Raw genomic sequence first — 72089 nt, 5'->3', positions numbered from 1 at the left:
AGAGTTTACCTAGGCAGGGTATGAGCACAGTTCTTGAGGATAACAGGAGGGACTCCATCGGGCCCATATGCCTTGTTTGTACTGAGGCCAGTGATGGCAGAAAATTCATCATATGAAGAAATTTTAATGTCAGCAATGAGGAAGTCAGATGGGGGAAGTGAGGAAAGAACAGCACCGGAATCGTCTAAGGTGGAATTGGAGGAGAAAGTCTGAGCGAAGAGATCTGCTGTATCAGTAGAAGAAATAGCTACAAAGCCATCAGAGTAGAAAAGAGGAGGGAAGGATGATGAGGTAAAGTTGTTGGAAAGGTTTTTGGCAAGGTGCCAGAAGGAGTGTGAATAGTTCGAGTTGGAGAGTTGAGAAAATTTAGTACGGATGAAATTATTTTTAGCAGAACGAAGAACAGACTTTGCACGATTCTGGGAAGAAACATAAACAAGATGTGATTCAGGGGTGGGTTGGCTTCGGTATCTTTTATAGGCCCTCTCCTTGTTGCGGACAGCATTAGGACAAGCATGATAAAACCAAGGCTTTCTTGCATTAGTCAAAGAATATGAGAAAGGAATGTATGCTTCCATTCCCAAGAGAATAACCTCCGTAATGCGCAAGGCACACTCAGATGGCTCCCGGCCATGGAAGTAATAATCATTCCAGGGAAAATCAAACAAGTACTGCCCGATGGCCTCCCAATCTGCAGCTCCAAAGTGCCACAGACGATGTTTCTTTGAAGGGTCCACAGGCCTTATCAAAGTGATAGGACAGGTTAAGGTAATACCCTAACAGAGAGAAAAGAGTAACAGCATAAGCAGAAGGATTAGTTGTAAGGAAGAGGTTAAGTATGCTGGAGCTCTCTCCAAGGCGGTCAGGGATACGGGTAGGGTGCTGTACAGGCTGCTCTAGGTCATTAAGGATAGGAAAGGTGTGGGCTTCTTCACCAGGTGGAGCAGTGAAAGGAGCAGAGAGCCAAAGGTGGTGGTGAACATTGAATTCTCCTAGAATGGAGATTTCAGAGAATGGAGGAATGGATAGAATGTGTTCCATTACAGAAGCAGGATAATGGAAGAATTTTTGATAGTCAGTAGTATTAGGAGATAAGCAAACAGTGCAGATATATTTAGTCAGAGAATGACAGGAGAGCCGAAGCCAGAGAGTAGAGAATTTAGCAGAATCAAGTTCAGGATCACGAGAGCAAGATAAGTCGTTGAGTACATATACACAACCACCACCTTTAACTTTGAAATGACTACAGAGAAAGTAGGAGGATACAGAAAAGCGTTTGCTGTCAGTTGCCTCAGAAAGAGAAGGCGAGGTTTAGAGGAGGAAAGGTGGTGTTCGACAGAGAGAATGTTAGAGGAAAGGCCGCAAATGTTGCAGAAATGAAGAAAAAGTGGGTCAGACAGTGGATCCAGGCAGCTCAAAGAGTCGTCACCGGGAGAGGGGCAGATGGTGGGGGCATTTATGGTCCTCCCCTGGGGACTCCGAGGCATGGTATGGGTGCGCCATTTTCCTTTTTTTTTTTTTTTAATTATGAAAAGGAAGTGTAGTGTGTACTGTGCATGTAGATTGGTGTTGACAGTTAGAGAAACTTGTATTAGAGTGCATGCTGGCCTACTCTCTGTGTTACTGAAACACGAAAAAGTTCAGCAAAGGGAACTAGTCCCGAGGGCTGATGAAACAGGAGTTCCAGGTTCCAGCTCTCCCAATCATCAAGTTTCCATCCACCTTGGGAGTACTGCCCTGCTCGACTGGTGCTACAGTCTACTCCTCATTTGATGTATATATCCCTTCTTCTGTCCCCCTCGGTGTCGATGTGCTGCACGAAGTTGGCCAAACAGAACCTGGCGGGAAAGGTAGTGTTCAGGCATGAGGAACGCGTGTCCAACCAATGTTTTTTTTTTTTTTTTTTTTTTTTTTTTTTTTAATAGCCAGCATGGTTTATCTATGCTGATTGACTTTGCCCGCTGGGGAATTTGTGAGCGAGGGACTTTTTTCTTCCCATGTGAGTCCTGTGATGAGCTGTAAGCATCTGATGTAAACTCTCAAGCTGTTTGACGTGACACAGGTAAGTACTCTAGGATTCAGCACAGTATAAGAGGGTGGAGAGGCATACAGCTGTATAAACTGATACCTTCAACTCGATTTTCAAGTTGGTGTTTTCAAACCATCTGTATCTGGGACGCCCAAAAGAGGCTGCGGCGTGGCTGATTCGTGCCAGGACTTCTGCATCAATGTTATGTTTATCTCCGAAAACACTTCCCATGTAGGTAAAATTATCTACTTGTTTTACATTTTCGCCATTTATCTGAAATGCAAAAGGTTCTGCTGCAATGTTTTTCTGAGATATTATTTCTGTTTTATTGACATTTATTCTGAGCCACATTGCTTGGTATATGTTGGAAGCAATGATGAGAGACTGTTGTAGGGTTTCTCGGGTATGTGCAAGGACAGCATCGTCTTCAGCTAATTTCCGTTCTAGGAAATGAGCTATTTCAGCCTTTGATTGTGCTGGAAAACGACTGAGATTTAAAAAGTTACCATCTAGATGGAACAGGATTTTTATTCCGTCATCAGGATACATTTGTTGGCGTCTTAAAAGGGTAATTGCAGTGAGATGGGTGTTGAAAATGACCGGAGTTTGGATTCGCTCCCACCTACGGACACATGACCATTCATGTTGTCATGCAGGCTCTTTTGGATGGTAATAAATTTGTTTAGAACTACACACACACACACTCTCTCTCTCTCTCTCTCTCTCTCTCTCTCTCTTGTGGTGCCGACATTCTCGTCTTGATAAAGACTGCAGTTCATCTCTGCCCTCATTTTATCCTTAATCTTTAATATTATCATGATCATCATCATTGTCAGAGAGAGAGAGAGAGAGAGAGAGAGAGAGAGAGAAAGAGAGAGAGAAAGCAATGAAAAATCGTGTGAACGACATGTTAAACAGTAATCCGTAAGTAATCCTTATGCATGGTGGCTCAGTGGGAAGAGCGCATGACTCGAGACCCAAAAATCGCCCGTTCGTGCCACGCTTGGGTAAGTTGCCCTGCCGGGAGAGGTAACGCACTCCTGTCACCTAGCTGGTTGTAGCAGCCGTGGCTCAGTGGGTTAGAGCACTCTCACTGAAGGGTCGGTGGTGCTACTCCACCCACGGGTCATTGGTAGACATCAGGAAGGGTATCCAGTCATAAAGTGCTACACGCTCCAAAACCTAAGTCCTCTACCCAGGGGCAACGCCTTAGCCCTTATAGAAAAAAGGGGAAACTGCGTAAAACTCAAAAAAAAAAAAAAAAGAGAGAGAGAGAACGTTAACCGTCCATGAAAACTGACCATCCAGTCTATTCCCACTTTAATCATATCACGAGTTATCAACATATTCCTGATATCATTTCTTATACATGCCATTCAGATGAAATGTTTATTTTATTCTTGCTACAAACTTTTGCATACTCCCAGTCTGGGCGAGAACAGATTCCAAGCAAGCCTTAATGAACATTTCTGTCCTAAAATGATTTATTTGCGTCTGATGGAAACAAGAAAATTGATGTAGATGCTTCTCTCCACCTCACTATGAAATCTCTCTCAAAAGCTGAATAGAACCAGTTACAGGCAGCAAACACATTTTCAAAGATTTCATCGTTGTACGGTCGTCCGATAATATATTCGCTTTTTAGGTCATGTTCTCCCAAAGCATCCTTTCCTGCCTTACTCCCTCTACCTTACTCCCTCTGTCTTACACCTCTTCTTTCTATCTCTTTCCTTTACCCCTTCTGCCTTACACCCCCTGTCATATTGCCTTTGCCTCACTTCCTCTGCCATAAACCCTTTGCCTTACATCCTCTTCCGCACACCCTCTGCCATACAACCTCTACTTTATTCCCTCTGCCTTTCACCCTCTGCATTACTCCCTGTGTCATACACCCTCTGCCTTAAATCTTCTTCCTCACTCCTTCTGTCTTACTTCCTCTGTCATATATCATCTGCCATATACTCTCTGCCTTGCCCTCTCTGACCTACAACCTCTGCCTTACTCTCTCTACTCTACATCCTCTTCCTCACCCTTTGTTCTCTTGCTCCCTATTCCTTCCCGTGCTTTACTCCGGTTTCCCTTACTTTATTCCGTCCGCCTTACTTCTTCTGCCTTAATTCTTCTATCTGCCTTACCCCCTCTGCTCTTCTTTGACTTATTCCCTGCCTTGCTTCTCCGTACTTTACTCTCTATTCCTTCCTTCCTACCTCCCATATTCATCCTGTCTGTTTCCCGTCCTCACCTTGCCATCCTATTAATTTGACCGTGTATGCCTTTCGCACTTCCTAGTCAAAGTTCTTCTACTTCACCCTACATATTCTCCCTTGCCTCTGCACTTGTCTGCCCAACCCTGCCTTCCTGCCTCACACTGCCTGTCTATCACTTTATTCCCCCCTGATTTTACCTGCTTTCACCCTCCCTTATCCTATCTTGGCCTGCATTCCAAAAGCTTTTCGTATATGTATTTTTATTTCACTCTCGCTGCCATCAGACGATTTTATTCTGGGTAGGAGAACCTCATAGCAGTAAGGAGGATACAAAAAACGCTTTTGTATATCCACAAACCATCGAGTTCCAGCAGCCTCTCCTGAACTGTTTACAAATATCTGGAATCAGAGGAAAATTGAACTGATAATTATCATCGAATCGACGGTGTTAATGAAGGAAAAAGAATCGAATGCTAACAGGCCTCCAAAATTTACCATGACAAGAAAATGGAATAAAACGTTTTCAAAATCAACATCTGTTTACTTCGAGGCGCCTAGAATAATTGACCCATCTTGTTCCCAGGTCAACTTAGCCTCTTGAGTACGATGCTGTTTTTTTTTTTTGTTATTCTTCTAAACGAACTTATAAAACACAGGGAAGGCCTTCCTAAAGAAGAGGTTAATGAATGATGTATCTAACAACACCAATTCGAGAAGTCTGTCCTAAAACACAATGAAATCACCTGAAAACACTAAAAATATAAAATGTCAACTAACAGAAGAAGTTGACCATTTATGGCCGTTCTCTGGTTACCTGTGGAAACGCGCTATTGTTTCACACTATCCCTCTCACTTTTTCCTCTTGGTTAACCCTTTTTATCAGGTGACGTCTGTTTTAATACGCTGTATCTACCAACAGTCGATTTAAGTAGCCTTTGGAGGGAGGCTAGACAAAACCTGCAATAAAAGGGTATTGCTAAGCTTAATCAATAATCTGATAATAAACTAACTGAAAGTACATCACTGGGGGGGGGGGGTACACTGATATTCCGGCTGTCTGTCTTTTATACTCTATTCCTCACGCCTTCAGGCTTCACCTTCGCGCCTGCCTGTCATGGTTAATCCTTTTAACTGACCAGGTCATATCTCCATATATATAAAAGAGCCGACTTGTTTGTTTGTTTGTTTGTCCTTCAATCACTCCCTAACCAAGGGCCAGAGACCCCCAGACCCATATATATTCTGAATTAGGGAGTCCCAAGGATGGTTTTAGGGAGGTCAATATCAGATCTGTGTCATTTGAGGTCACCGATATAGTTCGCCATTTTAGCCCGGGCAACGCCGGGTACGTCTGTAGCCCAATTTTTGGCATGGAGACTCACATGACCTCCAGTCTGGACATTGGCTATGTGAGGTTGACCTCAGAGGTCATTTGAGGACACCGATTGGAGATCATTTGAGGTCACCGGTAAAAGTAAACAAGTGTGCAAAAATACTATGCGTTAGTCTGTGAAAGCTAAAACAGTAAATTCCTGGACTTCTAATAATCCCTCTTCACAAGCACAAGAGGTACATGGTCTTTTTGGAGTACACAGAAAGACAGAACTGGAAAAAATAGGATTGGAGAGTTCAGCTTTTTGGCCTGGCAACGCTGGGTACCCAGGCTAGTCTAACTGTATATCTACTGCTACCACCAACTTATTTGGTTAAGAATCCGCCAATAACGAAGCAAATTAATGCTTCATCCAAATCCTTCATCTCTATAAACGTAAGTAGAATAAAATCATTCGGGGATGAAGTACTGAGAAGAAAGTACAGAGTACGTCTTTTGCCCTCGGTTTTTGAGAGCTGGGTGAAGACGTGTCAGCATTACTGTGAGAATGGCTAAATGACTGCGACGAGTGTGTACATATGCGACCAGGCACATTAACTCCATTGTACTACCAGAGAGTTTTGTATGGCACAGAAAACTCTTGACGGTAGAAAGGCTAATAAACGCTGCATCTAACCCTTCCATTTCGGAAAGATTACAAAAGTGAGCAGAATCAGTGGCATATAGCAAATCTAAAACAGATATGCTCCATCCGACTCACAGGTGGCTTCTGTGAACTACAGTATATACTCATCTGTCCTTCATCTTTCGCCATCTACATCCGATTATAATATCTCTCCTCTTCCATTTCCTTTCTCCAACAATGACTTTCCTTCTTCTTTCTCCTTCTTTCGAGTTCTCTTGATGCGTCTCGCGTTCGGCCCCTTTCCTCGAACCTCTTTTTTTCTCTTTCTCCGTCTTTTCAGAGTTTCCAACAAAAGCGCTTTCGCTCTCTGAATACTTTCCTGTTACCTCTCTCTCTCTCTCTCTCTCTCTCTCTCTCTCTCTCTCTCTCTCTCTCTCTCTCTCTCTCTCTCTCTCTCTCTCTCTCTCTCAATATTTAGTTTTTTAGTCAAATTTAGTTTTCAGTAAAATTTTTATCCGGGTTTTCGCATGCTACATCTCGGCCTCCATAACAGCCAAAACTTACCAACATCTGTCACTACACCTCTCTAGTCTACTACTCTCTCACAGTCTCTATATTACAGTCTTACTTCCACTGTTTTCGTTCTCTTTTATTCTCTCTCATCGCATCTCTCGTACAGCTTCTTTCTCATCATGTCTCCTTTCATGTCCCATTTACCTTTTATCTCGCACTATGTCCAGCCACCTCTTATATTACATTTTTTTTTTTTTTTTTGACAAAAATGTAGTAGTTATTATGCCCGTATTTTTAAGAGGTGATCAGATGAGATGCGGGTAGGGGATGGGTCCATTATGATGTGGCAGGGAAAAACCAGCCCTGCTGCGGATGTCGCTGATTGCACTGCGCAGTTGACCCTCGTGCGGTGTGGTGCAGTGAGGATCTGTCCTTTCTGCCCTTGGGGCTAAGATACGAATGAACGTGTCTGAGTGGATGAGTAAATTGGGAGTGTGTCGTCCTGTCTTGGCTACCTCTCTTCCCTTGGGGGAAGCAGCCTAGGTATATAGATAGATTTGTTCCTTGTACTGGCTGATGACTTAACTTTGCCATTACTGTGTTGTTAGGCTCTACAACTCGGCTAGGTACCTAATGTTCGTACACTCACCAGGCATTGTATCCATTCACCCGCTCATCTTACGCCTGGCTGAAATAAGTCGTAGCCAGGGTTTCACATCAAAAGTAGTACTGTTAGTAGTTTGGAGCTCGTATTGTCTGGCAAACTTCCTTCTCTTAGATTTTCACTGTTCAGTTCATCGTTCGGCTTTCGAACCTGACTACGACTTCACTCCAACCAGGAACAGGATTGGAAGGTGAGAAAAAAGTATGTTTCACGAGCATATGTCCAGTTTTTTACTTGGCATCGGGATATTAAAACTGACGCCAGTGGACGACGAAATAATGGTAATGGCCATCACAACTGAAGATAAGGCACAGGTATGAAACTCGAATGAAACTTGCATTGTGTACTGTTTTAATGCAAGAAGGTAAAAAAAAGCAGATGGACGCTGAAAAGTGCTTTCAGTAGCCTACTAAAGGCTTTACTGAAATTAGTGTATTTTCACTAAGGTAAGTTACTATGGTCCGTAAGTACCACGTATAAGAAGTAAATATGTTGGATCAATAACAAGCCCAAAGAAAAAAGAACAAATCTGGAAGACGCTCGAATAAAGGGGATGATTTTAAATGAAGCCATTTTCTTTTTACACTTTATTGTTTATTTTTTACAAATAGCATATCAGTTACTATCAACAAGGTGTAGTAAAGAACATTTATGTATTACCATTGTACGGAGTATCTCCTTGATTGGAATGGAATGCAGATTTTCAAAAAAAGAAGTGATCTTACAAGTAGTGTAAACTACTTCAGTTTCTTAATTTTGTTCTTTGTGTCTCCAAACAATTTGATTGGGTAATAGGACTCTTTCCAACTCGTGTGTTAAAAGTAGTCTTCTACTAGTCTCCTCACCAAACTGTCGGGCACTCTTATGCACGATAAAATCCTTAGGCGGCAGCAAGAAACAAGTCATGTAATTAGCGATGTTCAAGCTGTATTAAGCGTATTTATTCGTTTGTTGTTAAAGTATTTTATTTTTAGCATTCTGCACTACAATACTAGACTCATGAGATGTCCTGTAGTTACCTCCACCAACGAAAGTTGCAGGAGGGTATGTATTCACCCCTCTTTGCCGGTTTCTTTACAAGATATCTCAAGAAGTTATTAATGGATTTCAATGATATTTTGTGGATACATGGGTCATTGTCCACGGAAGAACCGATTTAATTTTGGTGGTGATATGAGCTCGAGCCCCGATTCAGGTCTGTTTTTGTTTGTTTGTCCACAAGATATCACAAAAAGTCATTGTCGAATTTCAGGTTTTCTTGAATACATGAATCATGCGCCTTGGAAGAGTCCATCAAATTTTACTGGTGATCAGAGTTGTCTGTATTGGAGTTGGTAGAGGTATATGCTCTTTAATGGCTGTCTACTTTTTTTTTTTAATGCAATAGTCACTATGCACTCTGGATCACTTCAACACGATCACCTATTTATATTATAGATCCTGAGGTCAATAAGCACAGAAAAAGTAACTATGGTAATGTAACAGCCTCCCATCTCATGACAATACGGCGCCTCAGGTTTACGGCCAGCTTTTTACACGCAAGAAAAAAAAAGAAAAAAAAGAAAGAAATGAAAAGAAAAGAAAAAAGAAAAATTGCTCCGCAATACTGAGATAGCAGTATTTTGTTAGCGGCCTTTTTTCCATTTCTCACACCTCAGTATTTCGCATCATCAGAACTGCAGGGTTCAGGTGGGAGAAACGGAAGACAGGATAACGTGGAAAAAGGAAGAGATAAAAATTGGCGGTAACACTTAAACGATGGCTTAAATTTCTGCCTTCATAATCATCATCAACAAAAGCCCGAGATAGTCTATTACAGGACGGAGCCTCTCCCAGTCGCCCGTTATGCTGTTGCATGCAGCCCAAACAAATTTGCAAATTAAATCTCTCCATCTTCTTCTCTTTCACTCTGCGTCTCTATCTCTGGGTTGTTATTCACTGAAGCTTGCCATTCACTATCTATTGTTTCACGAATGCTGTAAATGCCCCTTGACCATTTCTGATTCTCCACAGTGGGAAACTGAACATATCTGTATTTTCGCTTGTTCCCTAATCCATGTACTATACCTCTCTCTACCACACATTACACATGTGCGCGAATGTGGTAGTGTGTTATGGTTCTTTTCAGACAGTGTGTCGATCTGTCCATTCTGTCTGCCAATATAATAGGACGGAACAGGTGAGTTATTTGAGCGGAGCATGTCGAGTCACATGGAGAGACTGACAAATGGGGAAGTGAAGGAGCGTTGTGGTGTGGATGTGGATGTGATAGGAAGTGTTAGGGGAAACACATTGAGATAGTTTGGCCATGTGGAGAGGATGGAGAGTGAGAGACTGACGAGGAGAGTGTATTTCAGTGAGGTGGCAGGTGTGAAGAAGGAGGGGGAGGCCAAGATTGAGATGGAGGGATGGAGGGATGGAGTGGAAAGGTATATGACATACTGAACATGTATGACGAGACTAAATCTGTTGTTGTGGTCTACCTCGATTTTCAGAAGGCTTTTGACAAAGTTCCACACAAAAGACTCCTTCAGAAGCTAAAGGCACATGGTTTCAGCGGCAGTGTTCACGGGTGGGTAGAAGATTGGCTCACCGGACGAAAGCAAAGAGTTGTAATAAATGGAAAAGAGTCAGACTGGATAAACGTTACAAGTGAAGTGCCGCAGGGTTCAGTGTTAGGTCCTATTCTTTTCTTAATATAGGTAAATGATACTGATGAAGGATTGAGTTGTAAGATTTCAAAATTTACTGATGATACTAAAATAGGTAACAGAACAGTTACAGCACTGCAAAGACAGGCAATTCAGAGAGATCTTGATCAATTGTTTAACTGGGCCCAAGTCTGGCAAATGGATTTCAATATTAATAAATGCAAAGTGTTAAACATTGGCAGTAAAAATGTAAGAGCAACTTATAGCATGAATAATGTCCAACCTGATAGGGTAAACCATGAAAAAGACTTAGCAGTTATAATAACAAATGATTCGAAACCAAGCAAACAATGTACAGAAGCTGTGAAAGAAGCCAATAAATCGATTGGATTCATATGCAAAGCATTTGAATATAAATCCGATAATATCGTCCTCACTTTGAATAATTCCTTAGTACACCCGCATTTGGAGTATTGCGTTCAGATTTGATCACCATATAATAAAAAGGATATGGAAAAGCTTGAAAGAGTGCAGCGAAGGATAACAAAGATGATACCTAGATTGAGAAATAAACCCTACGAGGAACGTTTAGAAGCCCGGAATCTCTTTATCCTAACAAAACGGAGGATACGAGGAGATTTAATTCAAGTATTGAAGATATTCAAAGGACACGATAACATGGCTGTTGATAAATACTTCACAGTTGATCACTCGAATTACACTAGAGGCAATGGGCATAAAATAATTGGCAAACGATTCCAGTCGCATGAAGCTAAGCATTTCTTCTTCAATAGAGTTGTAAATATATGGAATAAATTGCCCTCCAACATAATAAATTGTAATACAGTACAAACCTTTAAAGGTCGCCTGGATAAGTATTTGGCATCCAACCCCCAGCTTAATATGTTTACTCCTGAATAAAACACTTGTGTATGTATAATTTTCTATTTTATTTTAGTTTAGTTTTTTAGAGCCTGGATCAATTTATTAAATGCAAATATAGTATATGCACAGACTAGGATATGCACAGATAGCCCTGAGTTAACGGTCACTACTAATACTTTCGACCTGTGATGGGCTGAGGATCACTGAGGGTCCCTGTTAGTTACGTGGCCACCATCGAGATTTTTTTAATGTACCAGGGGTCACTGCTTCAGGAGGTGACTTGTTCGCTTGTCCCGCATGGGAAAGTTCCTAGTCTCAGTGGAATAAATGGAGCTGGGGCCTGATTGACTGCTGCCTACCTTAATAGCGCCAGACAAGGCTGCTGCACCACCCCTGAATATCCACACTGTGCACTGTGCAATTTCCACACTATGTCCACAGACGCCCCGTCAACTTAACGTACCCATACATAGTGACATGCGTTAGTTATTTATTTATTCGATTATTCATTGTTCTTTATCACTTTCTCTTTCAGGGTATTCATACTGGTGGCTTATACATAATGCATTATAGAATGTAACTTTTCCTTTTCAGTCTTTCCTATGAAATTTCCATGTCAGTTTTTCCATGCTGCATGGTTGTTTTCTCACTTTTTCTCGCCAGTTTTAACTGGAGGGTTTGGAGGCGGGGGGAGCCTTCTTGCTTTACTATCCTTATCCTTTAGCATGTAGAGTTAGATCTTGTAGTCATAGTCTACTCTGTAACAAACAGGCACGAAAGGACCAGAAGGTCTGTTGCTGTTTGCTTTCCTATGTACTCCTTTGTACACCTTTGCGTTGTTAGCAGGGCAGTGAAATGGCAGGGGACAGAGCGACATGGAGGCGATTTGTTTGTGGCCACCCCTTGCGGGATTAAGAAGGCTGACAAGAGATATATAGATAGGACAGATGATTAATTATTAGCCAAAAATAGCCGTAGAAAATAGCCAAGGGCAAGGGCAACTCCTATATTTTGTACCAGACTTTTACCATTATATGTTGATGTGGTTGGAGGACAGGAGTGGATAAACTGATTAAAATTTTAGAACAGTGGATTAAAAGTAAAGGTCTCACGACAAGGTGAATTTTCGGGCCTTCTATATCAGAGCTGGGGGAATAGCTTAAGTTTAGCCAAGGACGAGAGTATGATAATTTTCGCAACAATGAATGGAAGACATCTGTAATCTGGTGTATGGAGTATATATATTTTTAAATCTGCATTTTCATCCTCTATACACCATCTGTAAAAATAAATTAAAAAACAAAAAATAGGACAAGGGCTAAAGTCACAAGGCAAAGTCAGATGAAACACTCTCGATCCCATCTAAACCAAACTTGGTGGATGGACTGTCAGGTAAGGATGAAGTTTTTCGGTATAGAGATCAATCAGGGAAAACAATCCCGCCACCCTTTTCATCCTGTTTGAAGTAAGGTAACGAGGTATGCTATATACAGATCAGAAGCGAGGCAAATGCTTTGATTCATTACGTCTACCTGATTATTTCCCTTTTTTTAACATTACCATGAATACATACCACACCGGCCAACCGATCGTATGAACGAGTCTTCAGACCGATGGTACGGCTCGGCTTTTGCACTGTCTTGGTGCTTCTTTTCTTTCCGTATTATGTCCAGCGAATTAATTTCTATTCCTGTCTGAACACTTACAAGTTTGCATTCTACATATTGTGATACACTTCAGTGTTCCAATCAGCATGTTTAAACAGATAGGACATCAAAATTATTTAATCATAAGTTTCCAAAAATTACTGGAAAAAACCGTATCCTTCAAGAATTATTACTCATGCTAGAGACTTCAAGCCCTTTACTGCATTTTGATTTCGTTCTTATGAACTGGTATTGTTTGGCCCAGCAGACCCAGTAACCGCAGGCAAGGAACCGTCACCGCAGGGGCTGGCCCATACAGTGATCCAGTGCCCCCTTGCAATGTACAACTACTCACCACGGCATGGCTTGTGGAAAAGCGTGGAAGTTTGGTTCCTGGATGAACGTCGAATTTGCGTCTCTCCACCCAATTTACAAGGGGATCATGGTTGGTTCCACTTATACCTCGTTGCCTCTCCCAGAAATATATCATCACATCCTAGGTCTTCTCTCTCTCTCTCTCTCTCTCTCTCTCTCTCTCTCTCTCTCTCTCTCTCTCTCTCTCTCTCTCTCTCTCTCTCTCTCTCTCGCTCTCTCTCTGTCTTTCTCTCAATTGTATTTATTCCCAGTAAGTTCTAAATATCAGTACGACTAATCCAGCTGAGAAACTCCCGGCACTGTGATACCGTGATGTCTTTATGAATGCTGATGCTGTTTGCAGCCAGACTTATCAAACTATAAGTAAAATAGAATGCTTTTTGTAAAGAACACCACCTCTTCCTGGCTTTGCATATAAATGAAAATAGCTACAGTGAACAATCAGATATTTTTTTAAGAAGCTACTTTGATTCCTTTTCACCTTTTACTTTGATAAAATCGTCTAGTGTTTGCTGGAAGGCAATATGAGATATGTATGGCCATCAAAGGGTTGACGATGCCACTCACACATTCCCATGGTTTATTATCAGTTTTGTCTAACCGTATGGATTTTGGTGAAATAAATCACTTGAGTTATCCAGACATAACAAGGTTAGTTAATTGGTTTTCATATTTACCTCCATCAAAGAGGTTATGTTTTCGCCCCTATCCGTTTGTTTGTTGGTTGGTTGGTTTGTGAGCAAGATTACACAAAAAGTACTGGACAGATTTCCACGAAACTTGGTAGAAGAATGGGCCTTGGCCCAGAATAGACTCCACTAAATTTTGGTGCGGATCCGGATAAAGGTGCGGATCCAGGATTTTTTTTTATTTTTTTTTTCAGCATCCATTAGGTGACCAAGGCCGACGCATGCAAGCATGCTGGAGCATTTAAAAACGAAACGAAACGAAACGAAACTTTCTTTAGCACTGCGAGATAGGGCGTTTTTCGACATTTGCGTTTTTTTTTTTTCAGTGAATATTGCATGGATCTTGATGAAAAAAAATCAGCCATATTTAGGATGTTGGTATCTACGAATGTGTACAGTTTGGCGCGGATGCATAAAATATTTCGGATCTAGTGGATTTAAATATGCTGCATGTTGGGCCTGGGCGGAGGTATGCGCTCTACTGAGTGCCATTCTAGTTTGTAATGTTTTCACATGATAATTTTTTCCCACAAATATTCAGTTTATCACAAGTAAAGTAGTACCCATTTAATGTAACATTTGGATGTGAACACCTCACTCGATGATGTATTAAGTTTATTTTCCTACCATCAGGCAGGTATATCACTTTAGAAAAACACGAATATCATCGAAACGGTGAATGACCTAATATATTTGGTTAGTTTTCGAATGACAGAATGGCACACTCTCATTGCTTGATTACAATGTTTAGGTTACATCATTTTCACTGAGTCTTAGTTGAGATAGGGATGAATCTCATTGGTAATCTGTCAGATCAGACTTCCAATCTCACTGTTATTGACATTAGCAGAGCTAAAATGGATCTTTGCCAAATTCGAATTAACTGACACTATTTGAAAGTAGATAACACTCAGAGAGCACATACCACTGCCAAAGCCTATACCGGAAAACTCAGATCACTTCCAAAACTTTATCAACTCGTCCTTGGCCCATGACCCACATATCCAGAAAAATTAAATAAAATCCATCAAAATGTTTTTGAAGTATCTTGTGGACAGCCACACAAAAAACAAAAAACAGTCTTGAACTGAGACTCGAAATCAGATCACCACTAAAATTTTATCAACTCTTCCTTCGCCCATGGCCCATATATCCACAAAGTTTCATTGAAATCCATCGACAACATTTTGAGGTATCTTTTGGACAAAAAACTGTGCCAGAGCAACGGCCCAAAATTCATTAGAATATAACCTTTACTGAAATGAAAAAACATCTGAATCACTTTGTCAATATAATATTGCTAGAAACCATGCAAAAGCAGTAATAAATCTCACTTACTCAAACACTTTTCAAAACCAAGCGTCAAAACTGCTTAACAACCCTAATGACAATAGAACATGCTAGTCAACTCTCAGGTCTTTCAATAATAACTTTAACCTGCCCCGTACCAACGTCTTACATGTATGTCAGCCCCTATATGCGTGGACAGTGCCAGTGACGTACACGTACATCTGCAATTTGATATATTTGCCAAAATTCGAAAATTTAAATTATGCGCCAATATACTGGCAGGGATATTTCAACGCCTCTCTAGGCCTCGCCCGCCAGGTATGAGTCATCACCGCACGCCTGGGCCCATGTGGGAGCGTGCCACGTCAGTCTGATTTTGACAGTGAGTGAGGATCATGGCGCATTGCGGCCTAGCCAGCACGAGATTGACTCTTTCCTTGAGGTGCCCTGTGATGGAGAAAACGATTCCCCATTAGATGACGATGTGGCTGATGGGGATTATGTTCAGGCAGACTCAGAATCAAGCTGTGATGAAGAAGTACCATCCACCAGGAAGGCGAAATATATGAAAGTGACGATGTTATCCTCCCAGGCAGCCCCACCACCACCACCCCCTCCCACCACCCACCACCGCCCTCAATCGTATGACGATTCCTCTAGTGAGGATGAGTATCAGAATCCTAATGCTAAATACATTATGCCAAAGTGGGCCAAACACCATGGAGGATTTACAAACTGAAAAATACAAGGTGAGTAGTGCTTTCTTTTACTCACGTGGGGCGAGGAGTAGCGCACCGCCACTGACCTCACAAAGGCCTGAGTCACCTCAGCCCAGCCACCCCAACACATGTGACCTTCCCCATGGAAATTTCCCACCTCATTTTAGTGCTTCCTCCTCCCTTATTCATAGAGTGGGGATGAAAGGAAAGGGGAAGGGGAAAGGAAAAGGGAAAGGGAAAGGTAGGGGGAAAAAAGGTGATAGTCAGGAGGAAGCTGAGGAGGAGGGAAATATTCCCCAGGTGGCCTCTGGTTTTCCTCCCCATCCTGATGAGAAGAGAGGTGGTGGCGATTGTGGAAATGGTGAAGCAGAGGATGAAATGTCGTGGGAGTGGGAGGATGGGAGCAATTTTGTTCCCATTCACAAACCAATTACTCGTGGGGACACGGCAGGCTGTACTGTTCTCGAGTTGAACCAATCCTCTTGGAAGATAGATTTCTTCAAAAACCTTTTCACTAGAGAGTTGGTTCTCAGAATCTGCAAACTTTCTATCATGTACGCAGCATTCTGCCATGGCACAGCCCCACAAACACCCCATAGCCGGCTGTTTGATGTCAACATAGCTGTCAGTGAGTTGTATTTGTCCCTGGCATTAGTTCTATTGATGGGACTAATAAAAAGGAATCAGTTACCTTCATACTGTACTGTGGACCCCCTTATGTCAACACTTTTCTTTGGAAGAGTTATGGGGGAAAACAGATTCCAGTACATTCTCATCTGGCTCCATTTTTATGATAATGAGGGCCCCAGCAACATAGGCAACACCAACAGGATGCACCAAATTCCCCTAGTGTTTGATCACCTGAGGTCGTGATTCTCATCCTCTTTCTCTGCAGAGACCTGGTCATAGACGAGAGTCTTGTGTTGTGGAAGGGGAACATTGCCTTCAGGCGGTAGCTCAGTCGGTAGAGAGGTGGCTTGCAGTCCTAACAGACCCAAGTTAAAGTCCCCTCTGAGGCAGGGAACAGTTTAAGGATTTGAATTATATTAAATCAGACAATACTGATCTACCAGCAGAGCCGCCGACATGTCGTAAAAATACCCCCACTAATACCAATAAACCAGTCCTATATGAGACAGCCCTGGCATGTATTCAGTATGGACGGTGGGAGTTAGCGCCGAAGTGGTGACATGTAGAAGTGTATGGTATGTAGGAGGACTACTGGGCCTTAGGAGCAGACTGTGAAGCCTATGTCCAGTGTCGGACACATAAAAAAAAGCAAAAGACACCGCTTTGGGTTCAAAATTTTCGTCATGTGAGCCTGCAGGACTGGGTATGAGCAGGACATAGTCCTGTACACTGGTGGACAGATGGAAATTACAGAGGATAGGATTGTCTGTTTGTCTGGTGCAGTTGTGAAAACAATGATGCAGCCTTACCTTCATCGGGGGCACGTCCTGTACCTGGACAACTGATACACTAGCCCACTTCTCGCTCAGTATTTGCAGCAGCAAGAGACTGGCATCTGAGGTATTGTGAAAAAAAACAGGCGGCACATGGTACAGGTAGGCAGGAAACTGGAAAGGAAGGAGGTAGTGTTTTTTCAAGCCAATAATATCCTAACCACTACCTGGCACCACAACCGTGAGGTGAACCTCATGTCGACAGTTCATTGCCCCCTGATGCATATTGCAAAGACCATCTATTACCGCAGTGAAAAACATGTGACATTTGGAAGCCTGAGGCTGTAATTGATTACAATATCAAAATGCATCAGGTAGAGCCATCGCATGCAATGATATCGAACGATGAGTGTGTCAGGCCCACGATGAAATGGTACAAGAAACAGTTTTGATTGCTAACCTCCTCCGCGCCAACACCCCAGGATCCAGTGACACTTTCGAGGACTTCATAAGGGAGCTGTGCAGGGAGCTGATTCGCACCCATGGCCCTGATCATGCCCTAGAAAACAATCAACTGGTGGGGAAAATCCCCATCGCCTCATCGAACGTCATTTCCCAGAGGTACTGACGGCGCCAGGTGCGAAGAGGAATCCCCAACGCAAGTGTCACGTGTGCCAACACAGCATAATACAGCCCAGAAAATGGCGAAAGGACACGCGTTACCAGTGCGTATGGTGTGATGTGGGGCTGTGCCTCACACCCTGCTTCAAAGAATAGCACATCCTACTCCACTTCTGAACTACGTGGTGTGTGCGATAAAAGACGCAAGTGAAATGTACATAACTGTAAATCATATGTAATGATAATTATCTCATAAGTAAATGTAATATGATCAGAAACTAGTGTTAGGGATATTATAATAGTAAATGAAGTAAAATAAGTTACGTATGTATGTGTGTGTGTGTGTGTGTGTGTGTTCTTACCTAATTGTTCTTACCTAATTGTATCTTTACAGGAATGAGTCAAGCTCGTACTGTCCCGTGTCTTAAACCATATTTATCGTATATATCCTTAAATTTGTGAATTGTTTTGGCACACACTATTTCATTCGGTAGTGCATTCCATTGATCAATTGCTCTGTTTGAGAAACTGAATTTCCTTACATCTTTATCACCTCTCTTCTTATGCAGTTTTTTGCAGTGTCCTCTTGCTGATGCTTCTCCATATGTTAAGTAATCATTTATGTCTATTTTCTCCTTCCCTGATATGCATTTATATAGCATTATCATGTCACCTCTTTTCCTTCTCTCCTGTAGTGTTGGTAGATTCAGTTTATTTAGTCTTTCTTCGTAGCTTAGGTCCCTTAAGCTTGGTATCCATCTTGTAGCGGCCCTTTGAACTTTTTCAATCTTGTCTATATGCTTTTTGAGATGAGGACTCCAGACAACTGATGCATATTTCAAGGTTGGTCTAATGAATGATGTTATTATCCTTCTTAGCATGTCTTCATTTATGTCTGTGAATGCTATTCTCATATTTGGAAGCAGGGTATACATGTTCCGTACCTTCTCGCTGATGTGGTCAGCCGGAGATAGTCTGTTATTGATAATCACACCTAGGTCTTTCTCTCTTTCTGATGTGTACAGGGTTTTATTTCCTAACTTATAATCCCAATCAGGTCTTTTTCCACTTTTACCAAACTTGATTACATGACACTTGTCCACATTGAATTCCATTTGCCATGTACTACTCCATTCATGAAGTTTATTTAATTATTCTTGTAGCTCATTACAAGAGTCTGTGTTAGTAATTCTCCTTTGTATTTTTGCATCATCTGCAAACATATTCAGATAGCTCTCATTTCCACTGTTACTGTTTATGTCATTTATATACACTAAAAACATGATTGGTGCCAACACTGAACCCTGTGGTACTCCATTAGTCACTTCTTTCCATGATGAGTAGTTTCCTCTTAGTACTGTCCTCATTTCTCTTTTTATGAGAAAGTCTTGCATCCAACAAAACAGTTTGCCTCGAATTCCTCCTTGATGGTACAGTTTCCATAAAAGTCTTTGGTGTGGTACTGTGTCAAAAGCTTTCGTGAAATCTAAATAGATACTGTCCATCCATCCTTCCCTTTCCTGTATTGTGTTTGTTACTCTGTCATAGTAGCTCAACAGATTAGTAACACGTTTTTCCTTTTCTGAAACCAAACTGTCTTTCTTTATCATACTGTATTCTTCTAGATGATTTACCCAAGCTTTTCTTATAAGCTTTTCTAATACCTTGCTTACAACACTGGTCAGTGATACTGGTCGGTAGTTGAGTGGATTTTGTCTATTTCCTTTCTTGAATAAGGGGATAATATTTGCTTTTTTCCAAATATCAGGTAGATTACCCTGACTCAAGGATTTCTTGAAAATTAAAAATAATGGTTTACTTAACTCCTTTGCACATTCTCTTAATACCCAACATGAAATTTCATCAGGACCACTTGCTTTTCCTCTGTCTAATCTACTTAACTCCTCCTGTATTACTTTTTCTGCTATTTGTATATCTGGTAGTATGTGTGGACATGCGTGTTCCACATAGTCCCTCTCAAAATTTTTTTCTTCTGTAAAAACTAATTGGAAATTCTTATTTAGTGCTTCACAAATATCTTTCTCTTGTGTATAAGTGATTCCCTCGTCCGTAATGGATTGTATTATATCTTTTACTTTGGTTTTGCTTCTGATAAAGCTGTAAAACAGCTTTGGTTGGTCACTACTTTTATTTATTATATCCTCCTCAAACTGTTTTTGGGCTTCCCTCCTTATTCTTGTATAGTCGTTTCTTGCCTGTTTGTAATTATTATACGCCCTTTCACTATTGTGTCTTCTGTATCTATTCCACAACAAATCTCTTCTTTCTTTTGATTTTTTACTTTCTGTATTGAACCATTTCTGTATTTTCTTATCTGCTTCTTTGTGCTGTGGGATGTACTTCTGGACTCCTATTTCACAAAATTCACAGAATTTTTTATATACAGCATTTAAATCTTGTCCTCTAAGCTCATTTTCCCAATCAACTTCTAAGAAATACTTCTTTAGGTCTTGATAATTTCCCTTTTTATAGTTTAGGCTTTTTTTGTAACTGTCATTGCTGTTTACTATGTCATATGCTATCCTGAAGTTATAATTTAGTACTGCATGATCGCTTTTGCCGAGTGGAGGGTGAGATATTAAACTGTCAATATCATTTTCTTGCCTAGTAAATATTAGATCTAGCACTGAAGGTACATCAAGTCCTCTTTTTCTGGTGGTTTCCCTCACATGTTGCGTTAGGAAAAACTCTTGTACGAGATCCAGGAGCTTTTGGTCCCAACAGCTTTCTTGGCTAATTATATCTAGAGTATTCCAATTTATATTTGTATTGAAATCCCCAGTTAGTATAATTCTTTCAGATTTCTCTTCCATTTTATGTAGTAATGATCTTATGCTCTGAATTGTACTCTCTGCCAGGTCCTCATATTCGTCTCTTTCCCATGTGTTTGTTCTGGGTGGCATGTACAAATTGGCTACAATTACTTTACCTTCAGATTTGTTGATCTCTACTGCAATCAGTTCTACTTGTGATGGTATATCTAGTTTTATTTCCTTGACTTTTAGATTTTTCTTAGTTAATATTATAATTCCTCCTCCTTTTTTTAAATTTCTGTCTCTTCTCCATATATTGTATTCCTCTAAGTTTAGTATGTCATTGGATATCCTCGGTGTTAATTTTGTTTCAGTTAGGCATATTATTTGTGGTTCATTTTCTCTGACATAATCATTCATCTCTTGTAATTTAGATACCATTCCATCCACATTTGAGTACATCAACTTTATCATCTTGTTTATATACTTGTCATGACATGGTTCTACTACCTTCCTCCTTTTTCTTCCATCCTGTTTGTGTACCACTTTCGTACCTGCAATCCTATTACTTTGTAAAAGTAAGTGTGTGTGTGTGTGTGTGTGTGTGTGTGTGTGTGTGTGTGTGCTAGAAAAAGTGAAAGGACATGGTGTGAATATCTTGCTGTGCTAGAATTGAGAATGGTAGTGCTCTGAGTGTGCGAGAAAATATACTAAGTGGAATGACACAGTGCGAATATCTTGCTGTGCGAGAAAAGAGAACAGTAGTGCGTTAAGTGTGCAAGAAAACTCACCAAGAGTGCATAGACTAAGAAAAGAATTGTAAGTTATGTGGAAAACAAATATAATGTACAGTATAATATGGTTATGGATTATGTTATGAGAAAGGTTGTAAGGAGAACAGGTGCAGGAATTAACTGGAAAGTAAATAAGAAGCTGGTGGATTTGGACTATGCTGATGATATTGTGCTGATCTGCGGAAGTATTTACGAGATGCAGAGGGTGCTTGATTGTCTGGTGGAGGAAGGAGAAAAGGTGGCATTGGTGATAAATTGTGGAAAGACTGAAATTATTAATATGAACGTGGAGACCCAAATCGATTGTGTAATTGGGAATAATGTGGTGAAGAATGTAGAAACCTTTAAGTATCTGGGAACGATTGTATCATCCCCCCTGGGGATAGGGGGTCTTCAAGAATACTTCCCCAGTATCCCTGCTTGTCGTATGAGGCGACTAAACGGGTTGGCGGAGGGTTAATGCCCCTCCCCAGAAAACAGCTAACTAAAAAGACGAACAAGAAGCCTCGGACAAGGACTGACTAAAAGATGACGACAAAAGACCGGACAATGGATATGGTACGGATCGTGACATGGAATGTAATGAGTGCGAATGATGAGGTGAAAGAGAGAGAGATTGTCCAGGTGCTTGAGGGTGCGAAAGTGGATGTATGTGGAATAACTGAAACTAAATGGAGAGGTGAGAGTGTGAGAGAATGGGAGTATGGATGGGGTATATGTGCAGGAGTAGGTGAGAATGAGCGGGCAAAAGAAGGAGTGTGTATTGTTGTGAGTAAAAGATGGATGAAGAACATAAGAGAGTATGGATCAGTTAGCTCAAGGATTGTGTGGGTAAGATTGAAAGCTGGAATACAAATGTGGGCGATTGTGTGCATGTATGCGCCAATGCAAGATCGTGCAAACAGAGTGAGAGAAGAGTTCTAGACAAATGTGGAAGTGTGCATGGAAAAGTTTGAAAGGAATGGGAGAGTGTTTTTGATTGGTGATATGAATGGTAAAGTAGGGAATGTGAAGGTGGGTGGAAGAGTTGGTGAGTGGGGTGTGCCTGCTGAGATGGATGAGAATGGCAGAGCATTAGTGGACATTTGTGCCGGGAGGGGGTTGGTGATAACCAATACCCTCTTCAGGCACAAAATGATCCACAGGTATACATGGCGAGTGATGAGAAGGGTGGGTGATGAACTGAATGAACGGAAGGCAATGACTGATTATGTGTGTGTGGATGAAAGGATGCAAAAGTGCATAATGGATACAAGAGCGTATAGAGGTTGGGGGAGTGGACTTTCTGACCATTGCTTGGTGGTGGCCAGAATCAATATCCAAGTAAGATGGAGAAATAGAAGAAGGGAAGGATGGGGGGAAGGATTAGTTGCAAGGAGAGTGGAAAGGTTACAAGAGGATGAGGAAGAGGCAGAATATAAGAGAGAAGTGAGGGAACGATTGGGTAAATATGAACTGGAGCAGATGGGGGATGTGGAAGGTGTGTGCAAAATATTCACAGAAGAAAAATGTGCAGCATGTGATATGGTGTGTGGGGTGAAGAGAAGACGGAAGGGGATGCAAGGAACAGCGTGGTGGAATGAAGAGGTGAGACAGGCTGTGGCACAAAAGAAGAATCCATACAATGAATGGATGAGAAATAGGGGCGTGGAAGAAGTTGAGAGGTGGAAGAGAGACTATAGAAAGTAAGAGAGAGGTGAAAAGATTAGTGAGAGAGAGTAAGTAGAGAGTGGATGAGGAATTTTGAAGGAATTTGAGTGTAAAGTAGAGGGACTGTAAGAAAATGTTCTAGAAAGAGGTGAAGAGAGTAAGACAGGGTGGCAGTGAAGTCAGTAGGGAAGTGAAAGATAAAAATGGTAGATTACTAGTGGAGAAGGGAGAAAAAGTGTGCAGATGGAGAGAACACTTTAAGGAATTGTTGAACATAGAGAATGGAAGTAATGCGAGTATAAGTAGCTGGAGAATGGCTAGGAGAAGGAAGGAGGTGAGAAGACAGGAAGAAATCAGTAGGATAGAAGTTGTGGAAGCAATGAAAAAAGTCAAAATGGAGAAAGCACCAGGAATTGATGAAGTGTGTGGTGAAATGCTGAAGCATGGGGGAGAGATAGTAGTGGAATGGATGTGGAAGATGTGCAGATTGGCCTGGGAGGAAGGTAGAGTCCCGGAGGATTGGAAGTCAAGTAGGCTATAATTATTCCCTTGTACAAAAGAAAAGGGGAAAAAGAAGTGTGTGGTAATCATAGGGGCAATTGTCTTCTTAGTGTAATAGGAAAAGTGTATAGTAGGATACTTATTGGCAGAGTTAGGGAAATAACAGAGGAATTAGTTGGAGAAGAAAAGGGAGGCTTTAGGAAGGGAAGAGGTTGTGTAGATCAGATATTCATTCTTAGATCTTTAGTGGAAAAGTTTCCAGAGAAGGGAAATAAGTTGTATGCGGCCTTCATGGATTTGGAGAGAGCATATGACAGGGTGGATAGACAAGGATTGTGGAAAGTATTAAGAATATATGGAGTAGATAGGAAGTTGCTGAATGCTGTGAAGAGTATGTATGATGGTGCTAAGGCTGCAGTGCATGTGGATGGTGAACCGAGTGTATTTTTCTCTTTGAAGGTTGGGTTGAAACAGGGATGTGTCATGTCTCCATGGTTGTTCAATCTGTACATGGATGGGGTTATAAAAGAGGTACAAGGTAGGGCAGTGGATGTTGGAGTGGCCCTAATGAGAGAGGGTTGTGTTTGGAAACTCCCTGTGCTGCTGTTTGCAGATGATATTGTGTTGTTAAGTGAAGACGAAGGGGAGCTGCAAGGCTTGGTGGATGAGTTTGGAAGAGTGTGTAAGAAACGGAATCTAAAGGTGAATGTAGGGAAGAGTAAACTGATGATCTTTTAGAGAGGTGAAGTCAGTGAATGTACAGTGAGGTTGGATGGTGAGGAAATGGAAGCTGTGAGTACGTTTAAGTACGTAGGTGGTGTGATGAGTAAGGATCGGAGTTTGGAGGATGAAGTGCTTGAAGGGGTACAACAGTGAAGAAAGGTTGTTGGTTACTTGGATGCAGTGATAAGGAACAGGGAAGTGAGCATGGAAGTGAAAAAGTTACTACATGACAGTATTGTGATAACAACTCTAACGTATGGAAGTGAAGCTTCGACGTTGTTGGAAATACACAAGTCAAGAGTGAGAACAGTGGAAATGACTTATTTAAGGGGAGCCTGTGGAGTCATACAGAGAGACAGGCTGACAAATGAGGATATAAAGGAGCGTTGTGGTGTGGATGTGGATGTGATAGGAAGCGTTAGGAGGAACACACTGAGGTCGTTTGGCCATGTGGAGAGGATGGAGGGTGAGATACTGACGAGGAGAGTGTATGAGAGTGAGGTGGAGGGGGGAGAGGGAGGGGGGAGGCCGCGGATGATATGGAGGGATGGAGTGAAGAGGTATATGAGAGAGAGGGGTGTGAGTTGGGAGCAGGGCAGTGAAATGGCGGGGGACAGGGCGACGTGGAGGCGATTTGTTCATGGCCATCCCGTACGGGATTGAGGCGTCTGGCAATAGAAAGATAGATAGATTGTGTCATCTGACGGATCATTATACAATGAAACTGAGGAGAAGATAAGACAGCCTTGGCGAGCTGTTGGAATGTTGAAATCTGTTTGGAATAATAATATGCTTTCGGTGCATACTAAAGTAAAAATTTACAAGCCCATGGTTAGACCAATTTTAATTTATGGGCATGAATCATGGTACAGTACAATTGCAACAGATTAGAAAGTATTAGGATTTGAAAATATAATACCGAGAGGGATTCTTGGGGTAAAGAGGCAAGACAGAATAACAAATGAAAGAGCAAGGGATATTACGAGAGTGGAACCAGATGATGAATAAGTGAGACTGTCTCGATGGAAGTGGCTGGAGAACATGTATAGAAAAGAAGGCAGTTTAATACAGTATGTGCCAGAGTGGACTGCTAGAGGAAGAAGAGGTAGAGGTAGGCTGAGGGAAACCTGGCTGAGAACAATGAAAACAGAAGCAGGAGAGGGGTATTGGTGGGATTTCAAGGAGATGGCAAGAGACAAATATTGGTGGAGAGAGTTCACCGAGGCCCTATGCATCCCATGGGGTGCCACAGGTAATGATTGATTGATAATATGTGTGGGCACAGCCTTTCTACCTCAGAAACGTAGAATAAGAAATATTATGAAAATTATATGGGCAATCCAACTCACTCACTCGCTTGTCATAATGAGCCAACATATAGTACTTTGCTTGGGGACACTTCCTATATCATCTATATACCCAACAAGAGTGTCCTTGGCTCGAATAGCATTGTTACAGATGAAGAAAATGCAGAGCTTCTGCCTCTTCTCACTCTGTGGCGGCAGTGGGTGGAGACGTGTACGGACGCTACTCCAAAGCTTCAGCCACCTGCTCAGGGAGGATCGACCTCAAAATCGAACTAAATGGCTTCTGTAAGTACTTTTATGGTTGTTCTCAATGTTCTTTCATCATTTCTAATCTATCTAGCAAAAAAAAAAAAAAAGGTCAAAAATTGGCCACCACCATGGTTCCATGAGGGTCCAAAGTCTGCCGGCATGTGGCGGGCTAACAAGGCATCACCCATTCCCCCACTAAAGTCTTCAAACGGTAACATTACAAATGACATGCGTGGCAAAGCGTAAATCCTTGCCAGTACATTTGCCAGAAATTCTGCCTTAAAGGATGTCAGCCACAACGTCCCTGTACTAGAACTTGACTCTTTCGAAACTGTTCCACTTAAAATACAGACTAGATATGTCGAATCCATCCTAGACAATTTACTAACCAACAAAGTGGCAGGCCCAGATGAAATTCCTCCAACTGTATTGATAAAGTGCTCCCCAGAACTTGCCTCTGTTCTAGCTAAATTATTCAGACTAGCATACGTATTTCTTCATTCCCAAATTCATGGAAAGAAGCCAATATCCACCCAATTCCAAAGAAAGGAAGTTCCTCTGACACCAATGATTACAAACCAATAGCTATCACGTCTTCTCTTGGTAAAGTATTTGGAACTGTAATTAATATGCACAAAGTGCATCACCTTGAATCCAACAACTTAATGATAGACAATATGGTTTATACCATGAAAGATCCACCATTGATATACTCAACTTCCTAACTTATTCCATCCATCACTCAGTTCACCAACAGGGAAACTCACGCAGCAGATCTAGATATTTCTAAAATTTTCGACAGAGTGTGGCACCGTTCCCTGCTATCCAAACTCCCTTGCTATGGACTAATGGCTCTTGATCCTCTGCTTTCCTTATATCGCAGTGACAGAAAACTAAGAGTAAAAATGGATGATGTATATTCCATTTTCCACTCAATTAACACTAGCGTGCCACAAGGATCAGTTTTGGCGCCAACCCTTTTCCTAGTTCATTTTAATGGCAACTTATGTTACTCACAATCCCATGCATTCATATGCAGACGACTCAACACATCACATTTCATAACACCCATTTGCAAAGTTTAATATTTCTGACTCTAAACTCAATGTAGCCATCTCCATAAATCAAAACTTCTCTAAAGTCACTGAATGGGGACAAAATAACCTTGTCTCATTTAATGCTAGTAAAACTAAATATATACAATTTACTAGTAGAGAGATATTGCCAGATTCGTATATTACCTTCAGTGCTATTAATATTCCCATCTGCAAAAGTACTTAAATTCTCGGTGTTTCACTTAACAGTGCCCTCAGCTGAACCTTTCATGTCAGATCACTTGTTAAAACCGCCTCAAAGAAACATGGATTATTGTAGAGTCCGTATCTTTTCACTGATGAGCAGTTGGCTACAATTTGGAAGAGGCATGTGTGCTCTCAGCTAGATTATTACTCACCCTTCTAGAATGAATGTGGAGATATTGCACTAAAACAACTAGACAAAATTCAGAACAAAGCTGTTGGAATTATTAATAATCCTGCTACCTCCCCTACAAGTAAGAAGGAATGTTGCCTCCCTTGCATTATTTTACATATATTTTTATGGCAAATGCACAGATGAAGTTTCGTCCATTGTGCCACCTCTCCATGCCTTCCCTCGTGCTACACGGGCATCTGGTAGCGCTCATGACTGGAATGTCACTCAGCCATTTTGCAGAACTTCTGCCTATCAGAATTCTGTTATTCCCCGAATTGTATCTCTCTTGAACTTGCTTCCCTGGAGATGTTTCCCCCCAAACGTCAACGTACAGCTGTTCAAGTCCAACTTACAATTTTTTAATGAATGAAGGTCGCCAGTAATCTGGTGTATGGATTAGTTTTTTATCCATTTGTTTTTTGCTTCCTATGTTCTATTATTAAAAAAAAAAAAAAAAAAAAAACTACCATAGGCAGAGAGCTTGCCGGATGGATCCCTCCTCTTCTCCGCCGTCTACCGCTCCCCCCTTCTTCCCCTCCCTCCATCTTCCCATCCCTCACTCTTCCCCTCCCCACCTCTTCCACTCCTGCCTCTTCCTCCCTCCCTTCTTCTCCCCTTTCCTCTTCACCCCCTCTCCTCTCTCCCCTCCCCTCTTCTCCTCCCCTCTTCCCCCTAATCTCTTCCCCCCCCCCTTCTTTCCCCCTTGCCTGATGGATTCGATTGTGTTTGCTTACTGTATTTTTCTCCACTGTGTAGGAAGTAGCGCGCATGCCAGATGGATCAGACTGTGTCTGCTTTGATTTCACCGGCGTGTAGGCAGTCATGTGGCGAATAATTTCGTGCTTCATTATGTAGCACAGGATGGGTTTAGGAGGCAAAAAATTGCATTGTCAGGTGTGCCAGACGTTTCTCTTCAGTTTGGTAGGAAAAAAATAGATTTTTTCGAAATGTGAAAAAATGGTGCCTGACGGCCACTGTATCTCAACGATTTCCGGACTCATGGCCACTGAGGGGCTTCAGTCCCCCACCCAGCTCAGGGCCTTTGACCGATTTTGGTGAAAAACAATAGATTTCCAGGATTTATGGACATCTACTCTCTGATTTTTTTTATTTATTTATTTTTTTTTTTTGTCTGAGCTACTGGGGCAATACTGTGGCCTGTAGAGAGCAGACAAACAAACAAACAGACGGACGACAAACATACGGAACTTACCAACTACCTTGCCGAATCTTTCGAATCCGGCAAGCAACAAACAGGGGGGTGAATGCGTAACCTTCTCCAACTCCGTTGGCGGAGGTAATAAATCTCGCAAATAAAATACTTTTGTCGTGATATATATGTAAGAATATACGACGACGAACTGACGAGCTTGACTAATAACTGAAAAGTTATTCATTTCACGCACCAAGTCCAATTTAACTTTAGTAACCAAATAAGATCCTGTAACAAAGTACCAATAACAGCAAGTTACGTTTTTTAGTCTAGTTGTAACTGTTGTGACTTCATCTCGGTAACCGATATCAGTTTTGTGCTGCCCGTGCAATTTACGAGTCTTTGATAATGAAAATAGTAGCTCTCGGGTGGATTTTAAATAACTTTCCTATTACAGTTTGAATGCTAACCTAACACCATCACATATGTGTAGATTTAAATTCCCTCAGTGCATGACTATAAAATGTTTTAATCGTATAAAGTTGAGATTAAAGATGCAAGCGATCATGGTCAATGTAATGAATATTAAATCGCACAAAATTCGGAAAAAAAAATAGTTTGCATACTGTCAGTACAAGAGTGAGAATACACTGCAGGTGAGTCTGAATTATACCCATGTATCCGTCTTATGCTATGTACAGTACAACCCTCCCTTAACTTTTGCTTATCAGTTTATGAAAACAAATTTAGCCTAGTGATAAAAAATGTTTACCTTCGTTGATACTTGGTTATTATTCGTTTAATGTTATTTTCCCTGTCGGTACTTCCATGTTTTTCTTCTGATGCTATGCTTTCTCAATACTGCTGTTTAGGAATAGGCTTTCCTGCAATTAATGAAAGTCAACACCACGCCAACAGCTTGGCCCTTCATTCGTCAGTCTACATTTAAATTGACACTACAGCCGCTTCTTCAGTTACTGAATTTGTCAATTCTCACGATTTCTTTCAATGAAAATGACCAAACCGCATTGCTGTATAGTATGGAGTCGCCGCAACTAGATACTGCTGAGCTGATCTTTTGTTAGTTTTTATCACATCTTATTCAGCCACTGTTTTGCCATACTTGGCTGTGCAAGGGTTATCTCCATGCTACTGTATTACCATTTTCGCTATTGTTTGCTTCCTTTGTAAACATGTTACTCCTTACTTTCCCCTGTCCCTATAGTTAAAAATACATATTCCTCTGCTTCTCTTCTTTTAACTCATCTTACCTGTTTACTTTCCTACACGTTTCAGAAACTTTTGTCTCTTCATTTTTTCTCCTATTTTTCATTATCCTTTTCCTCCTTCTTTAAGCTCAACCTGCTCCTCTGCATTACCGTAACCATATCGCTGCCATGAGCACACTTGAGTACTTCATTCAGGCTAAATCTATTTTATTCACCTGAGAAAACATCCAACACTCCAAAGATTTCTCGAGGCAGTGGTCAACTATTGGAAAACCAGAATTCCTCAGAGCCAAACAAAATCATATTGTGGTTGCCTAGAGAAAATACTTTAATGTTTTCAAATGAGCCCAGTTGGTTAAACAGACGATACTGACCATCACAAAAATTCATCGAAAAGACTAGGACATTATCGCACCCTTTCCCTCACCCGCTTCATTCTCCTTCTCGTTCTCTCATCATTTCCTTCATCTCCAACCCTGGCCCTCCCTGACCCTTTCGCTTCCAACTATTGAGAGGAATGGCAACATCACAGTAACCCTCTCTCTCTCTCTCTCTCTCTCTCTCTCTCTCTCTCTCTAATGATATAAGTATAGGCCCATATCTTTGTCAAAAGTATCAAAGATATTAATAAAAACTGTAGCTAACACATTCTTTGATTATCATAAATCAACAAATCTGAGCAACAGCCAGCATGGCGTTAGACACGGACATTTCTTGAAAAATGCACTCATGTATGCATATGATAATCTTTATATCAGTATGGATGAATTAATTCTACTGCCTTCATTCTATTTATCAAAGGTATTTAATAGTGTTAGTTATGAATTACTAATTCAAAAGTTCGGTCGACTTATCATAGACTCATAATGATTTAAAGATTATCTAAGTAACAGAACACAGTCTGTTCGTTTTGGAAATACTGTATCATCAAAACTGTAAGTGTCATTCGGCATGCCACAAGTTCAGTCCTTCTTAAAATATATGTCAATTATCTCTTTCAGTATGTAAAAGATTGTTTTCTTATACAGTAAGTCGATGGCACCAAGTTTATACACAAGGGTACCAATGAAAACATACCAGACCTTGATCATAGAGTAGAACAGATATTAAGCAGGGTAAAACACCACTGTACTAAACATGGTCTCATGCTAAACATGAAATGAAAAAAGTCAGTGTCTGCTTAATATCACAAGAACACCCAAATCAAGAATATCTAAAACACGATCATTCAAGTGTGCATATTCAGCTTAGTAGCTGCGAGAAGAACTTGTGTGTATTTTGACTGACCTATATATAACGGACACACAAGGGAAATGAGTCAGTCTCGGGATCCCAGTGTATATAAACCGTAAACAGGATGCGCTCATTAAAGAAATCAGAATTAAAGTACGGTAGTTAGAACACTGCTCTCAACCTTATTAATGATGCAATCTGAATCTGGTGTACAACTAATGCAACGAAACTCATCTGAGTACAGAAACAAAACTTTGCTGCCAATAGCAGAAGGTGGAACATATAATTTTGACCACATTACCCCATTCTTAGAGAAAGCACAATGGTTAAATGTATCTCAGAAATGTATTTTTGAGCAATGTATAACGATATTTAACATATTGTGAGAGAGGTTTCCTAATTAGCTTTGTACACTTCTTACGGTTAGGAACATTTATGGAGCAAACATAAGGCAATCAAACCAAGAATCAATTATTATGGTTCAAGTTCTGTATTAGTTAGGAGTCTTAAATTAGGGAATGCTTTATCCTGGAATATAAAGGAGGAAGGGAGTGTGTTTGCTTTTAAGAAAAACCTAGTGAGTTATGTACTCATTCCTGCCATATTTGTATAATGATTACCTCTAGGAAAACCCTGATGAGTTATCTCCTCAACCATGACTTGCCTCAATAATGATTCACCATATTTTAATAGGCTATGTGTAGCTGTGTATTTTGAGTGAAGCCTATGCATTATACTGTACCTATGAGATGAAATATCGATTTTAACTTTTAGGTCTACTGGTGTCACACATTGTTGTAAAAACTTGTTTGCTTTAAAATAGCGCGTTGTTTTTCGTTTTCAGGTAACCGTCTAATTGCACTGCACATTACGGTGTTGTAGGGTTGTGTGATACTAGTCACTGTAAATCATGGAAATAATGCATGGAAATAATTTTTTTTCATTCTCTCTCTCTCTCTCTCTCTCTCTCTCTCTCTTCCCGGAGGGGTGATGTATCCAGTAAAAGCTAATTTTACCTACTCAGAACACCTGCCCATAACCTTGCCCAGGGCACTTTTCTACCTCTTGCTTTCCACCAGTACTCTCCTTCCGAGAGATGAACAGCCCTTGTTGGCTTTAAAATCTTCTATCTTGCTGTAGGTGGCATATTAAGTTCCGACCCTCTTTCCCTTGCCGGCACAGGGACCTGCATGGGGGCGCCCTAGCCCTCTATCGGAGTACCGCATGCTAGGATGATGCCCATCGAGAGAGTCAAAGTAAAATGTAAATACAAAAAAAATCCACCAGGCCTCCAAGAAAGAATACTGAGGGAGCTAGCAGACATGAATATCAGTGGTTGCACACATAAACGAGTTAATGGAACACTAAACCTGTTTATTGCAGATAATAATTCCTATGACAAGCTCTTCAACAAAGAAGCTGCTGTTCCCCAGAAAGCCACGGCTTCTCACGCCAAACTCTCCAAATTTAGAATGTAGGAAATCAGTTACAAATGGATATATTAGAGATAGCAATGACTGTAAACTCGATGACGTCAGCAAATTACTAAAATGAAACATACAATGGCCGAAGTAAGGAAAATCACCTGATTTTCATGAAACAACATCTTCAAGATCCCGTTTAAGACACCAGGGGTGGCCACGGAAGTATGCATGCAAAGTCTCAATGTATACCCTCTGATCAGTGCAACCTATCAAATAGAAATGGAACAATGCATCCGTTTTACAGCGTGGTACAGATGTTGCCTGGAAAAAAACACATAACCAACGAATGTAAACATCTATACAAATACAGTGTGTGCTTTGTATTTGAAAAAAAAAAAAAAAAAAAAAACTTGCGGCACGAATGTAAAGGAGAGGGTGAAAATGCATCCTATGCCGAAGTAACCACTAATGAATGAAGAAATGCCCAAAGAGAAAAACAGCCATCAGAGCAAAGAAAGTCAACACCAAGTGACACAGGTCTGTCTTTCTCCCAGTTGCCTTAAAGCAACAGTATGCTTGAAGGAACGGATTCAAAGTTGCTGTTTTGGTGGCAATTACCATGAAAGAGACAACCACAACCTGCACCACATACGAACCCATAATCACAGACTTTCTTCAAGTAAACAATCTAACAGAAAAAGAAAAGTACGAGAACTTCTTTTCTTTTAGCGTCCCTACCCACCGTCCCAGTAGACACATGCTCTCAAAGGTCCTCCAATCCCCTCGCCATTCCACCATAAGCCTAAAGATTAGTAGTACTTGACTGACAGAAACCAGAGGCCCGAAACAACGACGCATTTAGAGCAACATGTAACATTAGACTCTAACCACACCTCCCAGCCATGTAATAGTTTCACACCCCATGGCTCCACCACTGATATAAGAAACATTGTGTCTCTGTATCGGAGGTGGTTGCAGGAAAATCAAACTGGATCAGGGCAAATCTCACAGGGGAAGAGAATATAATATGACAAGATCCTAACGGTAACAAGTTATATATCATCTCTAAAAGTATTGCAACATAGCGTTCATCACTGGACAAATTTTACTAACATAAAGTTTATAAAGTTTAACATTATTAGTATATGCTTGCAAGAATCCCAGATGTCATATTAACAGTCATGGCTTTCCACATGACTAGTTACAAAAAAAAAAAAAAAAAAAAAAAATCCAGGATTCACATCCAACCAAAAGAACCGAAGTCGTGAGTTACATGAGGGCGTGGCCATCTCAATTATAACAGGAGCCCTGATCAGAGCTCCATAACTATTATGTATAGTGAAAAACTTTATGGACCTAATCTCAGATTACTTATCTGAACATTCAGGATCCAAATTCACTTCATATATCGCACACTCAGGATCCAAATTCACTTCATATATCGCACACTCAGCTCACACCATCCCAGACATACGAGTAATTATATCAAATGGTAAAGCCTTCCATAACACAGATTAAGCTTATTAGCAGTGACCGCCTCCCTATAATTTTCAGTTTGCTTAGCATTCCGATCTTCATCTCCTTCATGCGGCAACTCAACACGAAAAATGCAAACTGGGATATCAGTAAGAGCGTGACAGACTCCGAACTCCCAAACTTAGAATCAGAAAGGAAATACACAGTGCACTAGATACCTGAAACAGCCCAGTCAAGAAATTACAAATATGCCAAGGGCTGACAGCCGTATACATAACCCCCTCTTACCCAGCACCAAGTGATGATAATTATACTATATGCCCAACACTGTTTCACCACAGTAGCGGATCATGCACACAAACAAGATTGACATTCGATGTTTATTAGGAAAGCAAGATACTACAGCAAATACTCATAGTAAAGAGTAAAACAGAATAAATAAACACTAGGAAAACACATAAAAGATCCGGCCAACCAATAAAAAGAAATAAAGAGTTCTGACAGAAAATAAAATGTTCATTAGCAAAACCGTGATACCATATAAAGTATGTAAAGATAATCGATCAAAGAACAGAGGGTGATGATATAACTGCCTGCCAGTTCAGGAGGACCTGGATGCCAGTATTTAGGACAACACAAACTATGGCCTAGGTAAAAACAGGAAGTGGTAATCTGGTTAGCCGATTATAACCACAGAATCACACAGCATCCTACCATGAATTCATATAGACTATCACAAACGAATTCACTCTCATAACTCTCATGGAAAATACTGACGGCAGAATTACCAGCAGCGATTAATAAAAAAATAAAAAAACAGACATAGGCAGGAAAAGGCAAAAAAGATATGATAGAGCTTAGCAAAATACCAATGAAAGGATTTAACTTCCTGCTCACAATATCGAAAACTATGCTAAATACTGAATATTTCGCTGAATACTTTAAAGAGGCATCGATCTCTCTTATTCATAAACCAGGCGAAGTAGACACCGATTCCTTCAACTACAGGTCTACTGTATCTCGGTCGTGGAGGCCACACATAAAATATCAGAGAAGATAATAAGCCAGAGATTAAGGTGCTGTTTCCGTAAAGGGACAAGCACATCTTCAGCAATCGCGTTAGGTGCGGGAAAAAAGCAATAACTGCAGGACAAAGAATTAATTTTACGTTTATATATATAACTAGACACTAGTAAAGCATTTGATAATGTTTCAGCAAAGGGTCTCATATACAAATTATTACGCTAAGGCCTCTAAGAATTTGCAGAAAAGCTATAAAACAAGTTCCTAGAACAATGTGTACATCAACAATCTCAAGGAACATCAGCCTCACCAGCCTTTCCCAGTGAAACACAACTTTATCACCTACACGGCTGACGCGCCCAAGCCAGAGGGTAATGTGTACTTCGTATGGATATTTCCTGTGCCGATGACGCCACCAACATCGTCATAACTAACGGTACTGTACCCGAACATGACTGCATAGTACAATGGAAGACGCTGAGGCTAAATAAATGTGAAAGAAGCTGGAAAGTAAAAACTAGCAATGGTAACCTGACACTGTTAGCACTAACAAGAAGAAACATCGACGAAGCAATGATAGAGGGAAACATCAGAAGTGTTGCTAAATTTTAAGTCACCTAATTTCCCAAGGACTGAAAGTGAAGTACAGAAACTACATATACCGCAAGGAAATGCTGTCATTTCCTTGAGAAACTAAAACTCTCCATTGTAAAACATTATTTTTTCGAAATATATATCATTCCACCATACCAATGCACACTACCTCCAGGATAGGAATGCTGGAAATGCAAAGAGTACAGAAGGAATCCCTGAGATATGTCACCCAGAGATATCCACAAACAAAGATCACAGCGGGGAAACACTCGAAGACTGCAAGTCAAACTCGTCACCTGCTTTAAAGAAACAACAAGGAAGCTCTGGGAAAAATATGAAGAAAACAATGATATGAGCATGAACCACGTGCGACAGGTGGACAGAAGCGTAAATCTGCATCGTAGCTGTGTGCAACAGCTGGACAGAAGCGCAAATCTGCATTGTAGCTGGTTACTCGAAGTTTAAACGATTGAGGGAATCTCCACTAATATGTGGATATACTGACTATACAGTAATACTTTGCTTAGCTACCTGCAACACAAAAACATCATATATTCACACACAGACACCTCGAACGCAGGGGGTATACAAATGAGATGCCATAGTAGTGATTGATTAACTAACAATGGGATTTAATAACACCATATTTGTACTCAAATACTATATTTCTTTTTATCCCACTGGAAATTCTTTGTATAACATCTTGTTCTCTTTCTACTGGACCTATGCTAAAAAGAATAAAGAATAAAATATATACGAGGGATGAGGTAATACTAGCTGGGGCATGGGAACCCTGATGGACGACATGGCGGTGGAAAAGATATGTATGTGACCATATGTATATGGTACAATATCTAGCTCATGGGTGCCCAACCTGTGGGTTGCAACCCCCCAGGGGATCGCAGAGGGTTGACTAGTGGATCGAGAAGACACGGGAGAACTTGGTAATCTAGGGAGAAGAACTTGGTACATCAGCAGGAACATTTTCAAAACGTTCATTTCGCTATTACGCCAGTAACCTAGAACACAAGAAAATGTTGAACCGGTGGAGTAGGCTATAGCTTTCGCACGCTCTTTTCGATGTATAACGGTTAGGCTGTTATTGTTTGCGCCTACTTTTTACTTGGTACTTGTATGTGTGGAATGATTTTAGAAATCCCCTGACCTCTAGCCGTTGATGTGTATGGAAGCTTCAGGTTTCCTTGCGGAATTTATCACATCAAGTGATTTCGTGATTATTATATTATTTTACTGACATTATATATTATATATAATGGCCTGGGAGGAAGGTAGAGTCCCGGAGGATTGGAAGTCAGGTATAATTATTCCCTTGTACAAAGGAAAAGGGGAAAAAGAAGTGTGTGGTAATCATAGGGGCATTTGTCTTCTTAGTATAATAGGAAAAGTGTATGGTAGGATACTTATAGACAGAGTTAGAGAAAGAACAGAGAAATTAGTTGGAGAAGAACAGGGAGGCTTTAGGAAGGGAAGAGGTTGTGTAGATCAGATATTCATTCTTAGATCGTTAGTGGAAAAGTTTCTAGAGAAGGGAAAAAAGTTGTATGCGGCTTTCATGGATTTGGAGAAAGCATATGACAGGGTGGATAGACAAGGATTGTGGAAAGTGTTAAGAATATATGGAGTAGATGGGAAGTTGTTGAATGCTGTGAAGAGTATGTACGATGGTGCGAAGGCTGCAGTGCGTGTGGATGGTGAACTAAGTGAATTTTTCTCTTTGAAAGTTGGTTTGAAATAGGGATGTGTCATGTCTCCATGGTTGTTCAATCTGTACATGGATGGGGTAATAAAAGAGGTACAAGGTAGGGTAGTGGATGTTGGAGTGACCCTGGTGAGAGAGGATAGTGTTTGGAAACTCCCTGTACTGTTGTTTGCAGATGATACTGTGTTGTTGAGTGAAGGCGAAGGGGAGCTGCAGGGCTTGGTGGATGAGTTTGAGAAAGTGTGTAAGAAACGGAATCTAAAGGTGAAAGTAGGGAAGAGTAAAGTGATGGTCTTTGAGAGAGGTGAAGTTAGTGAATGTACAGCGAGGTTGGATGGTGAGGAATTGGAAAATGTGAGTACGTTTAAGTACTTGGGTAGTGTGATGAGTAAGGATGGAGGTTTGGAGGGTGAAGTGCTTGAAAGGGTACAGCAGGGAAGAAAGGTTGCTGGTTCTTTGAAAGCAGTGATAAGAAACAGGGAAGTGAGCATGGAAGTGAAAAAGTTACCACATGACAGTATTGTGATACCAACTCTAACGTACGGAAGTGAAGCTTGGACGTTGTTGGAAGGACACAAGTCAAGAGTGAGAGCAGTGGAAATGAGCTATTTAAGAGGAGCCTGTGGAGTCACGTGGAGAGACAGGCTGACGAATGAGGATATAAAGGAGCATTGTGGTGTGGATGTGGATGTGATAGGAAGTGTTATGAGGAACACACTGAGGTGGTTTGGCCATCTGGAGAGGATGGAGGGTGAAAGACTGACAAAGAGAGTGTATGTGAGTGAGGTGGAGGGGGGAAGAGGGAGGGGGAGGCCGAGGATGAGATGGAGGGATGGGGTGGAGAGGTATATGAGAGAGGGGGGTGTGAGTTGGGAGCAGGGCAGTGAAATGGCTGGGGACAGGGCGACTTGGAGGCGATTTGTTTGTGGCCACCCCAAACGGGATTGAGGCATCTGGCAATAGATAGATAGATATATAATTTTGCCATAATAATCATAATATAGCGTTCTTTATTTTATTAAGGCTGATACACTCTGACAAACACTCAAAATTCATTTCTTTCGAAATCTGTGGATCATTTTAGCGACAGAGTGCGGCAGCAGTGGAGGCCTCGAATGAAGTTGTGCTGGAAACTGACATACAAAAAAAAGAAAGGCCTCTCATGATTGGAGAGAAATTTATCAAACCCTCCGTACTAAACATGGTGTAGCTTGTTCTCAAGGAAGCCAGCTCGATGAAGATGCAGCAAGTATCTCTGTCAAATAATACTCTTCAGAGGCGTATGTCTCATATGTCTATGAATGTGAAAAAGCAGGTTTGGGATTAAATCAACCCCCCCCCCTCTCTCTCTCTCTCTCTCTCTCTCTCTCTCTCTCTCTCAGATTTGTGATTAAATTAACCCTCTCTCTCTCTCTCTCTCTCTCTCTCTCTCTCTCTCTCCCTCTCTCTCTCTCTCTCTCTCTCTCTCTCTCTCTCTCTCTCTCTCTCTCTCTCTCTCTCTCTCTCAGGTTTGGGATTAAATCAAAACCTCTCTCTCTCTCACATCTCCGACTCTGGACAAAGGCTTTAGGGCCTATCCCCAAGTCCCAGTAGTCCTCCTTGAGGCCAAGTAGTCCTCCTACACCACCTGCCACCACTTAGGCGCAAACATCCACTGTCCATATTGAATACATGCTAGGGCTGACTCATACAGGACTGATGTACTGGTAATAACGGGGTTATTTTTACGACATATCGGCGGGTCTTCTGGTAGATCAGTAAAGTCTGTTTTTATGAAATTCAAATCCTTAAACTGTTCTCTGCCCCAGCCGAGATTCGAACCTGGGTCCATTAGGACTGCAGGCCACCTCTCAACCGATTCAGCCACTGAGCTAGTTCTCTTTCTAACCCGACGAATCAACGAATATGAACATGTTATCAGTGGCTTGTCTTCGTGAGGTACATTCATTAATACGACACCAAAGAAGAATTCCCGTTCTGTAGCGCACTTGAAAACACTACAAAATCTGATGACGACATGGAAAACGTCTCTACTTCTCTTCATACTGGTGGTCTGCAATGGGGAAACGTGTGCGGGGTTTGTATGGACGAAGCACCAACTATGCTAGGATTGAAATCAGGATTCCAGACGAGAGTGATAACTCCCCAAACTAAGGCCATCCACTGCATGATCCACCCATATGCAATAGTCAGTAAGACCCTCCCTGATTCTCCGCAGGAAGTGCGAGGTGCTGTGATCAAAACTGTGAATTACATGAAGGCTGGGCCACTCAACACTCGTCTATCCAAAGAACTCCACAGACACATGCATGCTGGCCACGAGGTCCTTCTCTGCTACATGGCAGTATGCTGGTTGTCGAAAGGGAATATTGTGAATCGTGTCCTTGAGATGAAAGACGAAGTCAGGTTCTTTATGAGAGTGCCAGAAAACAGAGATCTTCTGGCACACTTCGAAGTTGAAACGTGGAATAAACGGATTGCGTACCTGGCAGACACTTTCAACCAGCTGAACAAGCTGAATTTAAAACTTCATAGAAGCGAAACACGCGGTCTCTTATTTCATGACAACCTATGGGTCTTCATATCCAAACTGCAGAAATGCCGTCGGAAAATTGGGAACACTGCATGTCTGGAAAATTGTCTGAAGTGATGGATGCGTCAGAGGGCGAACTAGATCAGTTCCAGAAGGACCAGACTACCGGACAGCTTGAGTCCCTAGAAAAGGAATTCCAACGATACTTCTCTGAGCTCACAGGAAAAGAGAAGGCGCTGATAAGAAACCCTTTCTCAGATACACTTTGATGTGTCCAACTCCCCCGGCGAAGTCCCAGGTGAATTCTCGGATCTACAGAACGACTCTCCGGTGAGTGACCTGCATAAGTCATATCCTAAAGTCAGCATGCTGGCCTTCCCTGTTCTTCTTCCACATGCCACAATCTGCCTCTGCGAGGCCAGATTTTTAGCCGTCTTCCAAACCAGGACGAAGACCAGGAACAGACTGGATGTAGAAAATGACATCAGATTGACTCTTACAAACACCATGCCAAGACTTTCTGCTCAGATGCAACCTCAACCATCCCACAAGCTAGTTTGGAGAGATGATGTATTAGTGATGGCGATCATGGATTGTGTGTCGATGGATGGCAGTGAGGAAAAATGATCTTGGTTAGACTAATAATCAAAAATTACCCATAATTTTTTAATGTGCAAGGAATATTGCAGTAAATGTTGTAGAAACTGATGAATTGATTATTGTTTTCTGCTTCTTCTCATTTCCTTCTAAGAAAAATGTGTGAAACTGAAACGGCTGATTGTATGTTTCGAGGTTTTGGGAAACGGGTCATGATTACGAAAAGGTTGGGAATCACTACATTAACTGTAAAGAGGGATTCGTCCCTTATGAGTTTTTTTTCTTCATCTTCTCAAATTATTTTCCATTTGGATATAAGAATATTGTACAGAAAGGAAAAAGAACTCTCAGCAGCAGTGAGGATTCAATTTTAATACAACAAAACATTCTTTCTTTCATCAGTTTGAAAGCGTTTTATCTTAGTGGTATCAAGCATACTAACATCCTTTTTTTTTTCATTAAATGTCCCAGGACCTTCAACACGAAAACACTTTCACGGTGTGCCCAGTTACTGTGTGGTAAGTGCTGAAGCTTTTTTTTTTTTTTTTTTTTTTCTTTTTTCTTTTTTTTTAATCGTGGAATCCGAAATCGTTTTCAGCCTTCTACCAACTTTTCTGTTCGCCTATCATTCCCGCGGAATCTAGTCCTTCGATTTTTCGTTTGTGTGTGTGTGTGTGTGTGTGTGTGTCCATCATGAGACTACCCATTTTACCCTAGATGTCATATTATTATCTGGCATTTTTTACGTTGTTCAGTTTCTCATTTCCTTCTTTGTTTTCAGCTCATTAAAAAAAATCCTTTTTACGTTTTCATTTTTCTTTCATCTAACTGCTTTTCCTTTTCTCTTGATTTCTTTGTGTATTGTTCACACTGTTTCTGTGATATTTATTCTAAATTTTTACTGACTTCATGATAAATTTAGTAGTTATATATTTAATGTAGGAGGCTGTTGTGTTATTTTTCCCCTAATCTGATGGTTGCCAGACTTTTATTGGACTTACAAACTCTTTGAATGCACTTTAGGAAAGTTTGAGCTGTTTCAGAGACACTGCTGCTAAATTTGCACTTCTTGCCAGCAAGCAGCCGGTGGCGCGATACGTAGGCTATCATCTTCTTGTCTTCATACGAGTATTTCCATACTTAATTTTTTCAAAAGATTTTGTCTTTAAGGTCATCTCATTGGCAACAGCGTTTCATTCTTTGATCTTCACTCGCCAAACAGAGAACATTGAGGCAGATACTTACCCATGGAGCTCATTTCAGTAAGTCGTACCTTAAGGACTGTAGTGGATTGTTCACCCTCTCTCCTAGAATACAAGGTCACTGCACAGTCGAAATTACCACAAATTACTTTCTAACACACAAAACGTGGATGGATACCTAAACCGCGAGGCACTAGCTACCAGCAACGGGATTGGGCCTGTGGCACTATGGGTCCGGCAGCGTGGTAGTTAAGAGTGCTAACCACGCGACAATCACTGCGGCACTATGACTAGCGGCACTGTAAATAGATAGTCAAAGATAGGAGCAAGTCGAATCATATTCCCCAGTCTCTGCTGCTGATAAAACATACTACTTGAGCCAAAACAAACAAAATGAATGAACTACAAGAAGAATCAGTCGGAGATTGCAATAACCCACACCGGCCAACTAGTTTATGGCCGTAATATTTGATGTTATTCTGTAGTCTCGACCTGCGATAAATTTCTTTCAAAATCTACTTTCTTAATCCTACCCTATCCCTGAATCCTGAACCAACTTTGATCCAAATTGGATCAAAACTCTCTGTGTTGACTTTGCCCAGTATCCTTCATCTCTGCCCTTTCCTTGTAACCTTGACCTTTGGCTGATTATTCTCAGAAAAGAACTTATCCTTCCTCTAACCTAAACCATTCCAAAAAGTTTAACCTCACGAGGATAAACTGTTAACATTGCCATTGCCATGTGACCTTGAACTTTGACCTACTGTTCTCAAAAATTCATCCACCGGGTTTAATGTAGATCAGTTCAAAACTGTGTCAGTTATACTGTTCACACAGACACCCAGATGGACCGGAATTTGACCTTGTCCTCTATCCTTGACCTTAGACTGATTGTCCTCAAAACTGAGTCCTTTTGTTGTTGCCTGACTCGTAACCATTTCACCAAGTTATGCTCAGATCAAATAAAACTTGTTTGTGTTAACCTTGCCGTGTCATCCTGGGACTGACACTTCCTTGTAGCCATTACCTTTCAATGTAAGGTAAAGGTAAAGGCAGGGGCAGATGCCATGTGGAGCTGAGCCACGTGCTCATCTCCGCACCATGGGCCTTTCAACATGTGGCTGGTTCTTCATCCAATATCATGGGATATAAAGCCATTACACCATCTTGGCTATTGCAGTTATCTCCCCTGACTGTGACTCGAGGTACTTATTTTACAATGCCAACCCAGAAAGAGTGCATGAACACCTGAGTCGAGTTACACTGGCGCTAACGAACCGGCAGCTTCGCAGTCAGCTGTTCTGACCACTCAACCATTTATTAAACTCCCACAATTGTTGGTGAAATTGAAATAAAAACGGTTATAGTTGATCTTGTATAATGACTTTGACCTTCGTCTTATTTAAAAAAAAAAAAAATCAACTCTGTCTGACCCTCAAGCCAATAACACAAAGTTGTTAAAATAGGATCAAAACAGTTTGTTTTATTAACACTGAACCACACGGATCGAACACTGACCTTACGATGTGACTTTGGCTTTTGACTGAGTGCGATCAAATCCGAATACCTTCTATTTTGCCTCTTTTTCACTCTCTCCCACACGTCTGGTCTAAGTGCGCATTCGCACAGACGCCAGAAGGTACCTTTGCTGATGCAAACTGTTCGATCATGTAGTTTGGGATTAATAAGGGAAAAATCAAAGTTCATTTCATTTGTTCACTTTCTGGTCATTCCGTTTCTCACTGGCAGCTACATTACGTGTGGCAATAAAAAAAAAAAAGTTCTGTACAGAACATGGGCCATGAAACGAAGCGTAATACTTAGAGGTTTTATCCTGACCTAAAGGATAGGACGGGCTGTGTCCGAATATGTTCTGTTCCCTCTTCAGTGTGACTGCACCCTAATTTAGATAAAAACTGTTGAAATTACGTTAACATTTAACTAAGCTCTGTGACCTTGGTGTTTGACGTGTTGCTCCACTGAAAACAACAGGCTTCCTTAAAGGCTATCTCACAGGCTATACCTTCACCCCCCAACCCACACACACACACATATACACACAAACACGCAGCTCAAAACATAACACTCGCTTTCATTTTGTTTAAACTGGTTTAGGTGCTGCGGATCACTTGGCCCATAAAACATGGTTTTGTTGGAATAAGAGGACCATCATTTACTGCATTAACCCCATTACAGTCAGGGCCCTCATCTCACCCTCGCTCCTTCTTACCACTCAGAATTCATTAACATGTTAATCAGGGTGGAAGAGTTTACCTTAACTGAGTAGCTACTTTTTCTTGAATCTTAATTTCAAGAATTTTGCATGTGAGATCTTGCCGCATATTAAGTGGCCGTTAGCTGGATGATGTAGTCTTTGCATAATTCTCAAGGGCACTGGAATATGAAGTGACGCGCTGGATTTCTTCACCTATTTCTAATGTTACTAGTAACAAGAATGTGTTACCGGTAAAGGTTTTCATTTATAGTTATAATTTATTACAATTACTTGCTTAGACATACCTGGTAGTCCGGTGAAGATCTGATGGTTTAGCAGTTTAAAGAAATTCCTTGCAAGAAAAGTTCGGTGCTTTACATGCATAGCTTCCAATCTGCAAGAGACAAACTCGGGACAGACAAATCTGAGGGTACCTTTTATAGGCCAACACTAATGAAAATATCGCTTTACTGATTCCTGCAATATACAACTCCAATTTCTTCCACTGTGACAAAACACAAAATTTATTGTCCTCTCAGTAATGCTACTAACAAAAACGCCACACCGAATACTCTTATTAAGCTTTGTACTCTTACCTGTTAGTAGTTAGATATAAATAATTTTCGTTATTTAGGAGTAATGTTGGAAAATATAATGTGTGTATCTAAAAAAAAAAAAAAGGCTACTTTGAGCCTTGCCACTCAATTAGAAGGAATGGGAGGAGAATAAAGACATTGGGTAAAAAAAAAAAAAGTTTAAGAAGCTACAGTCGGGACTTAACCCAACATGCAGGAAGCACAGTACACCTAAGTTAAAAAAAAATTAATGCCATTTAATAGTCAGACTTAGGTCTCTGAATATATACTCAAACATGGTTCGGCTTGTAATCGAACACAGAAATATAAAGCTAATCATTTTTAGTCAAAATACATTTCAAGTGTACAACAACAAAACACGAAGATGATTTAAACTTCCCTGCCTCGGAATAATATATTTTATGTGATCTCAGGACTTCAACACACAGACAAAAGTTTCACATCATGTGCGTAGACAATCATTACTGAAGGAAATGACTTGAATTTACCACACGTTCAAGGGACTCTCCGTTAAAACATCTTAGCTGCTGTACATACATACTGTTTATCACTCCCCTGATTCTAACAATTAGCAAGTGATGAATCATGTTTTTGTCACTGACTTATTAGGCACGCTTCAACAGGTGACACAAGAGATTGGAAGAGTTTGTAGAAAGAGGAAGTACATAATGAAAGCAAGAAGGAGAAACGTGATGATGTGTAATACAGTGAAATAGTACATGGATGTGAGACACGATTTTCATGGGGTTTTAGTTAGGATCCTACATGGAGAGAGATATGCAAGCAAGTGTAATGTAGTACAGCCTTACCCTAGGAAAGGTTAATTTGCTTAACTCGGGGCTCTTTAAGTCCAAGCAGACGGTGGTGAGAGTTGGCAGTCAAATAACACAGAAGAGCATCCAGTCACGACATAGCATTTCTTTACTCTCGTTGTAAGCTCCACACGAAAATAACCGCTTCAATTTTTTTTTCTCAGTTTCACCATCCTTTTGAAGGATAAGATTGGAAAGCGAGGGGTGTGGGTACTTCGCACACACACACACACACACACACACACACACACACACACACACACACACACACACACACACACATTCAGAGAGAGAGAGAGAGAGAGAGAGAGAGAGAGAGAGAGAGATGTACAAGGAAAATTTAGCATCTCAATTTCCGTGTGGTCCATTCACGGGAGATACTTTGTATTTGCTTGGGAATGCATTCTCACGACACACTCATTCTTCTGTGCATAATATTATATCGAGGATTCCTTTAAACTGCTCTACAGTAGTGCTATTAACAAAAATTATGGGGAGTGTTTTCCAAGTGGAGCAGATATCACACGAGAAAAGTTTTTTGCATAAGCTGGTCATAAATCTTTTCAGTTCCAGCTTTCACCGATGGCTGCATGTTGAGGTTGTTGTGAGACTAAAGAGTTTTCTATGGTTAAGATTGCGAAACTCAATAAATGTTTTAAACACTTGAGTGACCTGACCTCGTAGTCTAGGAGTTTCTAAAGAAAACAGTCCCAGAGCCAAAATGCATTTCTGATAACTCAGTCTCCTGATGGAAGGAATAAGTTTTGAATCTCAAGCTTGGACTGTTTCAAGATGATCCATGTCCTTCCTAGGTGTAGATGACCAGAGCTGCACAGCATCTCCAGAAGCGACCGTATTTAATTATTATAGAGTAAAAGAACTGCCTCTTCATTCCTATTGTGAAACTGTGTCTGGATGAAGCCTGCCAATTTCTGAGCCTTTTTCTCTGCTTTGATGCAAAGTTTGGAAAATGTTAGGTCACTATTGATCTGTGAACCAAAATCCTTTTCGAGATCAGTCATTCTCACGGTTCTTTCCGAAAGTGAGTAGTCTGATCCGGGATTTGCTTGGCGAATATGCATCATTTGCAAAGCTCGAAGTTGTCATTTGCCATATTTGCCATGTTTCAGACCATTCCCCTACTCTACAAAAGTTTGTCTGGAGTTTTCCAGCCCCTTCAAGACTGCTCACATTTGCTCTAAGTTTGCAGTCACTTGTAAACTTTGAGGTCACATTTAACAGACCAACACCAATCTCAGTGATTTAAGTGATGAACATCAGTGGACCAAGGACTGACCCTTGTGTAGCACCAGAAGTAACTGAAGCCCAGTCAGAAGAAATTCCATTGATCACTACTTGTTTCCTATCTGTTATTAAGCTTTCTATCTTGTGTGAAACTTCCCTATGAGTACTGGGTGCATGCACTTTTAATATTAGTCTCCGGTGACACACTATCTCGAATTCATCTTGAAAGTCTAAATAAAGGACAGCCAATTCTTTAATCCTGTTATACTTGTTAAATAAATTCTGGAAAAATTAGAGCAAGTTTGTTAGCCATGAACTACTGTATGTCCTCTGAACCCACGTTGGAAGTTCATAATCAGGTTATAATTTTCCACGTGCTCGACATTCCCACCTACAATTATTCCCTCCTCCACTTTTATTGTAATATAGGTCACGCTAATTGGATGGTATTTCCCAGGACATTCTTGATCCCGCAACATAAGTACATAGTTCGCAACTGCTAACTTCCAGAATTCTGGCACTTCTGTTTCCAGTAAATTGCTGAAGAGTTCTACAAGCAAATGAGCTGCCTGGCCGTGCACCATCTTAAGAACTCTTGGACAGATTTGATCTTCACCAGGTGACTTGTGCCTATTTACCTTGTCAGTTCGTCTTGCCACCTCCTCAGGTGTAGATCTGCGGTTGACCGAATCTCCACTCTCTTGGGTCGGAAATGGTCTTGCCATGTCATGAACACATTCTATCATAAAAATCGAAGTAAAATAGTTGTTTGGACTGTTGGCCATATCCAAGTCTGAGATATGTATTGATTAGTCCTTCAGTGGTCTACTACTATGTTTGAAAGGTTTCAAACTGTTTACATAGCTAAAGAACTCTGTAGGGCTCACTCTTTCCATTGCGATGCCACCCTGTTTTCTTCATTTCTGTTAACCGCCTTTATCAGAGATTTTGCTTTCCTTGAAATCCAGATCATTCTGGTTCTGAATGCTTTTGGCCCTCTTGTATGCAGGCTTTCTCTTTTTTACTGTATAATGCAGCAGTGTATTATGCACAGCAAGGGAACAGATGTGTGGTGCAATACTATTCGCAGTTTTGATGAATGGTGAGACAACTGCTTTATATGTACAAATCCGAGAACTCCTTAACTCAGCATAATATAATGGCATAGGGTAAATGGATGCTCCCTTACTTGTTTTCCAACGAAATTTGGAAAGACAGGGATAAATTAGACTCCAAAATAAAGCATGGGCGTCTTCCCATAAATCAACTAGTCATTGTGGGAGCTTTTTAACCCACCCCGTCCCGACCACTTTTCCACCACTGACTCCCCCAAATCTCGACCATTTTTGGACATTTTTTTTTTTTTTCTCAAACCTCCACTTTTGGTGAGAAACATCGAAAATTCATAGAGAAATCGCTCACCTGAGGTTTAAGATACTCGATACAGGTAGCAGTACCTCCTCACCTTACTGTGGTTTCTATCAGTCTGGCTCCAAAGAAAACGAGTTCTATGGGACGGTAACCATTCCACACCACTCATAAACAGTATTTATTTATTTGGTACGAATTTTTATGTAGTACGAGAGTATGTTGGTTTTCACACAGTAATAAAGGCAATATAAGCATTGTTTCACTCACGAAACATATCAACATACCTGACCTTTTTTGGTGACATTACCTGATCATCATTTCTGACCGTTACTTCCTCTAATGCTATGTAAAGTTTGTCCTCCACATTGTCATCGATTGAGGAATCACTCTGGCCCTGAATTTCGTAATGTGGCACGACATGTCTTTACTGGCCAGGCCACTGGTAACAGGTGAATTGCCGAGACAATGGCGTGTGGGGTGGGGGAGGTCATGCTGGGTAAGGCATTGTCCCTCCCTGGCATCTTGTAGAGGAAGGTGTCCCTTGTATACGTACCAAAAATCACTCGCCAAAATTGAAAATTGTGCAAATTAGGGACCTTGCAATTGATTCGCATTTATGTACGGAAGTGGCAGTAACAAAACGTGTGGACGTTTATTCATGTCAACGGGACGCGGCGGGTTAATAACCCCAGCTCCTGATGGTATATCTATAGTCCTACATAACCCAACTTCGATAATGTGGCGGAGATCCATATTACAGTAGCAATTTCATTACTATACTATTTTGGTTCAATTGAGTTTGGGTTTGTGGTCTTTGAGGGTATGAATGCAGCATGTAGTTCTAAGAATTGCTCTTTTAATGAGTGATACTTTGCATTATTATTATTGCCATCTTGTCCAGCACTCACAAAACTCTCTAAAACCTGCAAAGTCAGCTCAAAGGTTCTAGTTTTCTTGAATTAGGTCCAGACAATCTTTACACCAAATATGCAGAAAGAACTTAATCATATTTTGGTCAATAAATCCCATTCACTTATGTTAGTCACAAGAAACCCAGAAACAGTCTGAAGGTTGCTGCTGATTGGTTGATTCAATACTAGGTGATATGGGAAAATGTACACCTTCTCGGAATATCAGTCAGTATACGGTTAATACGGATACACATTCCTAAATTAAAATGTTCTGAAATTCCAGGATAATGGTCGATGACAACGAGTTAAAAGAAAAACATAAAAAGTATGTTGGTGTTAGGAAAAACTGGATCTCGACAAACATGGTTAGCCACAGGTGAGCCACGGTTGGCGTGGCTGCAGACAGTAAGGTGTTCGTAATCAGTTTGACTACGGTGTTCTCTGGTGCTTCACACAGTTCTTTGGGAATGTACATTATTTGTTTTACATCACATCCTCATATTACGTACACTGTATTGTACAGTCACTCATAAAAGAAGTGATACTTTGTTAGCCAAACCCTCCGCGTTTCGTATGGTAACACTGTAACCGTTACAACTTCAGGTGATTCGAGTTGAGCTTTGGCATACTATGCCCAAGTGAACCATGATTCGAATTCAGTTTCACTTCCTGGTGAACTAATGTAATGTACTGTACCTATGCTTTGTATATTAAATAATCGCATCATAGTGCATGGGGCAAATCTTTTGATCTCAGTAGATAATCCAATATTTAACACTTCATAATGTAGCATCTATCATTCACATTAAAACATAATGAGTGGATGCACAAAAACACCTACGGTGCTGTATCTGCCATTTATTTCCAACTACTGTTCAAAGCATTCACTTGAAGTGATTATTATAACTTTCACTTTGTAGCCTAACCTGTGACGATACGTATAAAAGTATAGTGTCACATTACCGACTGGGAGTTGCCATGTCAGTCCCGGAACGACCAATAATTAATCTTATACTGACCCGCACATTATGAACATCTTGAGGGGGGGAAAAAGTATTATTTACATGAGGTTTCTTAATTTAAAAGGCAGCATGTCTTCATGATGTGTAATTTTGAGGTAGGCAACAACACCTTGATGAAAAAGAGACATCTCTTTGGCATTATTATGGTTTCATTGTTTTGACGAAGTTGGTAAAATAATTGTGATCTCGATGACTTCGTCAGAAGATTTTTTTTTTTTTCTTTTTATGATTAGGGCCTAATCTACATCCGATTTTATGACGTTTTACTGGATAAAATATATGACCGTGGGAATGATTCTGTTATAACTAAAACAGCAGTTTACTAGTAAAATTAAGTTATACTTCTATTAGGCTAAGAGTTCCGGATCATTTCTGTAGAAATACTGCATGACGTGCCTCAAGACATTTTCACAGTGTATGAATTTCTGCATTATCGTTTGCTTATTGATTTTGTCCTACGTTTATGGTTAGGTATTTCATATTTCTCCAGAAAAATATTATGACATTGAAACGTGTAACTACATCAATGTTATATTTTTGTGCAATAAGTCTTAGGTAATGCACTCTCTTAATATCTTATAGGAAATTTTAGCGTTGTATTGTTGGCGCCATGCAGTATAAGAAGAGTTTTCACAGTAGCTAGGTTACGTATCAATGGAAGAGTTGCATTCTACTGCACATACTACGTTTATCATCTCAATCCCCGAATTTCATAGATTGTTTGTCCTCCACGATATGCACAAATATTAATGTCCGATAACTGTGGAGATAATATCACTGAATTCGGAGGTTGCAATCTCCGCCGTGAACTGTGATCCCAAAGCTTGAAGCTCGAGAGTTAAGTTTGTCTCTCCAGATTAGTATCCATATCAATAATTTCTCCTCTGTAGCCTACCATGTATCTGTGAGTGAGGGAGTGAGGGGATGTGTCGGAGCCACGGTAGCATGTCCAGCAGCAGTGAGGATTCAATTTTAATATAATAAAACATCCTTTTCTTCATCAGTTCGAATGCGTTTTACGTTAATGGTATCATGTGAACTAATATCCCTTCCTTTTTTGTTTTATCATTAAACAGTGTTCGTGTTCTGTTGTTGTACACTTGAAGTATTGTTTGACAAAAATAGTTAGCTTTATTTTCCTGGGTTTTCTTACCTGCCCGGCCGTATGTTCGAACGGATATTTAGTGACCTCAGTCTTATTATTAAATGAAATTAAAAATATGAACCGGGATGCAGTATTTGGTTGCAGTTCGGATGCTTTGAGAATGTGTAGATACTTAGCTTGTTACCAACGCTTTTGTAAATTTGTTGTTTTTTGCTTCCCGCACATTGGGTTAAGTCCAGATCCTAGGTTCTCCTGAAATTCTCTTTTTCTACCTAACCACTTTATTCTCCCATCATTTCTTCTACTTAGGGGGAGAGGGTGGGAGCTCAAAGTAACTTTTTTTTTCTTATCAATATACAGCCCTATATTATGTTATATTAATTCTAAATGAAGAAAAATGTTGATGACCAGTTGTTAAAAATGAGAGTTGAAAGTTAAACCCAAGAATCTGGGTTGGCGTTTTCGTGGGTAGCATTATTGAGGGGGCAACGAATCTTAAGCGTTTTAGCACAATGGAGAAATTTGTGATTGTATACTGAAGGAATCAGTAGTGATAGTTTCATCAATCCTGGACTATTTAAGGTGCCCTAAGATTTGTTTCCCCTGAGTTTGTCTCTTTCAGATTGGAAGATATGTATGCAAGACACCAAATTTCTCTTTCAAAGTGGTTATTGATACTGCAAGATAATCACTGGACTATCAGGTATCTTTAAGGAAGTAATTGTTATAAATTATGACTTCAAATGAGTACTTTAAACGACAACTTAGTGTTGTTCCAAGTAACATTACATATTAGTGAAGAGATCTATCGTGTCACTTCATATTCCAATGCTCTGGAGAATTAAGCAACGACCACATCCTCCCCCCCCCCCCAACCACTTAATATGCAGCTAGACCTTACAGGCGGAATTCTGAAATTAAGATTCAAGAAAATGGAGTTCGTGAGAAAAGGTGAACTCTTCCACCCGGATAAAACTGTCATTAAATTCGAAGTGGTAGGGAATGGGAACCATGGTAAGATGTGGTTCCGGGGTGTAGCCTAATGAGGTAAATGTAGTAAATGATGATCCTGGTATTCCATGACAGCCATGGTTTACGGGTCTCATGCTAGGCACTACCTACACCTGAGTTCACAAAGTGAATGCGGGCGTTACATTTTGAGCGGTGTGTGTGTGTGTGTGTGTGTGTGTGTGTGTGTGTGTGTTGTATGTGTGTTTTAACTTTTATTTCCTTCCAGCCTCCTGTGACATATTTCGTTTGCCTTAATATTATATCTATTAAGACGTCATATTGCGTATAATTTGCAGTCTCTTGATAGTTTTTTTTTTAATCGTTCTTGGGACATTTCCAACGACAGGAAGATTCGTCCAACTGCAATGAGTTTCAGTAGGATCTGTGAACCTTTTCTATCGCTCCAGTAAATAAGAGACATGTATGACATCGTAAATCTGCAAATTGTAAGCCTTCAGGCAGTACATCTTTGACATCCCTTGGAATGATTACTGTTTCCGTAGCCGAGAGCCACATGAGTGATTCATGCATTAGGGAGCTTACTCTCTTGGGCCTGGAAGCATACATTCCTTTTTGTTATCTTCTTTGTAAAGCAAAAAAGCTTTCATGTAAATCACGCCTATTCTATTGATGTTCACATGGAGGAGGCCTACATAATTTCCGGCGACAACTCACTTTTAAATCACGTCTGTTTTATCTTTCTGCCCGAAACCATGCTAAGTTTGTTCTTCCAATGTTCAAAGAATAGTTTTATTTGTGCTAAATACTTTATCTTCTCAGACACAGAACTCTTCCCCAAGAATTTTTCACCAATTCAGCTCTGGACGATTTCTATGTTGTTCTTTCATATCCTTCTCACAATGACTTACTCATGCCAGACATTAAAATTTCTTCTCGAGATGTACCTTCATCTCTGATTGGCTTCAGTAATAATAAGGCATACGAACCTGATGGAATCCCTCGTGCTATTCTTAAAAACTGTGCTTCTGTGCTAATAACCTGCCTAGGGAAACCCTTTTGCCTTTGCCTGTCAACTTACAGTTTTCCTTCTTGTCGTTTTGTTTTTCTCTCATTCATCCTGTCCCCAAGAAGGGTGACCGTTCCCAGCCCTGTAACTATCACCCATTTCTTTTAATATATGAATATCTAAAGTGTCGAAACTGTTTAGCCATTGCACTTGATATTTCAGAGGTTTTCGACCGAGATACTCTTGAGGTTTATATTCTTCTGTCTGTGTGTTCATCTCTAGCGTCCATTACGATCGTTGTAGATGGCCACTAATCTGCTCGAGCCATCAATAGTGGTATTCCTCATGGTTGTGTCCTGTCACCAACTCTTTTTTTTTAAATCACTGATCTGACCTGCACAGTTAACGCTATTCATTCATATGCTGATGACGCGACCCATCACATCTCCATCCGCATCTCATATCGTCCAACTCAGAAGTTACAATAGCAATGACGAGATGAGACTATGGTATATCTGATTTCTGAGGTGGCCCCTATCTTTAATCAAGGTAAAAGAAACCTTGCTATCCTTATTGCATCAAAAAGTCAGCTCGTGCATCTTTCAACCCTCCAGAATCATCTGCAGTAGTATCAATTAATGTTCAACAATACACAGTTCAGTCTTTAATATTCTCCTAATATCCCTGCGATTTCATTCTCTGGGTACCTGTCATGGGTACATCCTTTGCAAAATCTGCTTACAACAAACTAGGTGTGCTAAACCAACTTTGTGCCTTTCTTTATCCCCGCACAGTTCTTGACTTTGTACAGGTATTGTATCGTCCCCTTTGTGGAATACAGTTATCTTGTGTTTGGATAGATCACACACAGTTTTTCTAAACGGGGTTGAGTCAGAGGCTTAACATCTCATCAATCCTTCCTCTTCATTACCTTCAACCTCTCTCTTTTTGCGGTACTGCTTCATCAACTGTTTATCTCACTACAGCGATCACTGCTATTCAAAACTGTCGGTTTACATACCTCTTTCATTACACTGGGGATGGAGCAGCAGCTGTCTGGTAGCATACTCTCACCCCTTTTCTGTACAACTTTCTAATTCAAGAGTTGATCAGTCATCTTAACAATTCATTTATGCAGCAGGTCAAATCTGGAAATGGCTTCCTCAGTGTTCTTCTCATGACCTTCAGTCTTTTTAACCAGGCATATATATATATATATATATATATATATATATATATATATATATATATATATATACGGATCTTAACATATGTCCACTTTAGATTCCTTGCTAACTTATAGACCTCAGTGTTTATCTCCTTCCAGTTAAAAATATACTTTTCTTTAACCTTTGCACTACAAAAAATAATCTAATAAGTTAGAACAAAATAAAATAGAAATCTTTGAACTGAAGAGATAAAATTCTTCTTTTCTTACGCCATTTCTCACCCCAAGTTTTCCCAAGACTGCTCTGCTCCGCCTCCCACCGTGGAAAGGACGTCGGTTGTTGGGAAAGATAAACCAAACAATTCCACATCTCATCTGATTAATGCAGTCATTGTCAACTATTTCCTCCTTTCGTATACTTTTTCCAAGGAAAAATTCCATTCTGATGAGAAGATCCATGACAAACAGTTCAGTTTTGTGGAGAGAGAGAGAGAGAGAGAGAGATGTTGGGGTGTAGTAAAATGACCTAAGATATCTTTGCAGATGGTGGATAAATTTCCCTCTCACATTTAGTTTCCCTCTCATCCAGACACCACATTCCATCACCTCTGCTCTTTCGTTTGCTACCTTCCATCTCCTCTTCTACCTCCCCCTCATTCTTCTTTGTCGCCCTCCAGTTTCAACCTCTCCTCTCGCTTCAGTTCTCTCCATCTCATCCTTTCAAGTAGGATCTTACCACCTCTTACTTCTCCTCTCCCCGTCTTTCTCCAGCCACTTACCTGACTCCTCCGTCTGAATTGCTTCATTCTCTCCCTCCCTCTCCTTCTTCTGACTCTGCTTCCCATCACTGTCATTATATTGTTGCCTGGTGAGGTTGCATTTCCCCAGAGTAATTAAATAACACAGAAAGATTGTCATATTTCTCAGTGGAGCAGGAGGGCTGGAGGAACTGCTAATGACGTTGTTCCTTTTACTTAGTTACATTATTTCAAGGACTATTGAGAGAGAGAGAGAGAGAGAGAGAGAGAGAGAGAGAGAGAGAGAGAGAGAGAACACCTAAAATATACAGTGCACTAAACATTCTGCTTAAAGTTTCAACGGATAATTCTTTTTTGTAAAAGTATATAAGCGGTCGTTCTTTCTCGTAGTTTTTATTTGTAAGGATTTCTCTTGTTCAGAGAACTTTGAAATTAATATACTTTGTTGGCTGTCAGTTTTATTTAATCTATTTGCATGAGAAGGGATGTTTAAATAGTTGCAGCGACCCAAGGCTCTTCTGGTTGCTACTGTAAATCGGATATTATATAGTTCTCATTTTTTTTTCTACCGAAGATGATAATTTCAACTTTTACCAGCCACCCCACACACTGTTGGTCATCTTCTGACTTCTAATGTTATTTCACCCTCACACTTTCACTCTTGCCTTATCTCTCACCTCTTTCACGTTATATTTAGTATAAGGGCGTTCGCTGATGAATCATGCTGTATATTCTCCACACCTGCTTCCCAAAATGGATGTGATAAATTTTTGGGGAAAGTACGTTACATTATCAATACAGGAAAATTTAGAACCATTCGCGTAGTTGTGGGGGAAACTGGAGTGGGAGAGGAGAAAAGGAGTAGGAGTGAGAGTAAACATTTTCCCAAACGTAATTACCCGAAAGGTTGACGTGAGACCTTACTGGACAATCTCTGTTCCCCTATGATGATATCGGGACCTGCTCCTTCACTCAGACATTATGTTTTAGCTTGGTAAATGCTGTCAAGTCTTTTTATTAGTCATCCTTTGTATTGTAGGGGGATTATTTGTTTCTTATAATGACAAAGTAGTTAGTGGGCTTTGGTTGCTAGTAGCAATATTGGTTTGATTTCTCCGGGGGGGGGGGGGTGCTGGTAAAGCATCCACAGGTTCTCCTTGGGTTTCTATTACCAAGGAAAATAAATATCTAGCTTCCAGTCATTGTCCTAGCGTTTTATTATACCGCCCTCATTCCTGGCTATCATTCCTCATTGCGGTTCGACTCAGGATCAGCTCTCTAATTACTGTATGCTACTCTGGCTCTCTTCTCCATCGACCAATCGGGCTGGATGGGGGAGGGGTGGAAAATCCAGACCACATAGGTCCCTCCGTCTATTCAACTCTTTCATATTTCGTCTCCTGTATTTAGGCTTATATGATTCACTGATGTATGATTACTGTCCATCCAGGGGGTGATGCACTTCACTCTGGTAGTAGGACCTCAACAGTTGACCATATTATTTGCCTCGCACCATTTCCTCCTGCATCCTCCAGCCCTGACGACTTCCCGCCTGCTTTTCCGCCTTCATTCTCTCATTCCTTCCCCACAACTAAGTCATTGTTTTTGCCCCTCTTCTACGGGAACTTGAATAAGTACATGTAGGTGCCTGGTGTAAATCATGTGTGAATGGTGAAACTTATCGTATGAACATGAATGAGGGGTGCGGGGTAGGAGAGGGTTGGTTGGTGGCAACACGACTATGTTCCCCCCTTCACAGTCCTACATTCGCATACTGTCTGGCCATATATCATTGTCCCTTGAATGTATTCAAGTAACCACCTTTAAAGAAGCCATGCCCTCAGAGATTATTTGACATTGGACTTTCAGCTGAAGGACCTTCATCTGCAGAGGTTATTGACTAGAAGATTCTTAGCTACTAAGCATTCACAGTCATGATCATTCTTTGCCATTGCTGGTGACTCATTGCCACGCAGTCCTGTAGCATTTTGAGAGATGAGTGTTTAAATTTCAGTTCTTCGACCTTGTAGCTCTGCTTCTCTCTCCTCGGTGTCTCAACTCAAACTCGTCCGTGACATTGGGTTCCTCTCTCTGAATTCCACAGACGAGTAGACTGTATAGTAGCTCCAGTCGAACAGGGCAGTACTCCCAAGGTGGATGGATAGCTGATGACAAGGAGAGCTGGAGCTCCTGTTTCATCAGCCCTCCGGACTAGTTCCTGCCCATCCCTCATTGCTGAACTTTTTCAGTGTTTCAGTTACACAGAGAGCAGGCCAGCTTGCTCTCCAATAAAAGTTTCTCTGTCAACACCATTCTACATGCACAGTACACACAACACTACCTTTTTAAAAATTAAAAAAAGTAAAATGGCAACAACTAATCATGCCTCGGAGTCCCCGGGGGAGGGGGACCATAAATGCCCCCACCATCTGCCCCTCTCCTGGTGATGACTCTACATGCCTGGATCCACTGTCTGACTCACTTCTTCATTTCTGCAACATTCGCGGTCTTTCCCCTAACTTTCTCTCTGTTGAACATCACCTCTTCTCCTCTAAACCTAACCTTTTCTTAACAGAGACTCAGCTGTCTGAGGCAACTGACAGCAAACCCTTTTCTGTATCCTCCTATTTTCTCTATACTCATTTCAGAGCCAAAGGTGCCTATTGTGTATATGAACGCAACGACCTATCTTGCTCTCGTGTTCCTGAACTTAATTTTTCTGAATTCTCTACTGGCTTCAGCTCTCCTGTCATTCTCTGACTAAATGTATCTGCGCTGTTTACTTATCTCCTAATTCTCATGACTATCAAAAATTCTTCAACTATCTTACTTCTACGATGGAACACATTCTATCCATTTCTCCTTTCTCTGAAATCTCCATTCCAGGAGATTTCAATGTTCACCACCGCCTTTGGCTCTCCTCTCCTTTCGCTGATCCACCTGGTGAACAAGCCTAAAATTGTCTATCCTTAATGACCTAGAGCAGCTTGTACAACACCCTACCCATATCCCTGACCACCTTGGAGAGAGCTCCAACGTACTTGACCTCTTCCTTCTGCTCACACTGTTAACCTTTTCTCTCTCCTCCGATCATAACCTTATTACCTTAACCGGTCCTATCGCTTCAGTATGGCCTGTAGATCCTCCAAGGAAACGTCGTCTGTGGCACTTTGGAGCCGCGGATTGGAAGCCCCTCAGGCAGAGATTCTTTGATATTCCATGGATTGATTATTGTTTCCATAGTCGGGAGCTATCTGAGCGTGCCTTGCGCATTACGCAGGTTATTCGCTCGGGCATTGAAGCATACACTCATTTCTCATATCCTTTGACTAATGCAAGAAAGCTTTGCCTTAGTCACACTTCTTCTGATACTGTCCGCAACAAGGAGAGGGCCCATAAAAGGTACCAGAGCCAATCCACCCCTGAATCACATCTTTTTTATGTTTCTACCCGGAATCGTGCTAAATCTGTTCTTCGCTCTGCTAAAAATAATTTCATCCGTATTAAATGGTCTCAACTCTCGAACTCGAATTCTTCCCGCTCCTTCTGGCACGTTGCCAAAAACCTTTCTAACAACTTTACCTCATCATCCTTCCCTCCTCTTTTCCACTCTGATGGCTCTGCAGCTATTTCATCTACTGATAAAGCAGATCTCTGCTCAGATTTTCTTCTCCAATTCCACCTTAGATGATTCCGGTGCTGTTCCTCCATCACTTCCCCCTTCTGACTTCCTCATGGCTGGCATTAAAATTTCTTCAGGTGATGTATTTTCTGCCATCACTGGCCTTAATACTAACAAGGCATATAGGCCTGATGGAGTCCCTCCTGTTATCCTCAAGAACTTCACTTCTGTGCTTACACCCTGCCTAGGTAAACTCTTTCGCCTTTGTCTTTCAACTTGTATCTTTCCTTCTTGCTGGAAGTTTGGTCTCATTCAGCCAGTCCCAAAGAAAGGTGACCATTCCCAGCCCTCTAACTATCGTCCAAATGCTTTAACATCCTATATCTCAAAAGTTTTTGAGTCTATTCTTAACAGAATAATTTTAAAACATCTTTCCTATCACAACCTTCTTTCTGATCATCAGTATGGGTTCCGTCAGGGACGCTCCACTGGCGATCTTCTCACCTACCTTCCAGACTCCTGGTCATCCTCTTTCGGGACTTTGGCGAAAGCTTTGCCAGTGCACTTGACATCTCAAAGGCTTTCGATCGAGTCTGGCATAAATCTTTAATTTCCAAACTGTCCTCTTACTGTTTCTATCCTTCTATCTGTGCCTTCATCTATAGCTTCCTTTCTGGTCGTTCTATAGCTGCTGTTGTAGACGGCCATCATTCTTCTCCTAGATCTATCAACATTGGTGTTCCTCAGGGCTCTGTCCTATCACCAACTCTCGTTCTTTTATTCATCAGTGATCTAAGCTGTACATCTAACCCTGTCCACGCGTACACTGATGATTCCACCCTTCGCCTTTCCATTCGGTTTCCGCAACTTCCATCTCAGCAGTTATGAGGTTATGGCACACGTAATGTCTGACTTGGCTCGTATCTCTAACTGGGGTAAAAATAATCTTGTTGTTTTTAATGTATCAAAGACTCAGTTTTCACACCTATCAACCCGTCAAAATCTCCCACAGGAGTACCCATTAAAGTTTAATAATATCCACCTCAATCCTGCATCATCCTTGAACATGCTTGGTGTTTCATTCACTGGGGATTTATCTTGGAATGATCATATTGCATCTCTTGAAAAATCTGCTTCCAAGAGATTAGGCATATTAGGTCGACTCCATGCCTTGTTTACCCCTGCTTAGTTGTTGACTTTATACACGGGTTTTATTCGCCCCTGTTTAGAGTACAACTCTTATGTGTGGGGAGGCTCCCCACATACAGCTCTTCTCAATAGGGTGGAGTCAAAGGCTTTTCGTCTCATCAACTCTCCTCCTCTTACTGGCTTCCTTCAACCTCTGTCTCATCGCCGCAGTGTTACCTCTTTAACTCTTTTCTATCACTATTTCAATGGTCACTGCATCCCTCCACCCGTGCGACGAGTGCGTAGCACCCGTCTAGCAACAAACTTTCATCCCTTTTCTGTCCAACTCTCTAATGCAAGAGTTAAGCGTTACTCTCAGTCCTTCATTTATGCAACAGGTCAATGCTGGAACTGTCTCCTTCTGTCTGTATTTCTCACTTCGTATGATCTCCAGTCTTTCAAACTCAGTGTGTCCAGGCATCTTAAAACGAACTGATCTTAAATTTGGCTTCCTTTTGTTTTGTTTTGTTTTTGTCTTGGAAGAAGCTGTTTTGCGGGCTCTGCCTTTGGATCCTTCTTCCTCCATAAAAAAAAAAAAAAAATCCATATTCATAAATTTTGCTAAAATAATGGAGAAGACGATCTAATGTAAGCGTAGACTGTTTTCCTGATTTCATTTCTGACAACAATTATCAATTAAGCTCCCAAAAGAAAGTACTGTATGTAGATCTAGAGGAATGTCATCGACCTAGGCTATTCCACCATCTAATCTCTGATCATGGGGTTCGGTACTTGTTGCCCCTGTGTCCGTGCCAGAATTACTTCTTCGATATCAGTCTTTTCTCTCCTTTTTTTTTTTTTTTTGTTAATGTGCTTCCATATTATCAGGCACTAGAGAGGGTCGCCTTTCCGAGGTGGCACTGACGTTCTCAAATAAGGATTGGAAGTATGCTGCCTGAGTGGAGGAATTGTGTGGACGTTCACATGACCCTTAACACTTTCCACCTTGCGAAAAGAGGAGGATGTGCTGCAATGTCAGAGAGGAGCCTCTCTCCCAGGGACGCACTTTTTTTTTCTTTAAATCTCATCAGGCCTCAACTACTTCAGTTACACTAAAATTACCTTAATCCATATTAATAAACACATCCCACATAATTATAACACAACATGTCAATACTTTTCATTCAGGTACTGTTCAACTACTGTAGCAAGTGATTCTATGTTGGCTAAACATATCTGCCAGTTTTAAAAAATCGTACCTCTCAATGGACGTGCAGTTGTAGCATTACAAATAGGAAAAGGTCACTCATACAAAAGCAATGATATAAGTTCGTAGCCTATATCTATCTATCTATCTGTCTGTCTATATTTATATATTTATTTACATATTTCTTATTTATTTATTTATTTATTTATTTATTTATTTAGAGAGAGAGAGAGAAAGAGAAAGAAATATGTAGTGAACAGGGCTTAGGTGAACATTAAGAACTGTTGTTTTACCGGAGAAGTTTACAGACTTTTAACAAGACGCATCTGATTCTACCGTCACCATACATATGTAGACTTACATATGGTTATATACAAACAGGTATATACAGGCAGACACGTTGCTCCTTTCCAGAGAATGTTTATTGCACGCACACCAATAGAGTGCATTACACGTACGTACAAGCTTGCCACTCATACGTTAAGATCGGAGAACACAAAAAATAACCACACACACATGACACCTTCTCTCCCTTACTATTATATTCATTTCCCATATTCGTCTCTCACTCTGAACTTGTCTGCTTCCACTACATATTGCCATTTCCCCGTATGAAATATGATCTTATATTTCTAAAACTCCCTCTCCAGTTTTCCCTCGCAGTATATCTCCCTAGCCCGTTCTATTTTATCACATCCCTTCCCTCCCCTCTACTCGCATCTTGAAAGGTAATCCTTTTTGCCCTTCATTTTAAAATCCTTTTATTCATCCATCCCAATCTCTCTCTCTCTCTCTCTCTCTCTCTCTCTCTCTCTCTCTCTCTGCCATAGTGGGGGAGGGGGCTTCGTGGTCGGCGGCTGCATTGTAACGCCCTCGTAATTTGTCATTACTTCCCTGTTGCCCGACAGACTGATACTGTCAGGATCTTTTCTCTCTCTCTCTCTCTCTCTCTCTCTCTCTCTCTCTCTCTCTCCTTCTAGTTCCTTATCCTCCTCTTCCACTGCGACATCTTTGGTATATCTAGTGTGGATATTTCCATTTTCCTCTAAATTTCCTGTTGTGCCAAAGAAGAAAATTTTTAATGGCTGGGATTGGTTCTGTGCTTGAGGCCAGTTGTGGAGACTGCTCCAGGATCTAACCACCCAAGGAAGTTTGGACCAGAGGGACTGTGATAGGCCGAGCTATATCACAGCCATGAAGGAGGGACTATCTCTAGAAAGCAGCTCATCAGTTCGGAGGGCAGCAGGGCACTTCCTGATATAGTATTCTTGGTCAATGGTCGGACTCCCTTCATTACCATTTGGAGGGGGTGTTTGCATTTTGTATGGACTTTTCCCAAGCGGGGTGGCTTATACATATGCTTCTATAACTGTTCTGATACCAAAAGGGTAGGAGATGAACTTATAGGAATCAGTCTTCCCTTGTGTCGGTGGCAGAGGCCATTGCCACATGAACAGTTAACGGTATCTTCTCGATGACTATCACAGCATTTCCATCTCCAGCTCCCTTCATGTTGGTTGTATCTGTGTACTCTAATCTCCTAGCTCTCCAGGACTTGACAATGTGTGAGGCGTGTACTTCCTATCTGCGGATAGATCACATCACCTCTGCAGTGGTGGGGTATGCTTGAATGCACCCATGGCCAAACAACCTCTATCACCACCAGGACCTTGTTGGGAATATTAAGCTTATCCTAGGCATGTTACCATGAGTCTCAAACACGAATCGTGGAAGTAATTTTTGTAGGGAAGAAGTCTGACAGAGGATAGCGAGGGTAGTTGTGGCCCTGGCTAACACACCTGTAGAAACATTTCTCTTTCAATCCTAAATAGGCTGACACCAAGTAAAACGTCACCCTATGGTCATGATGGCCTGGGAAGGAACTTTTCTAAAGTCAACAAAATCAAAAGGCTGGTGTGAGAGATAAAATTTTCTACTGCAGAAAATGTTATCTGGGGATCAATAAAAAGAATAAAAATACTGGCCTTATGAATATGCTGAAGTATGAGATTCATCAGATTTGCTAATAGTCCATCCGTAACCACAGAGGGGGAGGAGGGCATGCTGCCACCCCGACTAAAGCAAGGAAAAACAGTCTTACAACTGACGACAGCATCAGACTTCGAGCCATCAGTAAAAAATAGAGAGCCCATATTGAGGACAGTATGAGCTGAAAACTGAAGTCTGAGGAACTATGCCATACCGGCCAAATCTGAACTCAGCACCCAGGATGTTCTTATCATCGAGACTGAGATGAGTCAAAACCTTCTTTGCTCTATAACTAAAAATTTGATGAAACTAAAAGACCGATAAAACATCAAGAAGAAAGACCCTTAACTTTTGGCTGAGGTGGTGTGTTTATTTAACCCATGTTGCAGATGCAGCATATATGGGAAAAATGGGGTGTTTTCAAGAGTTGTTTTTATTTCCTTATGAACCAAACATGTTTAAATTTTAGTTAAACAAATTTCAGTCTTTTCATTAAGCATTTAAAGAAACTGGAGGTCCATTGATGGTCCAGAGCCGGAAGGAGAGCGAGTTGAAGAGGAGGCGTTTCATGTGGTCAGGAAACGCTGGTCGCCTAGGTAAATGCAACACAGTGTATAGTGTGGATGTCACGCCATACGTGGGACAAAGTTTGGGAGGTGATATCCGTGCTTTATAACACTAAAAAACAAGTAATTGACTAATTTCCAATTGTATGGACACTTATTGCACTGTACTGTGGTATGAACATAACCTAAAAGAGCAAAATTACAAGCGTTACTCTTTCTGCCAAACATAACACGTAAGTGAGAGAGCAACTGAGGTGACAGCACAAGATTTTCCACATAATTTAGCATTTTATCATTAAATATAATCACATATTATTACCACATATAGCTGCAAAGTCACAATGAAATCTGTCTATCTATCTATCTATTTATTGCCAGACGCCTTAACCCCATAGGGGTGGCCACAAACAAATAGCCTCAATGTCGCCCTGTTCCCCTCCATTTCACTGCCCTGCTCCCAGCTCACACCTCCCTCTCTCAGATACCTCTCCACTCAATCCTTCCATCTAATTCTTGGCCTCCCCCTCCCTCCCTCTCCCCCCCCCTCCACCTCACTCACACACACTTTCCTCGTCTGTTTCTCGCTCTTCATCCTCTCCACATGGCCAAACCACCTCAATGTGTTTCTCCTAACACTTCCTACGAGAATCACATCCACATCCACACCACAAAGCTCCTTCACTGCCTCATTTGTCAGTCTGTCTCTCCATATGACTCTACATACATATTTCTCTCAAATAACTCATTCCTCACTCTTGACTTGTGTCCCTCCAACAAGGTCCAAGCTTCACTTCCATACGTTAGAGTTGGTATCACAATGCTGCCATGCAGTAACCTTTTCACTTCCATGCTCACTTCCCTATTTCTTATCACTGAATTCAAGGAACCAGCAACTTTTCTTCCCTGCTGTACCCTTTCAAGCACTTCACCCTCTAAACGTCCATCCTTACTCATCACACTACCCAAGTACTTAAACGCACTCACATTTTCCATTTCCTCCTCATCCAACCTCACTGTACATTCACTGACTTCATTTCTCTCGAAGACCATAACTTTACTCTTCCCTACATTCACCTTTAGATTCCGTTTCTTACACACTCTCCCAAACTCATTCACCAAGCCTTGCAGCTCCCCTTCGTCTTCACTTAACGACACAGTATCATCTGCAAACAACAGTACAGGGAGTTTCCAAAAACTGTCCTCTCTCATTAGGGCCGCTCCAGCATCCACTACCCTACTTTCTTTCTCATTTATAACCCTATACATGTACAGATTGAACGTCCATGGAGACAAGACACATCCCTGTTTCAATTCAACTTTCAGCTAGAAAAATTCACTCAGTTCACTATCCACATGCACTGCAGCCTTTGCACTGTCATACATACCTTTCAAGGCATTGAACAACTTCCCACTTACTTCATATATTCTTAATACTTTCCACAATCCTCGTCTAGCCTCCCTGACACATGCTTTCTCCAAATCCATGTAGGCGGCACACAACTTCTTTTTCTTCTCAAAAATCTTTTCCACTAAAAACTTACGAATGAATGTATGATCTACCTTTTCCCATCTTAAAACCTCCCTGTTCTTCCCCAAGTAATGATGACGGGGCCATGGCTGCAAATGGTCATACGGAACAATATATGCACACATATATATATATATATATATATATATATATATATATATATATATAGATATATTGCATGTTTTACATCTCCTATCTGGCCTTGTTCCACATACACTATCATGTTTATCCTTTTCCAACAATTGGTTTTTACAGTGATGAGTACATCAGTTAGATATGCATAATAAATAGGGTTTTCCCACGAATAATGTCGGTATTACCAGAATGGAATTTGCCTGTGTGAAAGCGAGAGCTTACGTTTTTCTCTGTGAAAACTAACATCAATTGCCATAACCTATGTATCAATAGAAAGGGAATTTACTGTAGATTGACGTGGTGCTATAAAATTTCACGCAACCTTAATATCTTTTTTTGTACTAATATTTTTCTATGGAAGGGTGTGGGTTTTTTCCTTTTCGGCTAACTTCTACTAGTCCTACTAGCCTTTTAGTTATCGTATTTACCTTATTCAACCATACAACGATAAAGAGCAGCTATTCAGCTTTAAAGCTCTATGTGCACCCGGCTAAATCTGGCAGACACAATCGGCGGAGCGCCGAAAATCTCAAAGGGTTAAAGACATTCTTCTCCTTGGATGAAGAACCATCAGCCAGCTTCAAGACAGGAAACTTCTCACAGACGATGAAGCAAGGTGTCGTCTTATCAGTGAAACTGAAAGCTTATTGGTAAACTTGTGTTTCTCCCTTGAAAACTCTCCTAACCAATGCTTTCAGCAATTCATTAAGACTCAAGTGTTACCAAGGCTGATGTAACAACAACAGTGTCCTGTGAACATTCCATAACCCTTGGGACTCCCGGAAAGAGCAGCACCATCTGAGATAGTGAAGACTAATTACAAGAACCACTAAACTGACAAAGACTAGGGACAAAATCAGATTGCCTAGAGTGCCTGGGGACAGCAGAAAGAGAAACGTTGTCAGCAGACGACAACTAGTGGACCTGACCATCTGGTAAACAAGGACCACAACTGGTAGGAAAATCTGCCATATGATACGAGTGAATGACAAGCCGTCACTCCCCCACTCCACCATCCACCACAGAATCCAGCTTTTGGTAACCAAGTGACAGGTTGTACTGTAGAGCACCTGATACCCCAAGCATAACAGAGAAGTATAAGTAGATCACCACCACACAACCACATGGCAGCTCCGAATCCATGGGGTGGCAGGCCATGTAATTTTCCAACTGAATGACTTGGTCTGGCCTCTTTAAGACGCTCATCCGTCCAAGCAAAGGAATCATTGAGGTGTGTGACTAGCTACAGGGCGCAGCATGCAGTGTAACTGAACCCCTAGGGTTCCCTCTCTTTTTAGCATTACATACTACGCAAGGGAACCACGTGAGGGTGGGGTGTCAGTATCACTACCCTAAGGTGATAAAAAAAGGATCATCAACATCATAATCATCATTATCCACAGATTTCCTCCACTAATGATGAAAGGGCAATGCTTGGTCCATTAGATCGAAGGGCATGAATCCTAATGAGGGAGCCAGACCACCACCATAGAGGATGCTACTGATCACAACCATTCCACAACCATTCCACAATCCATGTCAAGGTAATCCCCCATTTTGTGGGGAACTTCGAAACCAAAATAGTTTCATTTGCTTTCTGCTTGGGTTTTCTGTTTTCATACTGCATTAAAAATCTAACATGCATATAATAATGTAGGTACTAACACGTTCAAGCAACTATTTTGCAGCCTGTTTACTGAGCTCTTTCTTACACTTTTGTTTCTTATGAATAATTTTATAATACTGGACTCTTCTTCCCTGAGACATTTTGCTCTCTAGAATCATTATAATTTTTCATGCCTGTAATATAAATTCACAAAGTTACTTTAAGTTTATTGGTCAGTATTTTAAGATAATGGGACACATGTTTTTTGTTGTTGTTTTACATGTTGCAGTCATAGAAATTAACCGGACTAGAACTGTCGTTGGCGTGTTTTTACAAAATATACCCAATCACATCAGTTGGCACTCCTGTGTAATGTAATTACATTAATGGTATCTCATTAGAAGAAAACAGTACAGCCAATCACCAGGTGGAATGAGCGGGCCAAGGCTGCAAATGGTTTGATAGCCAGTGATTAGCATATGCCCACCCCCTCTCTCTCGTTTTTTGTACAGTATTTTTATCCAGTGCCAGTGATTTCATGGAAATTACTTTGTAAAAATGCATACAAAGATGAAGTTAAACCACACAACGTCCTCATGAAAATGCACTATCTTCAAAAATATTATTAAATAATGTGTATTCACTCGACGTATTGCTGCTCTCGGGTGTCTGCCCTTTCCTCTCTTCCATCCTTCTTTCCTTCCATCCTCTTCTGTCTTTCTATCCTTCATTCATTCCTTGTCCTTTTGTCTACGGGTGACTTTACACGCCCTCTTCTGTCTGTCTTTCCTTCATTCTTTCCTTTTCCTTCTGCCTGTGGGTGACTCTACACTGAGTGACAAGCCAAATGGTTTCCTGTACACCAGGAAACCATTTACTACGCTGGGTGGTAACCATATAACCAAATTTTGGCACCTGGTGGTTTAGTGGGTAATTATTGCGCTCCAGTCGGATTGAGCCGGTGAAGGTTTATATCCAAGGGATGGTTGTGGTTGATTGCTCATGTAATGCCACTCAGAGACGAGTGAGGCTGGTCACTCTCATCTTAAATGTCGAGACCAACTGCCTAGCCCCGGGCTCCTACGCTCCTCTTGGGGCAATGTAGGATTGGATGATGGATGGATGGATGTAACTTTACACGCTCTTCCCATTACTCTAATGTATTCAAATATCTCCATGTGAATCACAGCGTTTATAATTAAAACCGATAATTTTGAAGAGTTAGTGATGAGTGAAATGATGAACATCCTATTTCAGTGCCAACCAGCCTCATATGCTTTCATATTTTTACTTTTTTGTACCTGCGCCACAAGGCCAGGTTCAAGAGACACATGTGAACTTATTGAGCCGTTCAAATTTTTTACTGTTATTGGAGAACACTAGGAAATAAATGTTCACCGCTCACAAACCATTAATTCAACAACATCAATTTTCACGTTGTATACTTTCATCTCATCCCACCCTTTAATCTATTCTTAAATCTACCTTCTCGCCTTTTTTATTTGTGATGGATAATTTGAAATACATTTTGTCATTCTACCACAACACCCATTATCATAGGATATACTTTACTGTCACATTCTCACCGTCCACATTACATCCAGTCCATACATTGCTCATCGCGCCCATTTCTTTACCAGTCTTTGACGGTTTCATGTCACGACGCAAGTCATGCAGTCGACAGACGTACTTGTCTCATATTTGTAACCTCAAGTTATGGTGATGATGATGATAATGTTTATTACGTTAACACATACCACGATTTGACATAACAGAAATCAGTTTGTTTACAAGAAACTAAAACATTTAGTACATCAATTCGTCCTTTACCTAACTATAATCAGTGATTTATATTGATATGTGTGTCGTAGGAGAAATTGTAAGATGCAGTAATCATAACTGCACCAGACTTTATATTAGTACAAAATCCAGGACCAGTAATACTTCCCAAACTAACGTGATTATTGCTATTGATAGTGATGAAAAATAAGGCATATAATCACAAATACTTTGCTGCCAATGAGATTCATAATAATTTCCCAGAACTTCTTGAATCTGTTCAGGATTTCATTTTGGTGGAGTAATTAAATCATAATAGTTACATATGAGTGTAGTGCAACTGGCTGGGAACCATTATTGCTAACTTATGCAGAAAACAGAAAATATACCCTCTTACCTGCAAAAATGGACAAACAAGTGAAAAAAAAAAAACATTTCCTCTGTGATATGTCTAAACATTCAGGATAGAAAAAAGTGCATTTGCGATAGTTAACTTCACAACTAAGGCTGGTGAATTATCTTCTCCACTATAGCTGTGGTATATATATATATATATATATATATATATATATATATATATATATATATATATATATATATATATATATATATATATATATATACTTTGGGGAGAGAACAGGAAACTTTTGGATTTAGATTATGCAGATGATATAGTTTTGATTTGTGATGGGCCAGAAGAGATGCAGAGAGTGTTGGACTGTTTGGTGAGTGAAGGTCGCAAGGTGGGTATGGTTATTAATTGTGGAAAAACTGAAATAATCAATATGAAAAAGGAAAATGCGCAGGAATGTGTAACTGGAGGTATGATTGTAAAGCAAGTTGATAGGTTTAAATATTTAGGTACTTATTTAGCCGAGGATGGTTCTTTGAACTTGTACCCCCTCCACAATATGTCTACCCCCGATGTATGTATGTCCCCCCCCAATGCATACATGCCCCCACTAAACTTGCTAGGTCAGCATGCTTTCCCACGCCTGAAGACGGCGTTATTGCATCAGTTGATAGCAGACAGCCGAGACGGGCAGACTATTTTACTGTGAGCTTGTAATAAACTCCTTATCTAGCTGTTTGTACACGGAGTTTCTTTCACCAAAGTATTGCAAGTTACATTTGGTAGTAGCGGTGTTTCGAACCATCAGATTCTGACCGCCTCCTTGAATTTTTAGTGATACAAGATACACGACGTCTCGCATCTGCCAGCCTCGCACCTCCTCCGTGCCTCTAGTGGTGTACTACCTGGCTGTGCTTTCCGAGTGTCCAATTTTTCTCACCAGTGCTCACCTCTCAAACAACCGCACCCGTACGCCTTGTTCCTGACCGCACGTGTCGCCGTCGCCGACCTACGCACCTGTTGCACCTGTTCCCAGCACCTGTTTCGAACTCATCATAGCTCCTGCCCCCACGGTGCCACTTATCACTGTCTGCCCGCTGCCTGCCCACCACCATTCTCTGCATTTGCAACTTACCAGCTCTACACCTGCCTTGCGCCGACATCTGCCCTCACCACCCACCACCGGCCTCCGCTGTCGCCCGCATCTGGTCTGCATTACGGAGCCTCCTAAGACCGCCACTCCCTGCTGGTGATTCATCGCGGCGTCTCTTCTCCTCTCCGCCCAGCTGTCTCTACCCCGCTGCCCTGCCTCGCCCCGCCTCGCCCTGCCCCGCCCAGCCCTGCCCCAGCCCAGCTACGCCCAGCCACCCCTGCACGTCATACATCTCGACTCTCTACTGTGTTACTATAGTATATCTTTCCTTTCAATAGAGATTATCCTCGATTTTCTCTACAGATTGGTTATTGTTAATATTCCATCTCATTTCCATTACCCCGTTTTCATCTTCACCTACGTTATTTATACTCCATCTCATCCTTCGCATTTTATTTAAACCATCCATCCCCGCACCTTCATTCATTTTCACGCCTACTCGTGTATTCCATTCTCTCATTGTTATATTATACATTTCCACCTACGTATCCATCTTCATCCTTTTATTTTCCATTGCCGCATTAAATGTCATACTTTCCACGTCAACCGCTTAACACCCGCCCTCTCGACCCGGAAATATCACCTGATCATACCCCGTCTGCTGACTCTAACGCAATCACTCATTTACGAAGTGGCAAAGAGTACCACCGCCCTGTACCTGAGACTCCCGTTTCACTTCCCGCAGAATCACTTACTACCCGTCCTACCCTCGTAAATCCAGATACCTCCTCCTCTACTCCTGCCACTACACTCCCTTCTTCTTCCTCTACTCCTTCCCCTGTCGTTCCCTCTCCTGCCTCCCTTCATACCCCGTCTTGCTCGCCCTTAACTGCCACTACCTTCTCTCTCTCCCACACCTCTCCTGCCACCACTTCTACACTTTCAGCCATGGCCAACCCTCCACAGTCCATCTATCTCGACGATGCCAATCGTCCCAAATTTACCGGCCAGGACCCAACTTGGTCTGTCTATGATTTCCTCAGAGAAGTCGACACAGAAATAAACAATAGACAAATAACCGAGGAATCGCTCAAAGTAGCTTACCTCCTCGGTCGCTTGCACCATGGTAAATCGGACATTGGATCCGCGATCCGTGCAGGACATTTCGATAGCATTCGTACCTTTGCTGATTTTCGTACGGAACTCATCAGCCTTTGTTGCCAGCATTCAAATACCGCATCTCTCATGGGATTCATTAATCTCCTAAACCAACTAGATGAGGACTTGCGCGTCCCAGCGCAATATGCCAAGCTCCGCGAAGCTGCCGCCGCCATGAAAGCAACTAGTAGCGAGATGCTCCAATTACTGGTAGGCACGAAATGGTTAGAAGACAAGAATGGCGTTCCAGTGCTTTCACTCACCAACTTTGCTGACTTAATTGGTTACCTCAGATTCCTTCACTGTCTTACTCCTAAACAGCGAGAGTTAGCCTTGGAAATCGGTTTCAATCCAGGAGATAAAATTATTCAGGTCACTAAAGCCATTCATGAAAGAACAGGTTCGAACTACACGCGTTAGGGCACCACCCAACCCTTGGCCTCCTCAGTCTGTCACACCTCCACTACCCTAGACCAATCTCGCTCCCGTCCCACCACACGCGGCAGACCTGCCACACATCGTTCTCCTACCGCAGGTCGTGATCAATCTAGCGCCCGACGGAACAGACAATCTTTGATTCTTTGCTGGTACTGTGGTCATCCTGGACATCGAGCATCCAGTTGTGACCGTACATATAGACGTCCTCACTCCCAAACCAGACAGCATACTCCTTCCTGCTCACATCGTCCACACTGCAAATACCACAAATCAAGCACGACTCACACCAATGAAGAATGTCGTTACTTCAACCGCCAACAGTCGGGGGAAGCGCCGAGCCCGTATTGGACCAATATCACGTAGAACCAGAAACCCAACTCCCCATCCGCCATGTAGGTCCCATAACATCCTCGGGTTTAGTCATTCTCAGCAGCAGTCATGACATACCAACGTCATTCTTCTTGGACACAGGATCTATAGTAAATCTAATCTCCGAAAATTCCTTACAAATTATTCATCGCCATCACAACCACGTCAGTTTCCTAGAACCACCAGACATTTGCCTATGTGGTGTCAACGGCTCAGAGTTTAAGGTTAAGGGAAGAGTCACCCTTGAAGTCAAACTCCACAGAGATTTGCCCCCCTATCCCAGTTGAATTTCATGTCACTAATGACTTGCAGTATCCCGCAGATGCCCTTATTGGTTTCTCCACCATGTCACAACACTCCATTGCATTATTACCTGCTTGTGCTAGTATAGACATTTCTGGATTCCCGGTTTACACTATGGAATGTCCCCGTCCTGTTCTTACGATCAAATCAGTCCTTCAGTTACCTCTGTCCCTATCACTACCAAAAAGTCCAACCCAGCCCAAACCATCACTATCATCATCTGAGAATACAGAGATCATTCCTTTACTGACTGCGAGCAATGACATAAATTCCTCAATGTCTCCTGATACATCATCTCAGCCCTCAAACATGGCTCTTACATCCTCTCCC

General features: G+C 41.2%; 1 protein-coding gene across 1 annotated transcript; it reads left to right on the top strand.

Annotated features, from left to right (window-relative positions):
- Positions 1 to 17459: 17459 nt before the first annotated feature.
- On the top strand, positions 17460 to 39623 carry LOC145401275 (protein FAM200B-like). Its single transcript, XM_080273603.1, has 2 exons — positions 17460 to 17606; positions 39192 to 39623. The coding sequence occupies exons 1-2, from the start codon at positions 17460 to 17462 to the stop codon at positions 39621 to 39623; spliced, it is 579 nt and encodes a 192-aa protein (XP_080129729.1).
- The last annotated feature ends 32466 nt before the right edge of the window (positions 39624 to 72089 follow it).

The sequence above is a fragment of the Coenobita brevimanus genome, chromosome 55 (assembly GCF_032717465.1).
Source record: "Coenobita brevimanus isolate Jiangsu-jjx chromosome 55, ASM3271746v2, whole genome shotgun sequence".
Lineage (NCBI taxonomy): Eukaryota > Metazoa > Arthropoda > Malacostraca > Decapoda > Coenobitidae > Coenobita > Coenobita brevimanus.
Note: the sequence above shows the minus strand (reverse complement) of the source record. Positions and strands in the feature narration are given on the sequence as shown.

What these genes read in the sequence shown, in the direction of transcription:
- LOC145401275 (XM_080273603.1), top strand. Translation starts at nt 17,460, where the DNA reads ATGGTACAAGAAACAGTTTTGATTGCTAACCTCCTCCGCGCCAACACC. An exon ending in CCCTAGAAAACAATCAACTG is followed by an intron (nt 17,607 to 39,191) that starts GTGGGGAAAATC and finishes GATTCTCCGCAG; the next exon opens with GAAGTGCGAGGTGCTGTGAT.